The sequence below is a fragment of the Aegilops tauschii genome, chromosome 7 (assembly GCF_002575655.3).
Source record: "Aegilops tauschii subsp. strangulata cultivar AL8/78 chromosome 7, Aet v6.0, whole genome shotgun sequence".
Taxonomy (NCBI): Eukaryota; Viridiplantae; Streptophyta; class Magnoliopsida; order Poales; family Poaceae; genus Aegilops; species Aegilops tauschii.
The window spans coordinates 498,952,077-499,024,165 of record NC_053041.3 but is presented as its reverse complement, the minus strand read 5'-3'; the positions used below and the strand labels follow the sequence as shown (position 1 = coordinate 499,024,165).

At 48.0% G+C, this 72,089-nt stretch overlaps 2 protein-coding genes across 2 annotated transcripts; one reads left to right on the top strand and one right to left on the bottom strand.

Moving 5' to 3' along the window:
* Positions 1–36,182: 36,182 nt before the first annotated feature.
* Positions 36,183–44,233, top strand: LOC109731508 (probable methyltransferase PMT25). The gene is made up of 7 exons (XM_020290685.4): positions 36,183–36,878; positions 37,147–37,222; positions 39,622–42,288; positions 42,360–42,891; positions 42,979–43,426; positions 43,540–43,734; positions 43,811–44,233. Exons 3-7 carry the CDS (start codon positions 40,939–40,941, stop codon positions 44,025–44,027), a joined length of 2,742 nt encoding a protein of 913 aa, XP_020146274.1. The 5' UTR covers positions 36,183–36,878; positions 37,147–37,222; positions 39,622–40,938; the 3' UTR covers positions 44,028–44,233.
* Positions 44,234–44,429: 196 nt separating this feature from the next.
* Positions 44,430–46,906, bottom strand: LOC109731509 (uncharacterized). The gene is made up of 3 exons (XM_020290686.4): positions 46,400–46,906; positions 45,956–46,062; positions 44,430–45,486 (listed from the first exon to the last, which is right to left on the bottom strand). Exons 1-3 carry the CDS (start codon positions 46,883–46,885, stop codon positions 44,739–44,741), a joined length of 1,341 nt encoding a protein of 446 aa, XP_020146275.2. The 5' UTR covers positions 46,886–46,906; the 3' UTR covers positions 44,430–44,738.
* Between the last annotated feature and the right edge of the window lie 25,183 nt (positions 46,907–72,089).

Below are 72,089 nucleotides of genomic sequence, written 5' to 3'. Positions count from 1 at the left end.
AGGGCGAGATTCATCTTAAGGGGGGTAGGTTTGTAACATCCCAAATTTTCAATTTGGAATGTTATACATTAGATCATCATTGCATAGCATATTTCATTGCATTTTGGCAAATCCTCGATAAATCCTAAGCAACTCAAGGACCCTCGGAGAGAGTTGGGGATTTTCCCGATTTTTCATATTTGATTTTCATCAAATAATAAAACGAGGATTTTGGTTTTAATTATTTTCTCTCCGGAAAATATTTCACATTAAAATAAATGAGAGGAGAAAATATGACTTCTCCAACACAATTGAAATATTGGAGGAAAAATATTAAAATCATATATTGGATTTTATTCGGATTTTATTTGCAATTTTAATTGCATTAAAAAAATTGCACGTTTTCAAAACTGCATTTTTGGGTCAAAAAAATGTTCACCTTGTTCTAATTAATTTTATTAGACGGGGAAAATTTGTTTTATCATTTTTGGATTTTTATTTATTTTTCTGTGATTTTTTTTAGATTCGGCGGAATATTTTTTTTTAAACCCCGCGCCCGACCGGGCCGAGGCCCAGCCGAGCCGGCCGGCCCACCTCCCTCGTCTCCCTCATGCGCACGCAGCCGCCGCCGCGCCCGAGTCCGCCTGGAGCACGGCCGCCGCCGCCTTGCCCCCTCCCCCACGCCACCAGCCCCCCCCCCCCCTCTCTCTTATAAGCCGCCGCCGCCCCCCCTCACCCCGTCCCCGCCCCAAGCCGCCCTCGCCGGAGCCCGCAGCGCCGCCGCCCGAGCCCGCCGCCCCGCTCGCCGTACGCCGCCGCGGGAGCCCGCCCCGAGCCGCCGCCCGAGCCCCGCCGCCCCGCCGCCCTCGCCGAGCCCCGCCGTAGCCTCGCCGACCCCGCCGGAGCCCCGTCCCGACGAGGTATCGAGCCGCCGCCGTTTGCCGGTTTTCAAAAAAAAAACCGTTCGTTTTTTTTTCTTCTTTTCTTTCTTCTAAACCCTAGATCGGTTTATTTTTTTCGGTTTTATTATTTAGTGAACGTTCACCGACCCGTTCGTTTTAACGAACGTGTTCGTCGGATTTTCGCTGTTAACGAACGTTCGTTCGTTTAACCGTTCGTCAGTTTTCTTTTTGTCGGATTTTTCCGCGATTTTCCAGATCCCGATTCCTGATCGGATCTTCGTTTTCGTTTAACTTTTCGCTCGTTTATCGGAATCAGGTGATTCAAGCGCCTAGAGTTTCGTCTCGAAATTCTCTTTCCGTTTAACCTACTCAAACAAGTTTTTGCTACTGTAAAATTTGACCTAGATCCAGATTAGTAAACGAAGCTTGTTTCTTTCGCCATTTGATTTTCGTTGCTTCGTTCGATTTGATTCTTTTTGCAAACCGGAGTTCTGAAGTTGAACTTTCTGGTTGTATATTTTATTCAAGTTTTACCTGTGCATTAGATGAGTACTTATTGTTTGCTTGTTTGTTTGTGATAGAGTACCCGGAGTGCGCCGCTTGTTACTTCGAATCTCTAGGTTTCGCGGATCATCAGCAAGGCAAGTAACACTTTGATCGTACTTTTCCATACCCAGTTTTTATTGCACTAGATCAATCCTCAAACATTGCATGGTTAGGATCTAATTAAATTGTGGGTATTGGGAAGTAGTTGAGGTAGTACCTATTACCTGTTTTATTTATCAAACCCTTGGGAGTTACTTCTCCGTTGCTTATATTGCCATGCTATGCTCGTAGACGTGGATTGGGTTTGAGAGATATTCATGACAGATGTGAGATGTTAATAATGGTTTACTTAAGGTGGCAACTAAAACTCACATCTGGGTGGATTGAGGCACCTGGGGAACCCAGTGCTGCCTGGTTATTTTTGGATATCCCGGGGTACCCGTGTGATCATCCTATGGACCGCCACCCAGGCTAAAAGGGATCATGAGATTTTTCATGCTAGAAACTTCCGTGTGCAGCCACAAGCTATTATGGGCTCTAGCATAGTTGATTAAGTTGTGTGAGCTCTTGAAGAGGTAGACTAGCAGATGTAGGGGATGTAGGTGGTACGGTCTACCCGGAGTAGAGAGTTAACGCTTCTGAAAGACTGTGTCTCGGTCATCCGTTTCTCAAACATCATGCAGTGCGAGAATCAAGCGGAGGCGATCGAGTCTTGTGGGGAAAAGTGCGCAAACCTCTGCAGAGTGTGCAAACTAATCATGGTTAGCCGTGTCCCCGGTTATGGACAACTTGAGTATCTAGTACCTGGATTATCATGTGAATCTCATCACCATGTTACTTTAATTAATTTTGTTGGGTTAATGATGAAACTTAATTGGGATTGAGTTGGAGGTACCTTCTCAATGTTTAACAACCACCATGATAGTTAAACATAACTTATTCCTTTGCAGTAGGGAAATATTGGCTTTTCGCAAAACTGTAACCATAGAGCTTTCCACCAGCCATATATGCATGTAGTATAGCATTATTATGTTCATTATTCTCTATGTGTTACATTGCCAGCATATTCCATGTGCTGACCTGTTTTCGGGCTGCAACGTTTCATGTTGCAGACTTTTCAGACGACGAGTAAGGTGCCTTAGGTCGTGGTCTTATACTCAGTGATGCCGTTGGAGTTGATGGACTCACTTATCTTCGAAGCCTTCCGTTGTTATCGTTTTTAGATGGCCTTAAGCCATATTTATCATACTTATTCTCTTTTGAGATATTCGATGTAATAAGTGTGTGATTGCTACTCTGTTATAAATCCTCCATTTGTACTGTGCGTGTCAGCATTACTGATCCAGGGATGACACTGGTGCACAGCAGCACAGAGTGTTTGAGGTCTGGTCGCTACAGGACGTGGGGTCGTGGGATTAACTGTGCCCACGACCCCACGCTCCCGCCTTTACCACGTGAGTTACTGCGCGCAGTAACTCTGCGCGGAACCCCAACCGCCCGCCTCGGCCGCAGCGGATCCGCTCGCGTGCTGAGGCCCGGTGGTGGTGGGCCTAGCCTGCAGTCGCGTCCCATCACGCGCATGGGCTGGCAAGCTGGCTCGGCTGGCTGGCGCCATGTGGCACGCCCACGACGGGCGGCGGGCCTGGAAGCTTAGCTAACACGCCACCTGGTTCCCGCCGTTGCATTCGAAATTCCAGAAAGATCCGACTGGACATATCCGACTCCTGCCATCCGGCTTCCCAGGGGTCGGATGAAGCATCCTTCAGAGCACCCGGAGGAGGAAACTGTTGAGGCTCCTCGGCTCCTCAGCCGCAGCACCTCACCAGCTTCGGGGACTACTATCGGAGTAATGGGACACGGGTAGCCTAACCCGAGCCCCAGAACCTTTCAAGACATCGGGGCCGGCTGTGCCCCTCAAGACGTCAAGATAGAGCTCCGCAGTCTGTCGGCCGGCTGGACGAACGGCCGACTGCCAAAGGCGGCCACGCTCAGGAAAGCGGCTCCAAGACGGGCCGACTCCTTGCAGGCGGCCTCCAGAGAGGCCGGCTCCTAGCAGTCGGCCCATGGCGCCCTCAAAGTCTGCGCCCCCATTAAGAAGACAAGACAGGGTGAGGCCACAGTGTGGCCCATCACCCCCGTATCCGGGGCCGGGCGTGGCCACAGTGTTTCGTACAGGCGGAGCTCTCCGCCCGGCGAAGCACTGTTGCCACTCCCCCCTGACATCATTCCTGTCAGGCGAAGCCCTCTTCCCACGACCGTCTGTCAGTACGGCCCAAAGACGGCGGGCCCTACCAGTCAGCGAGAGCTTCACCAGTCGGACCCGAGGGAGGCCGGCCCCCAGTAGTCGGCCCGCTCCTTCCTCGGGGCCCACGCGCCATTAACCAGATAAGACGCGGAGTGGCTACAGTGACCTCCCGCCAGGCGGCGGGACTGTAGCCACGCTCCCCTGACCAAGCAAGCGTCATTAACATCGCGGCTATAGTAATCCGCAGCCGGCAAGACCCGTGAGCGGCGGAGGCGGCCTGTCAACTCCGTACCAGACCAGCCGGCGGGGCCCACCAGGCGGCGGGCCTAGCAGTCGGCGGAGAAGCCGGCGACCAGAGAGACTGACAGCCGGGTCCTACACCCGGCCAGATTACGGTTGTACCCCTGGGGGGTAGGCCTATATAAACCCCCCAGGGCACCCATGCAAAGGGTGGGAACCTGTTAGAGTTAGACACACACCTAGGGGAGGAGGAGAGCAAGCCTTGCCTTCTTCCACCTCTAGCATACAGCTCGAGGAGCACCATTGTACTCACTAGTGCCTTAGTGATCATGCGGAGACCCCGCAGAGCAGGACTAGGGGTGTTATCTCCTGGGAGAGCCCCGAACCTGGGTAAAGTGCGCCGGTGTTCATGTCTACGCCTCATCCCGCTTCCAGGCACCGGCGACGTTCTACTTGCTACCACCATGATAAGCCATCCATTGGCATATGTCACACCCAACCCCCGACAGCATCGTCATGATCTCCATCATCACCGGCCCGACACCTTGATCTCAATCGTTGTGTTGTGGTCGTCTCGCGAACTATTGCTTCTATAACTATTGCTAACGCATAGCAATAAAGTAAAGCAATTACATGGCGTTTACATTTCATACAATAAAGAGACAACCATAAGGCTCCTGTCGGTTGCCGATAATTACAAAACATGATCATCTCATACAATAACGTATGTCACATCATGTCTTGACCATATCACATCGCAACATGCCCTGCAAAAATAAGTTAGACGTCCTCTACTTTGTTGTTGCAAGTTTTACGTGGCTGCTACGGGTTTCTAACAAGAACCGTTCTTACCTGCGGCAAAAACCACAACAGTGATTTATCAAGTTTGCTGTTTTAACCTTCTTCAAAGACCGGCCGCAGTCAAATCCGATTCAACTAAAGTAGGAGAAACAGACACCTGCTAGCTACCTTTATGCAAAACTAGTTGCATGTCAGTCGGTGGAATCAGTCTCATGTGCGTGGACATGTAAGGTTGGTCCGGGTCGCTTCATCCCACAATGCCACTGAATCAAAATAAGACGTTGGTGGTAAGAAGTATGAACATCACCACCCACAACTTCTTTGTGTTCTACTCATGCATATCATCTATGCATAGACCTGGCTCATGATGCCACTGTTGGGAAACATTGCATGGAAACAAAAAAAGATCTATGCACACGCAAGATCTATCCATGGAGATGCATAGCAACGAGAGGGGGAGAGTGTGTCTACGTACCCTCATAGACTGTAAGCGGAAGCGTTTAGTAACACGGTTGATGTAGTCGAACTTCTTCGTGCTCCAACCAATCAAGTACCGAACGTACAGCACCTCTGAGTTCTGCACACGTTCAGCTCGGTGACTGATACGTCTCTTGTGCGTCATGCTCTTATATTGGTATTTATTGCATTATGGGCTGTTATTACACATTATATCACAATAATTATGCCTTTTCTCTCTTATTTATAAGGTTTACATGAAGAGGGAGAATGCCGGCAGCTAGAATTCTGTACTGGAAAAGGAGCAAATATTATAGACCTATTCTGCAAACCTCAAAAGTCCTGAAACTTCATGGAGAATCATTTTGGAATAAATACAAAATATTGGGCGAAGAAAATACCAGAGGGGGGCCACCAGCCAGCCACGAGGGTGGAGGGTGCGCCCTACCCCCTGGGCACGCCCCCCCCCACGTCCTTGTGGGCCCCCTGTCAGGCCTCCGGTGCCCATCTTCTGCTATATGGTGTCTTTTGACATGGAAAAAATCAAGAAGGAAGCTTTCGGGATGAAGCGCCGCCGTCTCGAGGCAGAACCTGGGCAAAACCAATCTAGGGCTCCGGTGGAGCAGTTCTACTAGGGAAACATCCCTCTGGGAGGGGGAAATCATCGCCATCGTCATCACCACTGATCCTCTCATCGAGAGGGGGTCAATCCCCATCAACATCTTCACCAACACCATCTCCTCTCAAACCCTAGTTCATCTCTTGTATCCGATCTTTGTCTCAAAACCTCATATTGGTACATGTGGGTTGCTAGTAGTGTTGATTACTCCTTGTAGTTGATGCTAGTTGGTTTATTTGGTGGAAGATCATATGTCCAGATCCTTAATGATAATTTATACTCCTCTGATTTTGAACATGAATATGCTTTGTGAGTAGTTGCATTTGTTCCTGAGGACATGGGAGAAGTCTTGTTATAAGTAATCATGTGAATTTGGTATTCGTTCGATATTTTGATAAGATGTATGTTGTCTCCCCTCTAGTGGTGTTATGTGAACGTCGACTACATTACACTTCACCATGATTTGGGCCTAGGGGAAGGCATTGGGAGGTAATAAGTAGATGATGGGTTGCTAGAGTGACAGAAGCTTAAATCCTAGTTTATGCGTTGCTTCGTAAGGGGCTGATTTGGATCCATATGTTTCATACTATGGTTAGGTTTACCTTAATTCTTCTTTCGTAGTTGCGGATGCTTGCGAGAGGGGTTAATCATAAGTGGGAGGCTTTCCCAAGGAAGGGCAGCACCCAAGCACCGGTCCACCCACATATCAAATTAAAAGTAACGAACATGAATCATATGAGCATGATGAAAACTAACTTGAAAATAATTCCCATGTGTCCTCGGGAGCGCTTTGCTTTATATAAGAGTTTGTCCACGCTTGTCCATTGCTACAAAAAGGATTGGGCCACCTTGCTGCACCTTGTTTACTTTTGTTACTTGTTACCCGTTACGATTTATCTTATCACAAAACTATCTGTTACCGATAATTTCAGTGCTTGCAGAGAATACCTTGCTGAAAACCGCTTGTCATTTCCTTCTGCTCCTCGTTGGGTTCGACACTCTTACTTATTGAAAGGACTACGATAGATCCCCTATACTTGTGGGTCATCAGTGATGTCCTCCGCCTTCTTGATCGAGCAAGATGGCGAGGTAGTGGATGAGTTCCAACAGCACGACGGCGTGGTGACGGTGATGGTGAAATGATCTCCGCAGGGCTTCACCTAAGCACTACGAAAATATGACCGAGGGACAAAACTGTGGAGAGGTGCACCGCACACAGCTATAATAATTTCGTAGGTTGTGTGGCGCCCCCTCCCTCAAATATATATATATAGGTGGGGGAGGAGAGGCAGCCCGTAGTGTTGGGAAACGTTGCATGGAAAAAGAAAATCTACGCACACGCAATGATCTATCCATCGAGATGCATAGCAACGAGGGGGAGAGTGTATCTAAGTACCCTCGTAGACCGTAACCGGAAGCGTTTCACAACGCGGTTGATGTAGTCGAACTTTCTTCGCGCTCCACTGATCGAGTACCGAACATACGGCACCTCCGAGTTCTGCACACGTTCAGCTCAGTGACGTCCCTCGCCTTCTTGATCCAGCAAGACGTCGAGCCTGTAGATGAGTTCCGTCAGCACGATGGCATGGTGACGGTGATGGTGAAGTGATCTCCGTAGGGCTTCGCCTAAGCACTATGAAAATATGACCGGGGGAGTAAAGGGTGGAAGGGGGTGCCGCACACGGCTAGGCCATTGTCTGGTCTGTGCTAGGGGCGCACCCCCCCCCCCACACACACACACACATATATATATATATAGGTGGGAGGGGGAGGGGAGAGGCCAGGAGGCGCCCCAAGTAGGACTGAATCCTACTTAGGCTCCTCCCAAGCCCCCCCCCCACCCCCGCCATATATATCGAAGGGGGGAGGGAAGAGGGGGGAGGGAAGGAAGGGGGAATCCTATTCTCTTTCTTTCCTTTCCTCCTTCCCCTTTCCTTCTCCACCTTGTCTGGCCCATATGGGGGCGCACCAGCCCCTTGTGGCTGGTGCGTTTCCCCTCTTGGCCCAGAAGGCCCATATCTTTTGCCGGGGTGCCCAGAACCCCCTCCGGTGACCCAATATGTACTAGGTACCCTCTGGAACACTTCCGGTGTCCGAATACCATCGTCCTATATATCAATCTTTACCTCTCAACCATTTTGAGACTCCTCGTCATGTCCGTGATCTCATCCGGGACTCCAAACAACATTCGGTCACCAAATCACATAACTTATAGAATACTATATCGTCATCGAACGTTAAGCGTGTGGACCCTACGGGTTCGAGAACTATGTAGACATGACCGAGACACCTCTCTAGTCAATAACCAATAGTCGAACCTGGATGCTCATATTGTCTCCTACATATTCTACGAAGATCTTTATCGGTCGAACAGTTATGACAACATATGTAATTCCCTTTGTCCATCGGTATGTTACTTGCCCGAGATTCGATCGTTGGTATCTTCATACCTACTTCAATCTCATTACCGGCAAGTCTCTTTACTCGTTCTGTAATACATCACCTCGTGACTAACTCCTTAGTCATTTGCTTGCCAGCTTATGATGTGTATTACCGAGAGAGCCCAGAGATACCTCTCCGATACTTGGAGTGACAAATCCTAATCTCGATCTATGCCAACTCAACAAACACCTTCGGCGATACCTGTAGAGCATCTTTATGATCACCCAGTTACGTTGTGACATTTGATAGCACACAAGGTATTCCTCAGGTATCCAGGAGTTGCAGAATCTCATAGTCGAAGGAATATGTATTTGACATGAAGAAAGCAATAGCAATAAAACTGAACGATCATTATGCTAAGCTAACGGATGGGTCTTGTCCTACACATCATTCTCCTAATGATGTGATCCCATTATCAAATAAAAAATCATGTTCATGGTTAGGAAACCTTAAACATCTTTGATCAACGAGCTAGTCTAGTAGAGGCTTACTAGGGACACGTTATTTGTTTATGTATTCACACATGTATTTAAGTTTCCGATCAATACAATTCTAGCATGAATAATAAACTGTTATCATGAATAAGGAAATATAAAATAACAACTTTATTATTGCCTCTAGGGCATATTTCCTTCACCTAGGGTGCCCAAGTGGCCGGCGGCTGCCCTAGGGCACCTACCTAGCCCCCCACCCCCCCCCCTTCCTTATTTGAACTTGAGGGGGAAAGGAAAGGGAGATGGCTGCCTTAGGGCGCCTCCCCTTTCCTTCCCTCCCTCCTTTGGTGCATGGGCAGGGGGTAGAGGGGCGCACCAGCCCCTTGTGGGATGGTGTGATCTTCCCCTTTTGGCCCATAAGGCCCAATAACCTATAGGGGCTGTCCGGAACCCCTTCCGGTGACCCGATAAGTACCCGGTACCACCCGAAACACTTCCGGTGTCCAAATACCATCGTCCTATATATCAATCTTTACCTCTCGAACATTTCGAGACTCCTAGTCATGTCCTTGATCTCATCCGGGACTCCGAACAACATTCGGTCACCAAATCATATAACTCATATAACATTATATCCTCAACGAACGTTAAGCGTGCGGACCCTACGGGTTCGAGAACTATGTAGACATGACCGAGACACCTCTCCGGTCAATAACCAATAGCGGAACCTGGATGCCCATATTGGCTCCTACATATTCTACAAAGATCTTTATCGGTCGAACCGTTATGACAACATACGTAATTTCCTTTGTTCATCGGTATGTTACTTGCCCGAGATTCGATCGTCGGTATCTTCATACCTAGTTATCAGATCTCGGGTTCCGGCAAAACCCTTAAGGTTCGAACTCTGGGGTGCGCGCGAAGATCTCCCCCTTGCAAATCACGCCTTCTCACGCTTCGCAATTCCTAGGCTAGCTCGACGAACTTGCAACACAAGGGACACAAGATTTATACTGGTTCGGGCCACCGTTGTGGTGTAATACCCTACTCCAGTGTGTGGTGGTGGATTGCCTCTTGGGCTGAGGATGAACAGTACAAGGGGAAGAATAGCCTCCTGAGGAGAGCTGTTCTTGTGCTTGGTGAACTTGTGTGGGTGAGGATGATCTGAATCAGTTGCCTCCTACTGTGGTGGCTAGTCCTATTTATAGAGGCCCTGGTCCTCTTCCCATATATTGAGCGGGAAGGGATCCCACAACGGCCAATTTGAAAGGGGACAGCTAGTACAGCTTATCCTGACAAAAGCAGTCTTCGCCTGCAAAAGGCTCTGGTGGTGACGTCATCTTGGGCTCCACGGTGACCTCCGTCTTGCCGTCCTGCTGGTCTTGGTCTCGTTGCACCGATAGGGAAACCTTTGCTTGATGCATCGGTACTCCTCGCCTGCGCTTGCCCCCTTAGCACCAAAGAGGTAACAAGGACAATGTGCACGCTGGCGCCCGCCTGGCGCCCGCCTAGTCTCGCTCGTCATGGATCACGTCACTGGAACCTCGTGAGGTTTGCCTTGCCTTGATCTCTCCACCCCTCGCGAGCCAGCCAGGTAAGGCCGCTCCCGAGGAGGTATTGTGTTGTCTGCCTCGCGAGCTTGGCCCCTCGCGAGGGTCTTGAAAGCTTGTTGGTGAAGATGGGCCGTACGGGCCCGCTCGCAGAGCCACGCCGTGGGCCGCAGACAGGCAAGTCTGGGGACCCCCGTTCCCAGAACGCCGACAGTAGCCCCCGAGCCCAAGGCGCGCTCGGGCTTGGCTTCGAGGCGAAGCCAAAGGGCAAGTGCGGAGCGCCGCGGGCCCCAACAGCCTGCGGCCTTGGTCGACGCGTGGCGGTTGATTGGACGTGGGCGTCTTCGCTTCCCCACGATGCCTCGGCAATTGCTCGACTTGACAAGTCCCTGCGACATGCAAGGAAAAACCATCATTACCTGTGATCGTGGGGGGCGCTGGTTGGCCTTCTCCTGCTATAAATGGGGAGGGGGGCAGAGCCCCCGTCACCCATCTCTTCCCATTCCGCTCGCTTCTCTCCCTTTGCTCCATTGCCGCCACCAATGGCGCCCATCCGAAGGTTTTCTGCTACGGAGAAAGGAAAGACCCCCCTCGACGGGTCGGGGCCACTCCCGCCGAAGAAGAGGCCGGTCCACCGCAGCGACGCGGCGGCGATGTAGGTGGTGATGAGGCCTTGGGACGAGCGGCCTCCTCCTGGGTACCCGTTGCCCTTGTACGCCCAAGTCGAGGGCTTAGGTGGGAGAAGCGGCGTCGCCCTCGCCGTCGTCGCGGCAGCCAGGCCGCGGTGACGCGCTCCGTCGCCCCAGGAGTCCATGCCGCGGACTCCTCGCGCGAACTGGTGTTGTGGGCGGTGATGCCTCCACGCTCCTGGATTCGCTTCCCGTGGTTCTTCTCTGACGTGATGCCTCCAAGGGGACCCCTCGAGCTTTGGCTACAGCATGCCGACTGTGACGCGCTGGCGTCTGGAGCGGAGGTTGAAGCCGTCTCCTCGGGCAAGATCTTCATGACCCGAGGTTGGGGTGAGGTCGCCCGAGTGTGTCGTGCGGAAGGCGCCCTCGCGATCCACTTCGAGTATGACGGCGCTTCCATCCTGTTCTTCAAGGTCTTTGACGCAGAAGGCCGCCACCTGGAGTGTTGCTCCGGGAGGGGTCATCAGGTTGACACCATAGCAGGGGCAGGGCCTGCTGTCCGCGTAACCAGCGGCTCCTCTGGAAGCCACAGCGATGCTTGGGAGTCCAGCAATTCTCCCGAGCTCTACGAGACTCCGGAGACGAGCGACAACAGCTACGTGCCCCCAAGCTCTTGCCGAGCCCGGAGCAGGGCTGCAGCGTCCGGCCGCCGCCGCCGCTTCTCTGGATCAAGTCGACGCTGGCCTCTGGTGGCCCACTGTTGATGATGGCATCAGCTGCAGGGGTGCGTGTATGTAGGAATCCTTGAAGCTTTTCCCTTTTGTTTCCTGCGAAGAATCGAGAGGTACCTCGTGGGGGCGTGTAAAGGGTATGTGATGTCTTTTGTCAATATTATCCTTATTATGAACTTGTGCGGGCGCGAGTCCTGCTTCAGCTCGGTCTCCCCTTTCTATCCTCGCGACGACTTGGTGCTCTACGCTGACAGGTCCCGGTCTCCAGGCAGGCTGCATCCGTCGCTGGTATGCCAGGTCGCGTGCCGTGGTCAAGGCCAGGAGGTGAGCGGCCCGAGGTCCAGTAAGAGTTCCTAAGGCGCGATGCTCAGGAGGTCCCCTTTAGCGCTCAAGCAGCCGTCGGGAGGTAAGAAAGGGGGGTGACGTTGCCGCGGCAAGGCTGCGGCTAGTGTGGTTCCTAGGCCTTAGCGGTTTTGGCCAACCCGGGCGCGAGACTTATCTTGACGGTCCGGAGTCGATTCCTTGCGAGGCGCCAGGCTTGTGCGCAGGCGGTCGTAGCTTAGCCAGATCGGGCCCATACGAGTCTAGCTCTCCTCCCACACTCTCCTTCGTGCTCTACGTCCTCAGGTCCCGACCCTCGAGCGAGCTCAGCCGCCGCTGGTATGCCAGGTCGCGATGCCGTGGTCAAGGCCAGGGGTGAGGGCTGGAGAGCCAGTAAGAGCTCCTGAGTCACGATGCTCAGGAGCCCCCATTTTTAACACGCAAGCGAATTACATGGGAGAAGAGGGAGCCCGCGGTGCCGCCTGTCGTGGCCTTCAGGAGGTTCCTACAAGTCAGCACAAGGTAAGGCGTAGATTGCCGTTATGATAGCCGAGCGGCCATCGGTTGCTTCGCCAGAGAACGGAGGCACTAAGGTCCTGGGGAGGTAGCGCATGCGGCCAGAGCTCGGCCACTCAGATTTGTCGATGTTGCAGGGACGGACCCAAGCACAAGCGCCGTGCCTACGTGAGCAGCTCCCGTGGCGGGTGATAATCAAGCAGGTGATAGTCATAGATAGATTAAGCATGGAAAGCAAACTGGCTCAAGTAAACGCAGGGGAAATACATGCCACTGGGTCAGGCCCGAGCGGCTTGGGGATGATGCAGCCCGAGGGGCGCCCCCAACAAGGTAAGCTAAAGACATAGGAAAGGGATACTTGCCGCAGGGACGGGCCCACGCGGCCTGGGAATGATGCGGCACTGAGGGCGCTCCCAGCTAAATAAACTTGGAAAATGTCACCTGGTTCTGTTGATGAAGGGATGTTGGGGCAGCTGAAGGTACGTGGCGAAGGGGTTGCTCCTCACGAGCCACCAGGGCCCTGAGCCTCGGGAGGCTCTAGGGTTCCAGGCGGTTCCTTGAGGACCGTCTCCATCTCCGTCAGGACAGTGTGGTGCCTGGCCTCCTGAGACGCCAAGACACGCCGCAGGTTGCGCTGATAGGCGGATGCCACGCTCGGTAGGCCAAAAGGCATGCGAACGTAGCTGTGCGGTGGGCCCTCCCAGCGTCCCACATGCGAAGGCCAGAAGAGCTCCTGAGACGCGGCCCGGTTGAGCCCTGGGACGTCGACGCAGATGCGCAGCCCGGCATCCTCGCCTGGATGGGGAGTTGCGCCCGGTGAGCGACGGTCGCCGCGCATGGCTCTCGCATCCTGCAGTTCCTGAGTGGTCTTGGTGATGAACTCCTGAGCGGTGGGCGCTCCTTGCCCGGTGTCCTCCTGAGGGAGACGTGTCGCGAAGCACGCCTCCAAGTGGTGCCCGAGCTCCTCCCTCGTGACGTTGGCAAGGTCTGAGGCCCTCCAGAAGAGAGCCCCCGAACCCTGCCCAAGGAGGGCGCCGGGCGCGCCTTCCTATGCGAGGGAGGGAGGCGCCCTAGGTGCGGGCGTTGATCCTGACGAGGTACCTTTCGCGACGCCACCCTCCTGAGGTCCTGCACGGAGTAGCTGCTTCTTCTTCTTGGGGACAACCTCAGGAGGATATCGAGCTGCACTATCGTCGGGGTCTTCGATTGACGCTGCTTGGAAGGCGCGCTCGAGGGAGCACACAGCATCTCTTTCTTCGCAGGGGACTGTGATGATCCCACCGCTCCCTGGCATCTTGAGGATGTCGTAGCTGTGGTGCGTCACCGCCATGAACTTGGCCAGGGCTGGATACCCGAGGATGGCATTGTACGGCAGACGGATGTGTCCGACGTTGAAGTCGATGAGTTCGGTGCGGTAGTTGTTGCGTTCTCCGAAGGTGACAGGGAGGCAGACCTGCCCTATCGGTGTGATGGAACCGTCGGTCACTCCTGAGAAAGGCTTGGTAGGCTGAAGCTGGTCGTAGGGCACTTGAAGGTTGTCGAACGTGTCAACGGACAAGACGTTGAGCCCTGCGCCGCCGTCGATGAGGGTCTTGGTGACTTGTACGTTGCTGGTGACGGGTGAACAAAGCATCGGGAGAACGCCAGCAGTGGCCGCACACTTAAGCTGATTTGCCAAACTGAAAGTGATGACGCACTTGGACCACCTGAGCGGGTGTGTGGCCTCGAGCTTGGGGAGGACTACGTTCACCTCGCGGGCAAACTGCTCGAAGATTCGCTGTGAGGCTGGGGCTTGAGCCCCACCCAAGATGCAGGTGATAGCACGCGGCTCCTGGAAGCCCCCAGCCCCCTCGTCTTGATGGTGGTCGTCATTCCTTCTTGGTGGTGGCGGCAGCGGAGGAAGCCCAGCATTGCCCTGAGGACGGTCCTCGCGAGGCTGATCCCCCCAGGCGCCCTCACGAGGCTGATCCTGCCAGCGGTCCTCACGAGGCCGGTCGCACCACTCCTGGCGTGGGCCACGGTCATCCCAGCGTCCTCCGCCACGTCCTCCTCCTCGGCCGTAGCCCCGGTCGTTGCGCTTGGGGCGTCGACCGAAGTGTCCATCACGAATGGCCCTGAGCTCCTGACAATCCTTGGTGTTGTGGTTGTGCACGTTGTGGAAGGCGCAGAACGGTCGGCTGCCCTTGGATGACTCGGGCTGATCCCTGCCGCGCTTCGAGTCCGACTCTGCCGCGAGCACGGCTTCTCCCTTGCACTTCACGTCCTTGGCCTTGGCTTTCTTCTCCTCCAGGTCGGCAGCTGGGAGCTCGAGCAGGGAAAGGCGCCCTTCCTCAGCCCTTGCGCACTTGGTCGCCAGGTTGAACAGCTCCAGGGATGTGCACAGCTCCTCGTGGATGGCGAGCTCCTCCTTCATTTTGACATCGTGGACGCCATCGGAGAACACCGAGATGATGGCCTCGTCCTTCACTTTGGGGATCTTGAGACGAACATTGTTGAAGCGCTGGATGTACTTCTGGAGGGTCTCTCCTGGTTGTTGCTTGACGCGGCGCAGATCACCGCGGCCGGGGGGCGGTCGCGAGTGCCCTGGAAGTTGGCGACGAAGCGGTCGCGAGTGCCCTGGAAGTTGGCGATGAAGCGGTCGCGCATCTCGTCCCAGGAGGAGATCGAGCCTGGAGGCAGGTTCAGGAGCCACGAATGAGCGCCGTCTTTGAGCGCCATGGGGAACCAGTTCGCCATGACTTTCTCGTCGCAGTTGGCCGCCTCGATGCTCAGCTCGTAGAGTTGCAGGAACTCCACGGGGTCGGGGGTGCCCTCGTAGCGCGGAGGCAGGTCTGGCTTGAACTTGCCCGGCCAGGCGACGCTACGCAGCTCGGGGGTGGAGGCGCGGCAACCGGCCGTGGTCACCGGGGCCCGTCTTGGAGGTGGATCTTGGTCTTGGCGCCCGCGCACTGCCATGGCAAGCGGCGCGGGGCCCTGCCGCAGCAAGCGATCCTGACGCGGTGGTGCGGGGAGCGGTGGAGCGTTCTCTTGCGGGCGAGGGACTTCTTGGCAGCTTCCTTCTTCGCGCACGGGCGCCGGGCGTGGCGGGTCACGCCGCGCGCCTTGGCGCCAGGGCGCCGTCTTAGTGCAGAGGTGGTGGAGGTGCTCCGTGAGCTGCATCGCCCGTAGCTGGCAGTGGATGAGGCAGCGAGAGGGATGGTGCGGGGGAGCCCCCTGCGGCGCTGACAAGCTCGGCGATGCGGTTGAGCCAGTCCTCGTAGAGGTCGTCGATGGGGCGGTAGCGCAGGAGTTCACGTGCCATGCACAGCGCGGCCTGCGCGTCCACCGGAGCGCGACGAGCGTGGGACGACGAACCGGCCGGGGTCAGCGATGGAGTGGCGGTGCGGCCGTCCCGCCGCACCGAGGGGTGCAGCGAGGAGGCTTGCTGCTCGTTCCCCGCCAGGCCGATGGCGGCGTTGGCGGCAGGCGATGGAGAACGACGAAGTGGCCCGCCGACGGGAGCCGTCTGGGCGATGCGGGTGGCGAGGGCAGCCCTGCGCTCAGCGCGGGCTCGGCGGGCGTCCGCCATTGATGCGATGAAGCGATGGGATGCGGATCAACGGAAGGAAAACTCCGGCGCACCCCTACCTGGCGCGCCAAATGTCGGATCTCGGGTTCCGGCAAAACCCTTAAGGTTCGAACTCTGGGGTGCACGCGAAGATCTCCCCCTCGCAAATCATGCCTTCTCACGCTTCGCGATTCCTAGGCTAGCTCGACGAACTTGCAACACAAGGGACACAAGATTTATACTGGTTCGGGCCACCGTTGTGGTGTAATACCCTACTCTAGTGTGTGGTGGTGGATTGCCTCTTGGGCTGAGGATGAACAGTACAAGGGGACGAACAGCCTCCTCAGGAGAGGTGTTCTTGTGCTTGGTGAACTTGTGTGGGTGAGGATGATCTGAATCAGTTGCCTCCTACTGTGGTGGCTAGTCCTATTTATAGTGGCCCTGGTCCTCTTCCCAAATATTGAGCGGGAAGGGATCCCACAACGGCCAATTTGAAAGGGGACAGCTAGTACAGCTTATCCTGACAAAAGCAGTCTTCGCCTGCAAAAGGCTCTGGTGGTGACGCCGTCTTGGGCTCCACAGTGACCTTCGTCCTGCCGTCCTACTGGTCTTGGTCTCGTTGCACCGATAGGGAAACCTTTGCTTGATGCCTCGGTACTCCTCGCCTGCGCTTGCCCCCTTAGCACCAAAGAGGAAACAAACACACTGTGCGCGCTGGCGCCCGCCTGGTCTCGCTCGCCATGGCTCACGTCACTGGAACCTCGTGAGGTTTGCCTTGCCTTGATCTCTCCGCCCCTCGCGAGCCAGCCTGGTGAGGCCGCTCCCGAGGAGCTATTGTGTCGTCTGCCTCGCGAGGCGTGGCCCCTCACGAGGGTCTTGAAAAATTGTTGGTGAAGATGGGTCGTACGGGCCCACTCGCAGAGCCACGCCGTGGGCCACAGGCAGGCAAGTCTGGGGACCCCCGTTCCCAGAACGCCGACACTAGTTCAATCTCGTTACCGGCAAGTCTCTTTACTCGTTCTGTAATACATCATCTCGTAACTAACTCCTTAATTATTTGCTTGCAAGCTTATGATGTATATTACCGAGAGGGCCCAGAGATACCTCGCCGATACTCAGAGTGACAAATCCTAATCTCGATCTATGCCAAGTCAACAAATACCTTCAAAGATACCTGTAGAGCATCTTTATGATCACCCAGTTACGTTGTGACGTTTGATAGCACACAAGGTATTCCTCCGGTATCCGGGAGTTGCATAATCTCATAGTCGAAGGAATATGTATTTGACATGAAGAAAGCAATAGCAATAAACTGAACGACAAATATGCTAAGCTAACGGATGGGTCTTGTCCATCACATCATTCTCCTAATCATGTGATCCCGTTATCAAATGACAACACATGTCTATGTTTAGGAAACCTTAACCATCTTTGATCAATGAGCTAGTCTAGTAGAGGCTCACTAGGGACATGTGTTTATCTATTCACACATGTATTTAAGTTTCCAATCAATACAATTCTAGCATGAATAATAAACCTTTATCATGGATAAGGAAATATAAAATAACAACTTTATTATTGCCCCTAGGGCATATTTCCTTTAGTCTCCCACTTGCACTAGAGTCAGTAATCTAGTTCACATCGCCATGTGATTAACACACATAGTTCACATTGCCATGTGACTAACACCCAAAGAGTTTACTAGAGTCAATAATCAAGTTCACATTGACATGTGATTAACATCCAAAGAGTACTAAGGTGTGATCATGTTTTGCTTGTGAGAGAAGTTTAGTCAATGGGTCTGCCACATTCAGAGCCGTATGTAATGTGGAAATTTCTATGTCTACAATGCTCTGCATGGAGCTACTCTAGCTAATTGCTCCCATGTTCAATACGTATCCAGATTGAGACTCAGAGTCATCCGGAACAGTGTTAAAGCTTGCATCGACGCAACCTTTACGACGAACTCTTTATCACCTCCATAACCAAGAAACATTTCCTTAGTCCTAAGGATAATTTTGACCGATGTCCAGTGATCCACTCCTGGATCACTATTGTACCTCCTTGCCAAACTCATGGCAAGGTACACAACAGGTCTGGTACAAAGCATGGCATACTTTGTACAACCTATGGCTGAGGCATAGGGAATGACTTTCATTCTCTTTCTATCTTTTGTCGTGGCCGGGCTTTCAGTCTTACTCAAATTTCACACCTTGCAACGCAGACAAGAACCCTTTCTTTGACAGACCCATTTTTTAACTTTTTCAAAACTTTGTCAAGCTATGTGCTTTGTGAAAGTTTTATTAAGCTTTTCGATCTATCCTTATAGATCTTGATGCTCAATATATAAGTAGCTTCACCGAGGTCTTTCATTGAAAATACTCTTTTTCAAGTATCCTTTTATGCTATCCAAAAATTCTATATCATTTCCAATCAACAATATGTCATCCACATATAACATCATAAATGCTACAGAGCTCCCACTCACTTTCTTGTAAATGCAAGCTTCACCGTAAGTATGTATAAAACCACATGCTTTGATCACCTCATCAAAGCGTATATTCCAACTCCGAGATGCTTGCACCAGTCCATAGCTGGATCGCTGGAGCTTGCACACTTTGTTAGCACCTGTAGGATCGACAAAACCTTCTGGTTACATCATATACAACTCTTCTTTGAGATATCCATTAAGGAATGCAATTTTGACATCCATTTGCCATATTTCATAATCATAAAATGTGGCAATTGCTAACATTCGGACGTACTTAAGCATCGCTACGGGTGAGAAAGTCTCATCATAGTCAACCCCTTGAACTTGTCGAAAACCTTTTGCGACAAGTCAAGCTTTGTAGATGATAACATTACCATCAACGTCAGTCTTCTTCTTGAAGATCCATTTATTCTCTATGGCTTGCCGATCATCAGGAAAGTCCACCAACGTCCACACTTTGTTCTCATACATGGATCCTATCTCAGATTTCATGGCCTCAAGCCATCTGTCAGAATCTGGGCTCATCATAGCTTCTTCATAGTTCGTAGGTTCTCTTTGGCCTAGTAACATGACTTCCAGGATAGGATTACCATCCCACTCTGGTGCGGGTCATGCTCTGGTCAACCTACGAAGTTCAGTAGTAACTTGATCTGAAGTTTCATGATCATCATCATTAGCTTCCTCTCTGGTTGGTGTTGGCATCACGGGAACAGTTTTCTCTGATGTACTACTTTCTAATTTGAAAGAAAGGACAACTAACTCATCAAGTTCTACTTTCCTCCCACTCACTTCTTTCTAGAGAAACGCCTTCTCCAGAAAGAACCCAAACTTAGCAACAAAGATCTTGCCTTCGGATCTGTGGTAGAAGGTGTACCAATCGTTTCTTTAGGGTATCCTATGAATACGCACTTCTCCGATTTGGGTTCAAGCTTATCAGGTTGAAGCTTTTTGAAATAAGCATCGCATCCCCAAACTTTAAGAAATGACAGCTTAGATTTCTTGCCAAACCACAGTTCATACGGTGTCGTCTCAACGGATTTAGACGGTGCCCTAATTAATGTGAATACAGTTGTCTCTAATGCATAACCCCAAAACAATAGTGGTAAATCAGTAAGAGGCATCATAGATCACACCATATCTAATAAAGTACGGTTATGACATTCGGACACACCATTACGCTGTGGTGTTTCAGGTGGCGTGAGTTGTAAAACTATTACATATTGTTTTAAATGAAGGCCAAACTCGTAACTCAAATATTCAACTCCATCATAAGATCGTAGAAACTTTATTTTCTTATTACGATGATTCTCCACTTCACTCTGAAATTCTTTGAACTTTTCAAATGTTTCAGACATGTGTTTCATCAAGTAGATATACCCATACCTACTCAAATCATCTGTGAATGTCAGAAAATAACGATACCCGCCGCGTGCTTCAACACCCATCAGACCGCATAAATCGTATGTATTATATCAAATAAGTCATCAGCTCACTCCATTGTTCCAAAGAACGGAGTTTTAGTCATCTTGCCCATGAGGCATGGTTCGCAAGTATCAAATGATTCATAATCAAGTGATTCCCAAATTCTGTCTGCATGGAGTTTCTTCATGCGCTTCATACCAATATGACCTAAACAGCAGTGCCACAAGTATGTTGCACTATCATTATCAACTTTGTATCTTTTGGCATCAATATTATGAATATGTGTATCACTACGATCGAGATTCAATAAACCATTTACATGGGGTGTATGACCATAGAAGGTTTTATTCATGTAAACAGAACAACAATTATTCTCTGACTTAAATGAATAACCGTATTGCAATAAACACGATCTAATCTTGTTCATAATCAATGCAAACACCAAATAACATTTATTTAGGCTCAATAATAATCCCAAAGGTAGAGGGAGTGTGCGATGGTGAACGTATCAACCTTGGAATCACTTCCAACACACATCGTCACCTCACCCTTAACTAGTCTATGTTTATTCTACAACTCCTGTTTTGAGTTACTAATCTTAGCAACTGAACCAGTATCAAATACCCAGGGGCTACTACGAATACTAGTAAGGTACACATCAATAATATGTATATCAAATATACCTTTGTTTACTTTGCCATCCTTCTTATCCGCCAAATGTTTGGGGCAGTTCCGCTTCCAGTGACCATTTCCTTTGCAGTAGAAGCACTCAGTTTCAGGCTTGGGTCCAGCTTTGGGCTTGTTCATGGGAGTGGCAACTTGCTTGCCATTCTTCTTGAAGTTCCCTTTCTTTCCTTTGCCCCTTTTCTTGAAACTAGTGGTCTTGTTAACCATCAACACTTGATGCTCTTTCTTGATTTCTACCTTCACCGATTACAGTATCGCGAAGAGCTCAGGAATCGTTTCCGTCATCCCTTTGCATATTATAGTTCATCACGAAGTTCTAGTAGCTTGGTGATAGTGACTAGAGAACTATGTCAATCACTATCTTATCTGGAAGATTAACTCCCACTTGATTCAGGTGATTATAGTACCTAGACATTCTGAGCACATGCTCACTGGCTGAGCTATTCTCCTCCATCTTCTAGGCAAAGTACTTGTCAGAGGTCTCATACCTCTCGACACGGGCATGAGTCTGAAATACCAATTTCAGCTCTCGGAACATCTCATATGCTTCGTGGCGTTCAAAACGTTTTTGAAGTCCCGGTTCTAAGCCGTAAAGCATGGTGCAATAAACTATCAAGTAGTGATCATATCGAGCTTTCTCAAACGTTCATAACGTCTGCATCTGCTCCTGCAATAGGTCTGTCACCTAGCGGTGTATCAAGGATATAATTCTTCTGTGCAGCAATGAGGATAATCCTCATATCACAAACCCACTCCGCATCATTGCTACCATCATCTTTCAACTTAGTTTTCTCTAGGAACATATCAAAAATAGGGGAGCTATATCGCGAGCTATTGACCTACAACATAGATATGCAAAAACTATTAAGACTAAGTTCATGATAGATGAAGTTCTATTAATCAAATTACTAATGAACTCCCACTTAAATCAACATCCCTCAAGTTATCTAAGTGATACATGATCCAAACCAACTAACCCATGTCTGATCATCACGTGAGATGGGGTAGTCATCAATGGTGAACATCTCTATGTTGATCATATCTACTATATATATGACTCATGTTCGACCTTTCGGTCTCCAGTGTTCCGAGACCATGTCTGTACATGCTAGGCTTGTCAAGTTTAACCCAAGTATTCTGCATGAGCAAAACTGTCTTACACCCGTTGTATTTGAACGTAGAGTCTATCACACCCGATCATCACGTGGTGTCTTGAAACGATGAACTTTCGCAACGGTGCATACTCGGGGGGAACACTTATATCTTGAAATTTAGTGAAGGTATCATCTAATAATGCTACCGTCATTGTAAGCAAAATAAGATGCATAAAAGATAAACATCACATGCAATCAAAATATGTGACATGATATGGCCATTATCATCTCGTGCTTCTAATCTCCATCTCCAAAGCATCGTCATGATCTCCATCGTCACCGGCCTAACACCTTGATCTCCATCGTTGTGTCGTGGTCGTCTGACCAACTATTGCTTCTACAACTATTGCTAACGCATAGCGATAAAGTAAAGCAATTACATGGCGGTTATATTCTATACAATAAAGAGACAACCATAAGGCTCCTGTCAGTTGCCGATAATCACCAAACATGATCATCTCATACAATAACGTATATCACATCATGTCTTGACCATATCACATCACAACATACCCTGCAAAAACAAGTTAGACGTCCTCTACTTTGTTGTTGCAAGTTTTACGTGGCTGCTACAGGTTTCTAGCAAGAACCGTTCTTACCTACGGCAAAAGCCACAACGGTGATTTATCAAGTTTGCTGTTTTAACCTTCTTCAAGGACCGGCCGTAGTCAAATTCGATTCAACTAAAGTAGGAGAAACAGACACCCGCCAGGCACCTTTATGCAAACCTAGTTGCATGTCAGTCGGTGGAATCGGTCTCATGTGCGTGGACATGTAAGGTTGTTTCGGGACGCTTCATCCTACAATGCCGCCGAATCAAAATAAGACGTTGGTGGTAAGCAGTATGAACATCACCGCCCACAACTTCTTTGTGTTCTACTCGTGCATATCATCTACGCATAGACCTGGCTCATGATGCCACTGTTGGGACATGTTGCATGGAAAAAATATATACGCACACGCAAGATCTATCCATGGAGATGCATAGCAACCAGAGGGGGAGAGTGTGTCTACGTACCCTCGTAGAGAGTAAGCGGAAGTGTTTAGTAACGCGGTTGATGTAATCAAACTTCTTCGCACTCCAACCGATCAAGTACCGAACATACGGCACCTCCGAGTTCTGCACACGTTCAGCTCGGTGACGTCCTCCGCCATCTTGATCCAGCAAGATGGCGAGGTAGTGGATGAGTTCTGACAGCACGACGGCGTGGTGACGATGATGGTGAAATGATCTCCGCAGGGCTTCGCCTAAGCACTACGAAAATATGACCGAGGGACAAAACTATGGAGAGGTGCGCCGCACACTGCTAGAATAATGTCATGGGTTGTGTGGCGCCCCCTTCCTCATATATATATATATATATATATATATATATATATATATATATATATATATATATATATATATACCCCCTTCCTTATTTGAACATGAGGGGCAAAGGAAAGGGAGATGGCTGCCTTAGGGCGCCTCCCCTTTCCTTCCCTCCCTCCTTTGGTGGTGGGCAGGGGGTAGAGGGGCGCACCAGCCCATTGTGGGCTGGTGTGCTCTTCCCCTTTTGGCCCATAAGGCCCAATAACCTACCTGGGCTGTCCGCAACTCCTTCCGGTGACCCCAATAAGTACCCCGTACCACCCGAAACACTTCCGGTGTCCAAATACCATTGTCCTATATATCAATCTTTACCTCTGGACCATTTCGAGACTCCTCTTCATGTATTTGATCTCATCCGGGACACCAAACAACATTCGGTCACCAAATCATATAACTCATATAACACTATATCGTCAACGAACGTTAAGCGTGCGGACCCTACGGGTTCGAGAACTATGTAGACATGACCGAGACACCTCTCCTGTCAATAACCAATAGCGGAACCTAGATGCCCATATTGGCTCCTACTTATTCTACGAAGATCTTTATCGGTCGAACCGTTATGACAACATACATAATTCCCTTTGTTCATCGGTATGTTACTTGCCCGAGATTAGATCATCGGTATCTTCGTACCTAGTTCAATCTCATTACCGGCAAGTCTCTTTACTCATTCCGTAATACATCATCTCGTAACTAACTCCTTAGTTATTTGCTTGCAAGCTTATGATGTATATTACCGACAGGGCCCAGAGATACCTCGCCGATACTCGGAGTGACAAATCCTAATCTCGATCTATGCCAACTCAACAAACACCTTCAGAGATACCTGTAGAGCATCTTTATGATCACCCAGTTATGTTGTGATGTTTGATAGCACACAAGGTATTCCTCCGGTATCCGGGAGTTGCATAATCTCGTAGTCAAAGGAATATGTATTTGACATGAAGAAAGCAATAGCAATAAACTGAACGATCAATATGCTAAGCTAGCGGATGGGTCTTGTCCATCACATCATTATCCTAATGATGTGATCCCGTTATCAAATGACAACACATGTGTATGGTTAGGAAACCTTAACCATCTTTGATCAACGAGCTAGTCTAGTAGAGGCTCACTAGGGACATGGTATTTGTTTATGTATTCACACATGTATTTAAGTTTCCGACCAATACAATTCTAGCATGAATAATAAACCTTTATCGTGAATAGGGAAATACAAAATAACAACTTTATTATTGCCTCTAGGGCATATTTCCTTCACCCGGGACCGTCATTGATCCAGTGATCGACTACTTCGCCGTCGAGGGTGTGTGTCTATCTGCAGAGCTTCCTGGCAAGCAAACCCCCCTTGATCATTACAATATCGCCCATTCCTTTCTCTCTCATGCTTGCATTAGATTTTGCTACTGTAATTGATTTCTCCTATTCCGATGCATAGCCTGCTTTTGTAATCTGCTTTTGTACCTTACCTGCTTATTCTATATGCTTAGTATAGGTTGGTTACTGATCCATCAGTGACCCCTCATTTTGTCCCTATTGCCCCCGCTAGATTACCAGGTGACTCGATCACGTGATCGCCGTCCAGAGCCCGACACATCACCTCACTCCCCCTTTAGTTGTACGACTCTGCAAAGCTACTATCGAGTGCCGAGGGTGATACCTCATAACACACTCCTGATAATAATTCTGTATTGTAGCTAATCGGTCGTGGTCTATTGAGGGTGATTCCTCCTTCACCACTCCCAATAATGACTCTGTCATGCAACACCTCAAGTATGAACCTCGAGGGTGATTCGTCCTAGTTCACCTAGACAATTATATCAAGTGGATTCCATCGAGGTTGATTCCCCGGATTCCCCCTTGGTGTTTTGGAGGCACGGTTGCTTTGACTTTACCTCCGGAACCATGATGAAGTCGAGTCGGCCCCGAGGGGTACCCGTGAGAGTTACTGAAGTCGGGTTGACTTGGAGGGTACCCACAAGATAATTACGAGGCACGACCGGGCAAGCAGACCGCCCTGGAGTGGGCTGGGCCTGGCCCTTGTCGTAAGTCCTTGAGACGGGGCGAAAGGAGCACTAATCGTCACCGCGAGCTCCAAGACACTAACAAGATTTGGGTATTTGATCTGAGTTGGTCTTTTGACCTATACGCACTAACCACCACGTGGGAACAATTATAGGCACTCGGCGTCGTATGTATCACACGAAGCTCTCCAGACATCAGCGGTTTAGCGGCGCACCCGGGTGGCCCACATAAGCACCTGCCTTGTATAAGGAGGTTGCCAGGACTGACATCGGCCGCCCACGCAACGTGCAGGAGTGCAAAGGGTGATGTGCCTAAGACTCCTGCGCGCTTAGGATGTAGAGCGGCGTGTTGGCCTCTCTGTTGAGCCTAGGTAGGGCTACAGCGTGTTGATCTTCCAAGGCCGGGCATTACCCAGGAAAGTGTGTTTGGCCAGAGTGATTGAGCGTGTTGGGCAATGTGGTGCACCCCTGTAGGGAAGTTAATCTGTTCGAATAGCCGTGTCCACGGTAACAGGACGACTTGGAGTTGTATCCCGATCTATATAACTAGAACTGGATACTGCATATGTGAAATGAATATGTTGGCTCCGGGATTGCTTTCTGCAAGGAGTCGAGGAAGGATCACTGGGGGTTAATACTACAACATGCTTGTTACTTATAATATGCTAATCTGCACTCTTCTAATGTTGCAAGATATTTCAAGATGCTAGTCTTCGATAGGCTAGGCTTTCCCCTCTATTCTGGCATTCTGCAGTTCAGTCCAAAGATATAGCCCCATTTCTTTGATACTGATGCATACTTAGTATAGATCTTATGTAGGTCTTGCAAGTACTTTGGATGAGTGCTCACGGTTGCTTTGCTCCCTCTTTTCCCCTCTACCCGATTGCTGCGATGAGATGACGGATCCCAGGATCCAGACGACACCACCGACGACTACTACTACCCCGACGGAGCCTACTACTACATGGAGACTGCCGACAACCAGGAGAGATAGGAGGCTCCCAGGCAGGAGGCCTTGCCTTTTCGATCTATGTTGCTTTTGTGCTAGCCTTCCTAAGGTAAACTTGTTTAACTTATGTCTGTACTCAGATATTGTTGCTTCCGCTGACTCGTTTGTATTCGAGCCCTCGAGGCCCCTGGCTTGTAATATAAAGCTTGTATGACTTTATTTTGTGTCTAGAGTTGTGTTGTGATATCTTCCCGTGAGTCCATGATCTTGATCGTACACATTTACGTGTATGATTAGTATACGATTGAATCGGGGGCATCACAGAGGTACTCTTCACTCTTCTTTATTGTGGACAACTAAAAGAAGTTGTCCATGGTATAGTGGACATGTAAACTAGCAGATTATCATCCCTGCTGCACCGTAGCTCCCCTAGTCGAACCCTCCTATCACTAGGACCACATCGACGTGGAGAGTCCATGCTGATGAACATGAGCTCGAATAGTGCATTGTCTAGGATGGATTTTGTCATTCAATCTACACCGATGATGACTTATATTTTTGCGCTCATGACACCATTGTCTAAATCGTATAATCCCAGAATTTTTTAGAAAATCACATCAATATTGCCACTAATCACTAATTAATGTGAGAGATTGTGAAATCCTTTGTTTAATGTGTTTTCGCGGGAAAATGGCCTAAACATGACAGGATATCATGACAGATAAGAAAATACGAAGTTTGGTGGAAGTGGAAATCAAATAGAGGCACACCAAGCTCAATAAAGTGCAAGACATCGGAAGCCGTGCATGGCTAGGTGAAGGTATTCTGGAGAATGATGCGCCAGCAGAAAATCATGCACCCACGCATTGCCCAACAGCGCCCTGATGCAATGTACGTCAATTCTATGTACGAGTAGGGACCGTGGCAGAATGAAGCGGAGTTATGTCTGAAGGAAATATGCCCTAGAGGCAATAATAAAGTTATTATTTATTTCCTTATATCATGATAAATGTTTATTATTCATTCTAGAATTGTATTAACCGGAAACATGATACATGTGTGAATACATAGACAAACAGAGTGTCACTAGTATGCCTCTACTTGACTAGCTCGTTAATCGAAGATGGTTATGTTTCCTAACCATAGACATGAGTTGTCATTTGATTAACGGGATCACATCATTAGGAGAATGATGTGATTGACTTGACCCATTCCGTTAGCTTAGCACTCGATCGTTTAGTATGCTGCTATTGCTTTCTTCATGACTTATACATGTTCCTATGACTATGAGATTATGCAACTCCCGTTTACCGGAGGAACACTTTGTGTGCTACCAAACGTCACAACATAACTGGTTGATTATAAAGGTGCTCTACAGGTGTCTCCAAAGGTACTTGTTGGGTTGGCGTATTTCGAGATTAGGATTTGTCACTCCGATTGTCGGAGAGGTATCTCTGGGCCCACTCGGTAATGCACATCACTATAAGCCTTGCAAGCATTGCAACTAAATGAGTTAGTTGCGGGATGATGTATTACGGAACGAGTAAAGAGACTTGCCGATACGAGATTGAACTAGGTATTAAGATACCGACGATCGAATCTCGGGCAAGTAACATACCGATGACAAAGGGAACAACGTATGTTGTTATGCGGTTTGACCGATAAAGATCTTCGTAGAATATGTGGGAGCCAATATGAGCATCCAGGTTCCGCTATTGGTTATTGACCGGAGACGTGTCTCGGTCATGTCTACATTGTTTTCGAACCCGTAGGGTCCGCACGCTTAAAGTTCGATGACGGATATATTATGAGTTTATGTGTTTTGATCTACCGAAGGTAGTTCGGAGTCCCAGATGAGATCGGGGACATGACGAGGAGTCTCGAAATGGTCGAGACGTAAAGATCGATATATTGGATGAATATATATTGGTCGAGACGTAAAGATCGATATATTGCGCCCCCTCCTTCCTTCTCTTCTCTCTCGCCTTTCCTTGACTCCTACTCCTACTACTTGGAAGGGGGGAATCCTACTCCCGGTGGGAGTAGGACTCCTCCTAGGGCGCGCCATAGAGAGGGCCGGCCCTCCCCCTCCTCCAATCCTTTATATACGGGGAGGGGGGCACCCCTTGGAGACACAATAATTGATCCTTTGGATCTCTTAGCCGTGTGTGGTGCCCCCCTCCACCATAATCCACCTTGGTCATATCGTAGCGGTGCTTAGGCAAAGCCCTGCGTCGGTAGAACATCATCATCGTCACCACGCCGTCGTGCTGACGGAACTCTCCCTCAAAGCTCGGCTGGATCAGAGTTCGAGGGACGTCATCGAGTTGAACGTGTGCAGAACTCGGAGGTGCCATGCGTTCGGTACTTGATCGGTCGGATCGTGAAGACGTACGACTACATCAACCGTGTTGTGCTAACGCTTCCGCTTTCGGTCTACAAGGGTACGTGGACACACTCTCCCCTCTCGTTGCTATGCATCACCATGATCTTGCGTGTGCGTAGCAAATTTTTTGAAATTACTACGTTCCCCAACAGTGGCATCCGAGCCAGGTTTTATGCGTAGATGTTATATGCACGAGTAGAACACAAGTGAGTTGTGGGCGATACAAGTCATACTGCTTACCAGCATGTCATACTTTGGTTCGGCGGTATTGTTGGATGAAGCGGCCCGGACCGACATTACGCGTACGCTTACGCGAGACTGGTTTTACCGCCGTGCTATGCACACAGGTGACTAGCGGGTGTCAGTTTCTCCAACTTTAGTTGAACCGAGTGTGGCTACGCCCGGTCCTTGCGAAGGTTAAAACAGCACCAACTTGACAAACTATCGTTGTGGTTTTGATGCGTAGGTAAGAATGGTTCTTGCTCAGCCCGTAGCAGCCACGTAAAACTTGCAACAACAAAGTAGAGGACGTCTAACTTGTTTTTGCAGGGCATGTTGTGATGTGATATGGTCAAAACGTGATGAGATATAAGTTGTTGTATGAGATGATCATGTTTTGTTGAAGCTATCGGCAACTGGCAGAAGCCTTATGGTTGTCTCTTTATTGCATAAGATGCAAGCGCCAAATAATTGCTTTACTTTATCGCTATGCGATAGCAATAGTTGCAAGAGCAATAGTTGGTGAGACGACCATGTAACGACACATTGATATAGATCAAGATGATGGAGATCATGGTGTCATGCCGGTGACGATGGAGATCATGACGATGCTTTGGAGATGGAGATCAAAGGCACAAGATGATGATGGCCATATCATGTCACATATTATGACTGCATGTGATGTTTAACTTTTATACATCTTATCTTGCTTTGATTGACGGTGGCATTATAAGATGATCTCTCACTAAATTATCAAGGTACAAGTGTTCTCCCTGAGTATGCACCGTTGCAAAAGTTCTCCGTGCTGAGACACCACGTGATGATCGGGTGTGATAGGCTCTACGTTCAAATACAACGGGTGCAAAAAAGTTGCACACGCGAAATACTCAGGTTAAACTTGACGAGCCTAGCATATAACAGATATGGCCTCGGAACACTGAGACCGAAAGGTCAAGTGTGAATCATATAGTAGATATGATCAACATAGTGATGTTCACCATTGAAATTACTCCATCTCACGTGATGATCGGACATGGTTTAGTTGATATGGATCACGTGATCACTTAGAAGATTAGAGGGATGTCTATCTAAGTGGGAGTTCTTAAGTAATATGATTAATTAAACTTTAATTTATCATGAACTTAGTCCTGGTAGTATTAGCATATCTATGTTGTAGATCAATAGCTCGCGTTGTTGCTTCCCTATGTTTTATATATGTTCCTAGAGAAAACTAAGTTGAAAGATGATAGTAGCAATGATGCGGACTGGGTTCGTGATCTGAGGTTTATCCTCATTTCTGCACAGAAGAATTATGTCCTTGATGCACCGCTAGGTGACAGACCTATTGCAGGAGCAGATGCAGACGTTATGAACGTTTGGCTAGCTCAATATGATGACTACTTGATAGTTTAGTGCACCATGCTTAACGGCTTAGAATCGGGACTTCAAAGACGTTTTGAACGTCATGGACCATATGAGATGTTCCAGGAGTTGAAGTTAATATTTCAAGCAAATACCCGAGTTTAGAGATATGAAATCTCCAACAAGTTCTATAGCTAAAAGATGGAGGAGAATAGCTCAAGCAGTGAGCATGTGCTCAGATTGTCTCTGGGTACTACAATCGCTTGAATCAAGTGGGAGTTAATCTTTCAGATAAAATAGTGATTGACAGAATTCTCTAGTCACCATCACCAAGTTAGTAGAACATCGTGATGAACTATAGTATGCAAGGGATGACGAATACAATTCCCAAGCTCTTCGCGATGCTGAAATCGACGAAGGTAGAAATCAAGAAAAACGTCAAGTGTTGATGGTTGACAAAGACCACTAGTTTCAAGAAAAGGGCAAAGGGAAGAAGGGGAACTTCAAGAAGAACGGCAAGCAAGTTGTTGTTCAAGTGAAGAAGCCCAAGTCTGATCCTAAGCCTGAGACTAAGTGCTTCTACTGCAACGGGACTGGTCACTGGAAGCGGAACTGCCCCAAGTATTTGGTGGATAAGAAGGATGGCAAAGTGAACAAAGCTATATTTGATATACATATTATTGATGTGTACTTTACTAGTGTTTATAGCAACCCCTCGGTATTTGATACTGGTTCAGTTGCTAAGATTAGTAACTCGAAACGAGAGTTGCAGAATGAACAGAAACTAGTTAAGGGCGAGGTGACGATGTGTGTTGGAAGTAGTTCCAAGATTGATATGATCATCATCGCACACTCCCTATACTTTCGTGATTAGTGTTGAACCTAAATAAGTGTTATTTGGTGTTTGCGTTGAGCATGAATATGATTTGATCATGTTTATTGCAATACGGTTATTCATTTAAGTTAGAGAATAATTGTTGTTCTGTTTACATGAATAAAACCTTCTATGGTCATACACCCAATGAAAATAGTTTGTTGGATCTCGATCGTGGTGATACACATATTCATAATATTGAAGCCAAAAGATGCAAAGTTAATAATGATAGTGCAACTTATTTGTGGCACTGCCGTTTAGGTCATATTGGTGTAAAGCGCATGAAGAAACTCCATGCTGATGGGATTTTGGAATCACTTGATTATGAATCACTTGATGCTTGCGAACCATGCCTTATGGGCAAGATGACTAAGACTCCGTTCTCCGGAACAATGGAGCGAGCAACTGACTTATTGGAAATAATACATACTGATGTATGCGATCTGATGATTGTTGAGGCTCGCGGCGGGTATCGTTATTTTCTGACCTTCACAGGTGATTTGAGCAGATATGGGTATATCTAATTGATGAAACATAAGTCTGAAACATTTGAAAAGTTCATATAATTTTAGAGTGAAGTGGAAAATCATCGTAACAAGAATATAAAGTTTCTACGATCTAATCGTGGAGGAGAATATTTGAGTTATGAGCTTGGTCTTCATTTGAAACAGTGCGGAATAGTTTCGCAACTCGCGCCACCTGGAACACCACAGCGTAATGGTGTGTCCGAACATCGTAACCGTACTTTATTAGATATGGTGCAATCTATGATGTCCCTTACCGATTTGCCACTATCGTTTTGGGTTTATGCATTAGAGACAGTTGCATTCACGTTAAAAGGGCACCATCTAAATCCGTTAAGATGACACCTTATGAACTGTGGTTTGTCAAGAAACCAAAGTTGTCGTTTCTTAAAGTTTGGGGTTGTGATGCTTATAAGAAAAAAATTCATCCTGATAAGCTCAAACCCAAATCGGAGAAATGTGTCTTCATAGGATACCCAAAGGAGACAGTTGGCTACACCTTCTATCATAGATCCAAAGGCAAGATATTCGTTGCTTATAATGGATCCTTTCTAGAGAAGGAGTTTCTCGCGAAAGAAGTGAGTGGAAGGAAAGTAGAACTTGATGAGGTAACTGTACCTGCTCCCTTATTAGAAAGTAGTTCATCACAGAAATCTGTTCCTGTGACTACTACACCAATTAGTGAGGAAGCTGATGATGATGATCATGTAACTTCAGATCAAGTTACTACCAAACCTCGTAGGTAAACCAGAGTGAGATCCGCACCAGAGTGGTACGGTAATCCTGTTCTGGAGGTCATGTTACTTGACCATGACGAACCTACGAACTATGAGGAAGCGATGATGAGCCCAGATTCCGCGAAATGGCTTGAGGCCATGAAATCTGAGATGAGATCCATGTATGAGAACAAAGTATGGACTTTGATTGACTTGCCCAATGATCGGAGAGCCATTGAGATTAAATGGATCTTCAAGAGGAAGACGGACGCTGATAGTAGTGTTACTATCTACAAAAGCTAGAATTGTCGCAAAAGGTTTTCGACAAGTTCAAGGTGTTGACTACGATGAGAGTTTCTCACTCGTATCTATGCTTAAGTCTGTCCGAATCATGTTAGCAATTGCCGCATTTTATGAAATCTGGCAAATGGATAAAGAAAACTGCATTCCTTAATGGATTTATTAAAGAAGAGTTGTATATGATGCAACCAGAAGGTTTTGTCAATCCTAAAGGTGCTAACAAAATATGCAAGCTCCAGCGATCCGTCTATGGACTGGTGCAAGCATCTCGGACTTGGAATATACGCTTTGATAAGTTGATCAAAGCATATAGTTTTATACAGACTTGCGGTGAAGCCTGTATTTACAAGAAAGTGAGTGGGAGCACTACAACATTTCTGATAAGTATATGTGAATGACATATTGTTGATCGGAAATAATGTAGAATTATTCTGCAAAGCATAAAGGAGTGTTTGAAAGGAGTTTTTTCAAAGAAAGACCTCGGTGAAGCTGCTTACATATTGAGCATAAAGATCTATAGAGATAGATCAAGATGCTTGATAAGTTTTTTCAATGAGTACATACCTTGACAAGATTTTGAAGTAGTTCAAAATGGAACAGTCAAAGAAAGAGTTCTTGCCTGTGTTACAAGGTGTAAAATTGAGTAAGACTCAAAGCCCGACCACGGTAGAAGATAGAAAGAGAATGAAAGTCATTCCCTATGCCTCAGCCATAGGTTCTATAAAGTATGCCATGCTGTGTACCAGATCTATTGTATACCCTACACTAAGTTTGGCAAGGGAGTACAATAGTGATCTAGGAGTAGATCACTGAGCAGCGGTCAAAATTATTCTTAGTGGAATAAGGATATGTTTCTCGATTATGGATGTGACAAAAGGTTCGTCGTAAAGGGTTACATCGATGCAAGTTTTGACACTGATCCAGATGACTCTAAGTCTCAATCTGGATACATATTGAAAGTGGGAACAATTAGCTAGAATAGCTCCGTGCAGAGCATTATTGACATAGAAATTTGCAAAATACATACGGATCTGAATGTGACAGACCCGTTGACTAAAATTATCTCACAATCAAAACATGATCACACCTTAGTACTCTTTGGGTGTTAATCACATAGCGATGTGAACTAGATTATTGACTCTAGTAAACCCTTTGGGTTCTAGTAAACCCTTTGTGTTGGTCACATAGAGATGTGAACTATGGGTGTTAATCACATGGTGATGTGAATTATTACTGTTAAATCACATGGCGATGTGAACTAGATTATTGACTCTAGTGCAAGTGGGAGACTGAAGGAAATATGCCCTAGAGGCAATAATAAAGTATTATTTATTTCCTTATATCATGATAAATGTTTATTATTCATTCTAGAATTGTATTAACCGGAAACATAATACATGTGTGAATACATAGACAAACAGAGTGTCACTAGTATGCCTCTACTTGACTAGCTCGTTAATCAAAGATGGTTATGTTTCCTAGCCATAGACATGAGTTGTCATTTGATTAACGAGATCACCTCATTAGGAGAATGACGTGATTGACTTGACCCATTCCGTTAGCTTAGCACTCGATCGTTTAGTATGTTCCTATTGCTTTCTTCATGACTTATACATGTTCCTATGACTATGAGATTATGCAACTCCCGTTTATCGGAGGAACACTTTGTGTGCTACCAAACGTCATAACGTAACTGGGTGATTATAAAGGTGGTGTCTCCAAAGGTACTTGTTGGGTTGGCGTATTTCGAGATTAGGATTTGTTACTCCGATTGTCGGAGAGGTATCTCTGGGCCCACTCGGTAATGCACATCACTATAAGCCTTGCAAGCATTGCAACTAAATGAGTTAGTTGCAGGACGATGTATTACGGAACGAGTAAAGAGACTTGCCGGTACGAGATTGAACTAGGTATTAAGATACCAACGATCGAATCTCGGGCAAGTAACATACCGATGACAAAGGGAACAACGTATGTTGTTATGCGGTTTGACCGATAAAGATCTTCATAGAATATGTGGGAGCCAATATGAGCATCCAGGTTCCGCTATTGGTTATTGACCGGAGACGTGTCTCGGTCATGTCTACATTGTTCTCGAACTCATAGGGTCCGCACGCTTAAAGTTCGATGACGGATATATTATGAGTTTATGTGTTTTGATGTACCGAAGGTAGTTCGGAGTCCCAGATGAGATCGGGCACATGACGAGGAGTCTCGAAATGGTCGAGACGTAAAGATCGATATATTGGACGACTATATTCGGACATCGGAAAGGTTCCGAGTGATTCGGGTATTTTTCGGAGTACCGGAGAGTTACGGGAATTCGCCGGGGAGTATATGGGCCTTATTGGGCTTTAGGGGAAAGAGAGAGGAGAGGCTGCGCCCCCCCCCCCCCAAGGCCTAGTCCGAATTGGACTAGGGGGAGGGGCTGCGCCCCCTCCTTTCTTCTCTTCTCTCTCCCCTTTCCTTGACTCCTACTCCTACTACTTGGAAGGGGGGAATCCTACTCCCGGTGGGAGTAGGACTCCTCCTAGGGCGCGCCATAGAGAGGGCCGGCCCTCCCCCTCCTCCAATCCTTTATATACGGGGAGGGGGGCACCCCTTGGAGACACAACAATTGATCCTTTGGATCTCTTAGCCGTGTGCGGTGCCCCCCTCCACCATAATCCACCTCGGTCATATCGTAGCGGTGCTTAGGCGAAGCCCTGCGTCGGTAGAACATCATCATCGTCACCACGCCGTCGTGCTGACGGAACTCTCCCTCAAAGCTCGGCTGGATCGGAGTTCGAGGGACGTCATCGAGTTGAACGTGTGCAGAACTCGGAGGTGCCGTGCGTTCGGTACTTGATCGGTCGGATCGTGAAGACGTACGACTACATCAACCACGTTGTGCTAACGCTTCCGCTTTCGGTCTACGAGGGTTTGTGAACACACTCTCCCCTCTCGTTGCTATGCATCACCATGATCTTGCGTGTGCGTAGGAATTTTTTTAAAATTACTACGTTCCCTAACAATGTCCTGCATCGAGAAACCGTGGATCCAACGGTCCCTCCAGAACAAAACCTTATGTCCATCCCCAACAATGATGTGCACCAAGCTATCAAACACAGCACAAGCGTCCGGATCAGTCATCATCGGGGTGTCCTACCATGGTCTTTGCGGCATTGTGAGTGCTAACTACTGATCTAGAGACTAGCACAATAAATCAAAGAGATTCAGGCTCGGGACCGGATCGTCACAACGACCTACAATGAAGAAGTTTTTTAGAGTAAAATACATTGGTGGTACTAAAACTATTCCAAGTGTGTCAAGTAGGTCCTAAAAGTTTGAAATCGTTTACCTTGGGTCCTAAATATGTGTAAGTCGTTCACTGTGGGTCCTAAAAGTATTCTAAGTGTGTCAAGTAGGTCCTAAAAGTCACGCGTAAAATACACATATACGACGTGCGGCGAACGATTTTAAACTTTTTTTAGGACCTTCAGCGTATTTTAGGACATATACTTGAAATATTTTTTAGGACCTTCGGCGTATTTTACTTTTTTTTAATCAAAAAGTTACATCATTTCCATATAGCAAAAGAGCCCAACACGTAGACACCACCCCTACCATGACGTGGGAAAAAGAAACGGGATCTATAACTGCCGAATATTCAGATTTTCTGGACCTGAAGCCAAACGTGCTCGTAGCCGCTGCACGAATCTAGATGATCTTTCGTTGCCACGTCATCCCAGGCACTCGTTCGGGTTGAAGGCGATTTCACGCGAACGATTTTTTCTTGCATCGAGTACCTTATCCTTTCCCCTCGAGCACTGCCTCACCCACTCCCCTAAGTCTAGCCCCCCGGCGATTACAGCGGCGAGTCCTTCCGGCGATTGGAGCAGCAGCGAGTGGCGCGGGAGTGCGGCGGAGAGGATGCGGGAGGGCTGCGTCCGTGCGATAGGGCGACACATGCCGGGCACCACGCCGCGCCTGCGGGAGGAGGTGGCGGCGAGGATGCGGCCGGCGGGAGGGAGCTCCTCCTGCACGTCCAGGGCGCCGTCCGGCACCACGAGTGCGCGTAGGCCGCATCCGGGAGTGCGAGAAGCGTGGCGCTGCCGGTCGCGCCCGCCACTGACATCCTGCCGCCGCGGCGTGGTCGGCGGGGACCCGTTCGCGGCGTCGCTTTGTCGGGTCGCGCGAGTACGGCGGCGAGGATGTGGATGGCTGCATCGGGCGGCTACGTAGCCGGTAGATATGGAGGCGGCCGCGGCACTCGAGAAGAGGGAGCGGCTAGTGATTGGGCCAAGGTCTGGGTCCTCCCGTCGTCGCACACGGTCGCTGAGGAGAGTCGACGGCTATGGAGGACGTCGAGTGGCGGTGGCAGCCGCTCCCGCTTCTGCTCCGAGTGTATCAATGGCGTCGTCCGCCGTCGACCCCTCCATTTGGGGCTTGCTCGAGGTACAAGATGCATCCATCCATCTCATCGCTGCGATTTTTGTTGAAGCCACAAGTCTGATTGATCAATCCATTCCACCAATGTTGTTTCAGTATTTGCCATGCTTTTGTATCAATTGTGTTTTTGCACTGCCATTCAGTACAAGTAGCAGGACAGAGTGCCAAGCATATCAGACATTTATAAATGCTGCTAATCCACATGGTCTGATGTTGCTTTCATGTTGATTCAATCAAATCTAATCGATCGTTTGAGACAATCTCTGTTTTGCAGGGGCGGAGCCAGGATTTGAGTATGAGGGAGCGAAGAGGCCAATACCAAGCAATCGTATATAAAACATATATAAAAGGTGATTATAGACGTCTTTTAGATATATCACCGGCATCAAATTGCAATGACATATAATTCATAATTCAAAAGAAAATGACACTTTTATTAGTATAAATATAACTCTAGATATAACTTTAAAAATTGTAGTAAGCAATGTAACAACAACATTACCTAGTAATTTGCATAGTCTAGTTGTATGTTGGATATACCTTCAGATTTGGTCTTGCTATGACAATATGAGCTGTGAGACTGAATAGTATAGGATTTGATACTGACCGAGAAGCAACAACTGCTTCATTGGGATGAGCCGGTGATGACGGTTGAAGGAGACGCAAGAACAAAAGGGTAGAGCTTCCTTATGTGGCTGATGGCAACGCCGCAACGCCCTAGCGCGCACAGGCGATCGATCCCGAAATCAAAACAGAAATACTAACAATCAGACTAAGGTTTAGATTCAGAAAAAAGAAATTACTGCTAATAGCTAGTATTATTGATATATACTACTAGTCTACTACCTGCTTGTATCCATAGGCTGGCCTCCCGGTGCCTAGCTGTATAGCGTCGTGGTGAGCGGCGGCGGCGGCCGCCGTCTACAGTCAGGCGCACGTAGAACGTAAAGAGGATCAATTGATTGATCTGATCGATAGCATTAGGGCTATGACCTGGCCTCAACTAGCATAACAATTACACGCATGAGGCAGGCCACGACCGTACATGGGCTACTGGGCTTATTTGATGCGTACTAATTACAGGATAAATCAGCTGGGCCATCATTAATCAAATCATTACTGGCCATTAGCACACGTAATACGCTGCGTATACCAGAAATTTTCAAGGGGGGGTGAGCAGGAGCGATTGGGGGGTGTCTAGCCCCTGCTCGCCCACCCCCCCCCCCCCCCCCCCCCCCCCCCCCGCCTCCGCCCCTGCTGTTGTGGTTCAGTAATGTCATGTTCATTTTACTGTTAGAGTTATCCATCGAGTTCTTGTATGCATGTTTGGTTGATTGGTTCAGTACATATGGCCATGCAATTGAAGAAGAAACAAAGTCTACAATCATTGATCGAGCATAATATGGGTAAACATTTTTTATTGCCATGGCAATTTAAACCTTTTATTTGACATGGCGAATTACTTTTATTGCCAAGACGAAGGCAATTTTTTGGCAAATAACCATGGCAAATTTAGTTCAGGAACCATGGCAAGTTTCTTAATTTAACCATGGCAACTATATTTTTCATTTGATCATGGTAGGCAATTTTTTCACAAATAACCATGGCAAATTTAGTTCAGGAACCATGGCAAATTTCTTAATTTAACCATGGGAACTCTATTTTTCATTTTGATCATGGTAAATTTAGTAATTGACCATGTCATTTTTTTGGTTTATAGATGATGGCAAGTTTCAATTTCTCATTGATTAACCATGGCAACTTTTTATTATTTGATCTTGGTAAGTTTAGAAATTGATCATGGCAATTTTAGTTTGCAGATCATGCCATTTTTTAGTTTCATGTATTGTGCTTCGCAACATTTTTTTTAGCACGGACGATGTTAATTTTTAGTAAAAGATCATGGCAAATTAAGTTTACGATGCATGGCAAATTTTATTAATTAAACATGGCAATTTTTTTTGTAAATGAAGATGGAAAATTTCCTGAATGTTAAGAACATCCACAACTTCTGTCATGCCCTTGTTTAGCAAATTTTCCTCCATATTTTTGCCATCGCAAAAATACTTTTATTCACACGGCAAATTTTAGTATAAGTTGCCATGGCAATTTTTTAGTTTAAGTTGCCGTGGGAAATTTATTGTAAAAAAATGGTAATTTTGTTTTAAATATTATGGCAAATTTACATTTCCAGAACATGGCAAATTTAACTATGTAGCACGGTAAATATACTTGTATAGCCATGGCATTTTTTAATTTATTTCCATGGTAAAAAGTACTCCATTTTTTCCATGGCAAAAATTAATCCATTTTTTGCCATGGCAATTTTTTACTCCATTTTTGCAATGGCAATTTTAACTCCATTTTTTTGCCATGGCAAAAATACTTTTATTTCACATGGCAAATTTTAGTCTAAGTTGCCATTGCAAATTTTATTTTAAGTTGCCATTGCAAATTTATTGTAAAGAGCATGACAATTTAATTTAAATATTATGGCAAATTTTACTATGTAGCATCTTAAATATACATGTATACCCATGGCATTTTTAAATATATTTCCGTGGCAACTTCTTCCTTTTTGTGCCATTTTTAAAACATAAACTTGAACATGGCAATTTTTTCATAGAATGGCAAAAGTCCATGGCAATTTTGTTGTGCAAAAGACCCGTGTTTATTATTCACAGAAAAACTGGGCTTTTTACTTGTCATAACTTAATATGGGCTTTATGTTTCATTTTTCTTTTCACAGGAATTGAGTTGGTTGTTCGGGCTGGTGCGTGGGTTGTTCGGGCTGGGGCGTTCTCCTCCCGAATTGAGTTGTTCGATCGATGCCCCTCTTGTCCCGAACGTTCGGACTGGGAGCACCCCGGACCGAACGGTCGGGAGTTATCGACGTCCAAAAGAAAACCATTTTATATCTGCAACCAACAAAACATGTTTGATGCACTACGAGCGCGATACAAATGGGAGGTAACCTGCACAACAACCCATACAACATTAGAAAACTTACACTATGAGATGTTTGATCTACTTGTCATGATGACAAAAGATATATTTCCTACTCCGTTGTCAATTCCGCTTTGCAAGGCTATCTGTAGCAAATGAAAAACAATTACGAGAAAGGTTTAGGTTGCTTGGTACCCGCTGGTTTTTATGGATGTTTAAGAGGTTAGTATCACAACACAAACTCATAATTCTCATGTAATTACCATGTGACACATGTGGTAAGTAATTCAAACAATTCTAAAAAAAAGTTTGAACAATGGACATTGAAGAATGATCAATGAGCGAATTAAACGCAACTCGGATGGTTAGATTTCTTGTGATGGAACCAACCCATCAAAGTTCATGTCTTAGACTTGGCACTGATAGTTGTGTTTTCTGGATTTATTTCCGGCCTTCCGGCGATGTGCGTTCAGTGGGAGGAGAGGTTCCTGTCGACTACGAATGCGTTCGTGGTGACTTCGTCAATCTTAAAATGTTGTGTTGACTGAGTATCTCGGAGATGCTCATAGGGATAGACTGTGGGTGCGCACGTTAATAGAATTGCGGGTATGTACGCGTATGTAAGTATCTGCATTTGTACAGTGTTAAAAAATGATCAACAATGGACATCAACACGTACGGTTGTAAAAAAAGTGCAAAAAAAGTGCAGTTTAGCGAAATGCTGGTTCATGCAAAGATTGCCTCCAATTTCCATGGGATCAACCGACCAAAAGTAGTACTAGTCTACAAGACGAAGAAAAGAAGTTAAGAAAAGACTGCTCCTCATGATCCTGTTGACGGGAGCAACAAACAAACTAACCGGCACGGGAGAGATCCGCGGCTCCGTGTCCCGATTCTCCTGCGAGTCCTGTCCCGCGCCAAGCCGCTCAACCAGCGAACCGCCTGCTGACCCCACATCCCGCTCGCCCCCGACGTGCGGGGATCACCCCGCGTTCCCCAAACTCGTGTGCATGGCGCGCCACGTACGCCCATCGCGCAAACACAGCGCCTAAAACCCGCGCCCAAACTAATGGTGGCACTACCAGCTTAGATCGATCCACCCATCCATCGGCCGATCGGCATGGCGGGGGTGGGAGGCCGGAGCTCGCGCGCCGCCGGCAAGCGCGGGGGCGGGGCGGCGTCGTCGTCCGCGGCCGCGTCGGCGTGCGTCTACTACGCCACCACGGGGGTGCTCGTGGCGCTCTGCGTCGCCGGGGCCTACTTGCTCACGTCGACCTCGTCCGCGTCCATCGCCGGGCCGGACGACGGGGACAAGGCGGCCGCCGTCACGGCGTACCGCCACACCACGCGCTCGTCGTTCGCGTACGAGGTGACCAGGGAGAAGGCGCCGCCGTCGCCGCCGCGCGAGCCCGAGGCCGAGGACGGGACGCTGGGCAAGGAGGACGCTGGCTCCGAGGAGGATGGCGGCGCCGATCAGGAGCGCGGCAGCGCCGTCGCCGCGGCGGCCGTGGACGACCCGCATGCCAAGCCCGATCTGGACGAGCGTGTCTCCGGCGGCGAGGACTCCAAGAGCGACGCGGCGGCGGTGGACGAGGACCAGAGCAACGAGCGCGTCCGCGTCGCCGCCAGCGAGGCCACCGCCGAGGAGGAGGAGGACGCCACGGCGGCGACGGGCGCGGACAAGGAGCAAGAAACGCTGGACAACGATCAGGAAGAAGAGCAGCAGTCGCATCTGCAGATGCCGCGCGCCACGGTGGAGGAGAGGAACCTGGACGGCGGCATCGAGGAGGAGAGCATCGCGCGGCAGCGGCAGAGCGACGAGGAGGAGCGTATGAGCGCCGGCGACGAGCAGCCCGGCACGGGCATCCTCCGCCGCGAGGCGCAGGAGGACGAGGCGGCGGAGCGGCAGTCGGATGAGGATAGACCCGATCAGGAGCAGACAGAGGAGGACCGTAGCAGCGATCAAACGCTGGTCGAGGAGGACGGGCGCACGTTGGTGGAGGTAGAGTCCGACCCCGGGCAAGAAGACGGCGGCGGGGACGACAAGGCAGCTGCCGAGTCCGAGCACAAGGAGGACACGGACGGCAGCGGCGCCGGCTCGGTGAACCACAACGTCGTCGATACGCTGCAAGGCGAGGGCTCGGCCGTCGGCGCCGAAGGAGACCAGAGCGCGTGGGCAACACAGCGCGATCAGTCGCACCGGGAGAAGGACCGGCGGCAGGAAGACGCGGGCGACGGCAACAGCACGGACGGCGAGGAGCAGCACGAGTGGCGGACGTGCAACGTCAAGGCCGGCGCCGACTACATCCCGTGCCTGGACAACGAGAAGGCCGTCAAGAAGCTGCGGCCGGAGAACTTCCGGCGCTACGAGCACCGCGAGCGCCACTGCCCCGACGAGGGCCCGACGTGCCTCGTCGCGCTCCCAAGTGGCTACCGCCGCCCCGTCGAGTGGCCAAAGAGCCGCGACAGGGTACAAACAAGAAAACATTCTTCTTTCCATGGATTGGTTGCTCACTGACACAACGATGGTGACTTGTGCAGATTTGGCTGAGCAATGTGCCGCACACGAAGCTGGTCCAGGTGAAGGGGCACCAGAACTGGGTGAAGGTGAGCGGGCAGTACCTGCTCTTCCCCGGCGGCGGCACGCAGTTCATCCACGGCGCGCTGCACTACATCGACTTCCTGCAGCAGTCGGTACGCGGCGTCGCGTGGGGGAAGCGCACGCGGGTGGTGCTGGACGTGGGGTGCGGCGTGGCCAGCTTCGGGGGCTACCTGTTCGAGCGGGACGTGGTGACCATGTCGTTCGCGCCCAAGGACGAGCACGAGGCGCAGGTGCAGATGGCGCTGGAGCGCGGCATCCCGGCCATCTCCGCCGTCATGGGCTCCAAGCGCCTGCCCTTCCCCAGCAAGGCCTTCGACCTCGTCCACTGCGCGCGCTGCCGTGTCCCCTGGCACGCCGACGGCGGCGCCCTCCTCCTCGAGCTCAACCGCGTCCTCCGCCCCGGCGGCCTCTTCGTCTGGTCCGCCACGCCCGTCTACCAGAAGCTCACCGACGACGTCGAGATCTGGAAAGGTATGTGCAGACATAATTATTCGCACTAATTTTTGCTTGTGAATTCCCACCGTCACCATGGTCCATGAGTGAATGAATCATTCCCAGCAATGACGGCTCTGACGAAATCCATGTGCTGGGAGCTGGTGACGATCAAGAAAGACCGGCTCAACGGCGTCGGCGCCGCCTTTTACCGGAAGCCGACGTCCAACGAGTGCTACGAGAGCAGGGGGCGGCAGCAGCCTCCCATGTGCAGCGACGACGACGACGCCAACGCCGCGTGGTACGTCCGCCTGAACGCCTGCATCCACCGGGTGCCGACCGGCGCGGCGGAGCGCGGGGCCAGGTGGCCGGCGGACTGGCCGCGGCGGGTGCGCGCGCCGCCCAACTGGCTCAACACCTCGCAGGTCGGGGTGTACGGGAAGGCGGCGCCGGAGGACTTCGTGGCGGACTACCAGCACTGGAGGCGCGTCATGGACAAGTCGTACCTCAACGGGCTGGGCGTCGACTGGTCCAGGGTGAGGAACGTCATGGACATGAGAGCCGCCTACGGAGGGTAACATCATCGACAAGAACCCTTCCCGCCATTGCACCTAGCAATCACCATTAATTTGCTGCCGAGAAATCCTGCACGACATTGATCGATGCACTGCACATGATCTCTGCCAGGTTCGCCGCGGCGCTGAGGGACCAGAAGGTCTGGGTGATGAACGTCGTCAACGTCGACGCGCCGGACACGCTGCCCATCATCTTCGACCGCGGGCTGTTCGGCATGTACCATGACTGGTGCGAGTCCTTCAGCACCTACCCGAGGACCTACGACCTTCTGCACGCCGATCACCTCTTCTCAAAGATAAAGGACAGGTCAGTCACTGCTCTGCTCACTTCTACTTCAGCCATGGCCGGTTCAGGGTTATGACGGCAAACGTGTGTTCCTCAGGTGCGCCGTGTTGCCGGTCGTCGTCGAGGTGGACAGGATCGTGAGGCCGGGAGGGAGCATCATCGTGCGCGACGACTCCGGCCTCATCGGCGAGGTGGAGAAGCTCTTGAGGTCGCTTCACTGGGACGTGAGGCTCACCTTCTCCAAGAACGACAACGGGGTGCTGTTCGCCGAGAAATCGGATTGGCGGCCGGAGCTGGTCGCCGAGCCAACCTAAATCAAGCCATCTCCATTCTCATGATTACAAGCAATTTTCACCCTCCAAAAGATAGATAGGGTTTTTTTTTGTTCTTTTTTTTCATTCTTTCTTTGGTTAGCATTGATGTAGTATGCGGAACTTACTAACTACCCTTCAAATAAGACATGGTTTTGTAATGCAGTATGTATCTAAGACTCATGCATAGAACTGAGACGAGTGGAGCATTAGTTTGTCAGTTCAAATACTTACTCCCTCTGATCCATAAAAAGTGTTGCGGTTTTGAACAAAGGTTGAACTAAGGTGGGCAACCTTAGTTCAAAACTGTGACACTTATTATGAATCAGAGGGAGTACTTTTTCCTAGAAGGCAAGTTGGCAGATCAGTTAAATTTTGTAGAGTTAGCAATGTTGAGTCCAGCTGTTAGAAGATACAACTTCAATAGCAGATCGTAATAATGTCTGCAGATCTGCACATCAATTGTTACAACAATAAGGTATCCACTGCAGATGCTCAGAACAAATCAATTGGGCAACCACTGGCATATCTTTACACAAAATCATTTTTGGCCCTCGTATTTCTCTTTTACAGAACCACGACTCATGGTGCCCCCCACAAACAAAAATGCTGATACAATCTATACTGATATTAGATGGCAAAGTGCCTTCTGGTTCATCTTTAGTTTCCCTCCATAAATCGGTAGGCTGTAGATGGCAAAATTGATGGGCATCATCACGCATTGCTTGCAGCTAGCCCGTTTGAAACGATTTGTGACTGTAAAGAGGTCTGGTCTCTGTAAAGTGGTATTCCACCGCCGAGTTCTTTCAGCCTCTTTACCATATCATGCAACCCCTCAAAAGTGAGCTTGGTCTGTGCATTGAATTCCTCCCTCACTTGTGGATGCACTCTAAAACAGCTTCCCAGCAACTTGTGGAGATGGGATCGAATCATTCTCCATGGCACTGGGTATTGCTCGCACAGTTTCAAATACTCAATGGCCAGATCAGCCGGGTCTAAACCACCATCTCCGTCTTCATTGCCATCTTCTTTCCACTCCTTTGTACGGAAACCAGCAAATAATGCTGGATTTTCCAAAAGAGGTTCAGCTGAAAGCACGCCATCAGCTCCAGTGTGTTGCAGACAGCTCTTCACATCCTCCATATGGCGAATGTTTCCATTTGCAAGTACAGGTATCCTCAGGGCATCTTTCACAGCTTTGATGGCATCCCAGTCAGCTCGAAATTTCTTCCCATCTTTTTCATCTCTTGTACGCCCATGCACTGCCACAAGAGAAGCACCAGCTTCTTCAAGCATCTTTGCATACGCAAGTGTGTCCTCCAGTCGCGGAAATATGCGGATCTTGCACGAGACTGGAACACAAAGGTTCTCTGACAGACTTTGCACAAGCGATTTAACGAGTGGAAGGTTGTCCATGAGAAATGCCCCATAGTATCCCCGTTTAGCAATGCGCTGTGGACATCTGCAGAGTTTTCAGAGAGGCATTACTGCCATTTAGAAAAGAATCCAGTTTGAATCATATATTTGAAATAATGATCATATATGGGGAACATGCACGATGTACTGAATATTAAAAATGATGAAGATATAAATTTGCAGACATAATGGCAGCGCAGACACATTTGCAAAATGTGCAGTACCCAAGGAAATCTCAGATAGGCAGCTTTAGTGCTTTGAAACATTTGCTTAACAATAAAACAAAATAATTCGATTGCTTAAAGTTTAAATTCTGTCACTGCAAGGTCCAGTGCTAGCATCATGCTGAAGGCACAGAGATATTTCAGCGACAGTGATCAGAGGCAGATTATCTTTCGTAATGTATTTTTTTGTTTATATGCAACAAATATATATGAGCCACTACAGAAGTCTGCAGTAAGTGACTAAAGAGAACAGCACTTTTCAGTATAACATAATAAAGAATTGGCACATACCCAAAATTCAAATCAACATAGTCGCAGTGTGCTTCCACCAGCTTTGCAGCTTGTAACAAAATGTCAGGATCGTTCGCACAAAACTGAACAAAAAGTGGGCGGTCCTCCTGCATAAGATTTGATCAATGTCACATTCTGCGCAAGATTTTCTTTTATTGTATAGTAGACTACAAACAGTAACAGCACAATACAGCTAATTACTGGAAATAACTGCCTACCCATTTTATAGTCCTATACTACTAGGACAAAGTAATATACCGAATCTTTCTGGATGTTATAACAAAAATTCTCCACTTGCTAGTCTTAAATCCCATTCTAACAGTGAAGAATTACCAGAAATCTATGCAACGGTGGTCTACAGGTGAATCACAATGCTCAAATTCGGCTATCCTAGAGTTTAATCGTAACGATACGATGACCTAGAGGCTCCTAAGTGTGAGTTACCTTGCAGGTAGTGAACTCCATGTCCCTGTGCTTCTCGTTCTCGGAGAAGATGCGGGAGTGGAGCATGGGCGTGTAGGCGGCGTCGGCGCCGTAGCGGCGGCAGAGCATGCGGAAGGGCAGCTCCGAGTTGTCCACCATGGGCGCCACCACCAGCCTCGGGGACCCCAGCCGCCTCCAGTGCGCCCACGCGCGCTCCACCCTCTCCTCCGCGGACGCCGGCGGAGGAGGCAGGGGCGTGGGCACGGGCGGTGCGATCTCCTCGGGGGCAGCGGGGGCACCGGAGGCAGCGGAGGCAGCGGGGCTGGGGCATATGTCCTCGTCGGGGTCGGGGGCCGTGGTCAGGTGGGCGGCGGCGGCGTCGGCCGGAGACATGGCGAGGCTAGGGTTTAGGGAGCGGAAGAGGAGGCGCGAGTTCGGGAGGAGGGGGGCGAGTCGGCGTGGTAGCATGCGGCTCGGCTCGGTGCGGTTCGCGGATCGGGGTCCCATGTTGTGCGCTCTGATCCAGTCGGTCTGAGGAACGAGGCCCACCTGTCAGTTGATGAAGAAGCTTAGAAGAAATTGCTCTGGCTCGGCCCACCCGGCCTATACTAAGAGTAGCCCATCCACATTTGTCGCTTTTTCGATGAGCCGATCCACATATGGCCCGCATGAACAACCTAGCTGAGATTTGTTGAGAGGCCGACTATGAGGACAAGTGCCTCAATTTTTCTTTCTGAGAGATGCCTACAAAAAATGTTGAGAAACAAGGTATTCTCAAGAAAGAATTTGTTGAGAGGCAAGAAGGCGAAAGAGAACGATGTGGACAAGTGCGGCTATTGACTTTGACACATGCAAGCGAAGCTGAATGTAGGGTACGGTGAGCCATTAGCCATGAGAGGATGATGATCGTATAGTGATCATGAGCAAAACCCGTTAGAGGAAGAACAACCTAGCTTAGTCGCATACATGGATGACAACATGAACACCGTTGAAGTTTCCCAAAAATAAGGCCAATTCTTTTCACCTTAAACTCATCAAGAAATCGGTTTGAGATTCTTTACGTTAGGGATATTGTTTGAGTTGTTTGATGACAAGTCTATGATGCTCATGAACTATAAATGTGCCATGATAAACTGATATTGTTCCAACTATTTTGCAGTTGTTGAACTCTATGTTGTGCTAAACTTATTCCTATAATTTCCTACCCAAAAAACCACAAAAATAGAGAAAGGCGATTAGCCAATGAAAAATAATTAGTCAAAACCTTGTTGAAAAAGGTAGATCCACTATGATGATACAAGGAAACTCAATTCAACTAACGCATGACTTTCATGAAGCTTGGACACTTCCAGTAACATTGTTTGCGCCGTACTAAATTTTATGGTGCTCAGTCTTTTTTTTTTTGCGCATACGGTACTCGGTCTTTTTGACAAAATAGCGGCAAGGAGCTATAAAGATGGTTTGGGGAAACCTAACCATGAGAGCACATATTTAGGACACCAACAACAAACAAGATGGGCCTGGATATAGGAAGAAAAGAAAGACGCCCATCCACGGATATTCAGTTCAGTGTCTGGGCTCATCTGCACCCCGTGAATAGTAAATTCGAAAAAAATACTAAAAAATCTAAACAAAATTTAGGTGGAGATGTTCCAATGTGATGTCTGTGCCAAAAAAGACAAAATCGGTCAAAACAGTACGTGAACAATAAACTTTCTTACAGCCCCAAAATATGTCTTTTTTGTTGAGCTACCGAAATGTCCAAACTCTACGAAATTTGGCACGAATTTCATGCACATGAGCATCTAGCATCACACAAAAATTGGATTTTTTTGAATTACTATTTTAAATGAATTTACTGTTCACCTCGGGTGCAGATGCACCTGAGAGCGGAAACGCAGGTGTCCATGGAAAATTATTACTCAATTTGATCTCTCGGACTCCAATACTAGACATCCTAGACCCTCTCAGATTAAACAGATTTGTTTCTTGGCTTCCGTCAGCGGTATTGATGAAGTGGTGACAGTCTCGTACATGTGACAACCATAGTCAAGATTAAAAAAATGAAAATTAAGGGAAATGAAACAAATTTGAAGAAGCTATTAAGAATAATTTTAAAAATCTGAAAATATGAGTAAATTCTGTGAGATAATAAACCATAATCATTCTATAATAATTATTAAAAATGTGAGAATTACCAAATTGAAAACTCAGACTTTCTTTTGTAAAGATTAATGATATTATGGAAAACAAGAACTTTCAAGGCAACTCACTAATTATTAAACTCTCATAAAGTTTCATCACATTTTCCTTTTTTATTGGTACAAATAGTTACAAGATTTTTTGGAATTTTGAAATATTTTTTAAAAATAATTGTCTTTTCAGGTGACCCTTTTTGTGGATGGGCAGGTTATGGCTATGGAGCTCATTTCATTCTTTAAAAATTATGCATTGTTCTTTTCAGATTCAGATGGAACAACAGTAGCCAAGATATGTTAGAAAAGTACACCACTATGCAATCGGTAGGGTCTTATTCCTCCTTATCTCAAGATGGGTTAGATGGGACGCATAATCTGATTGTTTAGGGCGCACCACCAAGCTGCATTAGACAGAGCCCCCATGATCCTATCTGTGAACCAGATTGACATGTCACTCCTGTCGGATCCCACATGAGCTGAAAGTTCAAGTGACACATATATATAATAAATATTCGTGTATTCCCAGAGTTTTGAAATGAACCAAATGGTCCATGCATGCATGATACTACATCACGATTTCGAGTAGAATAAGCAGAGGAGCTGTCCAAGTTGCCATTTTGATCTTGTTCTGGGTTTAGAAAATCTTGAACAAACCGACAGCTACCGCTCATATATAATTATTCCCTGGTCACTATGAATCTTTCGGTTCGGTTTATATAGAATTTTCTAAAACGAAAATGTCGAATGGAGTTCGGCCTCCATGGAGACTGAATTTAAAATTATCCAAATTCATATTTGCATGTTACAATAAATATGAGAAAATACACATATACTGGGAGACATAATGTATAAGTGTGTAAAATTTTAGGACAGTATACGCTCTAAATGAGTGCTACTATAAAACAAAACATATCTGCGGCTTCTTAGTACATGCACTATTTATCCTTAAAGTCTATGATTTCTTTTTCTTTTTTGCACAACTCGCGATTTTAAGGTATTTCATCTTGAATTTTTCACATATATATCACATCCTTGTATACTTATATGATTTTCCAGATTTTTCTAAAAGTGGGAAGTTTGAATTGTGAATTTTTTTAAATTTTCGGCCTCCGTGGAGGCCGAGCTCCAAAACGCGCTGGTCCTTCTTAAAAATGTATTCTGCCTTGGTTCAGGGTTAATTGTGTGCATTGAGGATTCTATATAAATAAATGACTGCACTAACTGTGAATTGTTTCGTTTTGAGGTAAATGCACTCGTGATAGATGAAGTTGCATAACATGTGCAGCTTGGTGCCACAAGTTGATAAATACGGAAAACTGGTGCCGGAACTTGTCTCAACGTGCATATACGGTTCACTTAGCCGTATACGCCGTTTGCATGGCATGACAGGGTGGCGCTAGGCCCATTGTCAGTGAGTGGGCTGAGCTCGAGGGACACATGTTTGCAGAAACACCACTGAATTTAATAACAAATCTTGTTAAAACCCCATGAAATGCCAATACATGTCTCTATGCTAGAGACAAGGGCCCATTTAGGAAATAGTACGAAGGGAAAATTAATATGAAAAATAGCGCAGACTGAGTTTGAAACTGGCTCCTTGTCTTACAAGGCCGGCTGTTCTAGCCACAAGACAAGTTTGAGTTTTGTTCTCCACATATGATAACGAAGCTTAATTAATGACCTATAGTTTGATGAAAATATGTTATTTTTTCCTTTTATAATTTGGTGAAAATATGTAAATTATAATCAGAGTAAAAAATTAAAAACAGAATTTTTTTGTGTTATAATAAATACGAAGAAAAAATAACTTATTTAAAAGAATGTTCATGTAACTATACAAAATATTACGTATTACCTGAAAAACAAAATATACATTAAATAATATTTATGAAATAAAATAATCTGTATAATTTTAAATAGTAAACACATATTTAATAAAATATGAGTAAAATATTATATTTGAATAAATGTTCATATAATTTTGGAAAGTGTTAAATTTTTAATTCATATAGAATATAAGAAATTTTGATGTTGTTTTTTTTAAATCACATGTTTTATTATTTTTTTGTGTTTGTGAAAATATTTATACATTCTTAGACATTATAAAATAATTATATACTAATGGGAAGATAAATACGAGTCTTGTAAATCCCCAGGCCGCTTCAAATGAAAAGACTTAATATTTTTTAGTTATATGATACTTCTAAAATAATACGTGTATATTTTTTTGTTAAATATATTAAAAATATGGTGTTGATAGTTTTTATTAAATATATGAAGACTTGTTTATGAAACTGTCAAAAATATATGAACATGAACATTTTAACTCTATCTATTACTGTGATTAAGATTTATACTCTTGCAAAAAGAAAAATAACTAACATACGGTGAATGGGCTGCAGTAACTGCAACCCATTTAAGCCGGGTGCATGTTGGTGTATAGAACAATAAACCTACTTATCTTAGATGGACAAGAAAATTGAACTAGGACCATGCTTGTAGTGAGAGGTCTCTGGTTTGAACCTGTGTCGGCACTATTTTTCATATGAACTTTCCCTTTGTATTGTTTTTTGACGGGCCAGGGCATTTTACAAAAAATGTTATTAATTTAGGGGTGTTCTGCAAAAAACCATCGCTCCAGCTCCACCTCGTCACTGACGGCGAGCCTGGCGCCATCATGTCACGCCACGGAAGCGGCATACACAGCTACATACGAGAATGAAACGTATATGCACCTTGAGACAAGTTCTGACACCAGTTTTCCGTATTTTTCAACTTGTGACACCAAATTGCACATGTTGTGCAACTTCATGTACCACCGGTGCATTTACCTCTTTTGTTTTCCAGTGTAACTAATGCACGCTTTCATCCTTTCTTTTAACCGTTGATACATGCATGCATGCATTAGAATAACCCCCTTTTTTCTCACATGCACTTTTTCTAATCTATAATACCTAAATAGTTCATCCCCACTATGTTATTTCTCTGAACATGCAGCCTATCCACATCAGCAAACTGCCACATCATCAATTAGTTTTCCATTTAACTAATTTATATTGGCATGTAGACATGCATGTCGTCGTTGCTCAGTTTGCACACTTAAATTAACAACACAGAAGCCATGTGGTCTCAATTCGCACACAGGAAAAAAAGTACCAACCCCTTCTTCGTTCCCGTCCCATCCCCTTCCCCTACCGGCTCCTTCCGTCATTCAGTTACCACAACCGAACAGGCATTGCTTCACTTCTCCTCCTCGATCTATAAATATTTGCCTCGTGGCAGCACCACTTGGAAAGAAAAAGCTCCATCATAGCGCTACTCCTATTCCGGCTGCCCCTCCTCCTTCCTAAACTCAAAGTGTACGATCTCCTTTTGTTGTCTCTGATGTTGTTTGTGCGGATGGTGACACCCTCCTTCATCTGTTGGTTTGACTGCAAGTCATGTACAAGGTGTGGATGGTGTGTAGTAAATCCATGATTGGCGGCGAATGGGGATCAAGCCAGGCTAGTCATATTTTTTGGTGGGGTGGATCAAGCAATGAAGGGTAAGGATTTGATGTAATGAAGGATTGAGATGAGGTAGGAGCGTAGCTATGGGGGGTGGGGGGTTGGTGTCGAGGATGATGACGATGACATGTACCTAGGGTAGGGTCATAGGCCTGACCTAGACGCCCTACCCAAGGACACTGCCCTAGAGTCATAGAAATTCAAAGTACAACAGTATATACCGACTAAAATCACCTTGGAGTGCAATCCACTCGACCATATATCCCGCTCGGATACCCCAATTCTATTCGACCAAGATAGAGTCACTCAACTACACGAAGAATCACTCGGAGAACAGAAGGTCTAAAGCCACTCAGGATGGCAACGGTCACGCGTTCACTCCGTAGTCTTAAAGATCATTTATAGCTCTTTTATAGTGGTGTTACCAGTAACGCACTGTCTTAATGTACATTGAACCCTGTGTAACTGAGGGCTGGAGGGGTCCGGCGCACTCTATATAAGTCACCCCCCTCCTCTGGTACAAGGGTTCGCACCCCCTGTAACTCTCATGCATAATCCAATCGACCAAGCCTCCGGGCACCGAGACATAGGGCTATTGCTTCCTCCAAGAAGGGCCTGAACTCGTAAATCGTGCGTGTACAATCTCACCGTAGCTAGGATCTTGCCTCCTCCTACGTACCCCCTATTCTTACTGTCAGACTTACTCCCACGACAGTTGGCGCCCACAGTGGGGCAGGTGTCTTAGCGACTTCCGGTGAGGTTGTTGTTTTTTCGATCTCCATCAACATGGTTTCCGGCGGTGGCTTGGCTTTGGGCCGCGAGATCCGTCTCGGCGCGCTCATTTTCATCGCCGACGACTCTGCCTAGCTCCAAGAGGCCCCCCTCGACGTCGAGGCCCTTCCCGTCCGCGGGGCGGCACACTTCTGTGCGAGTGCCTGCGGCGTCCTCCTGTGGCAGCCGTTGACCCAGTATCGGTCGGCTCCCGCAGCGTCCACTCTTCCAGCTGTACGCCGTCGCAAGAGATCTGGTCGATGGCGGCTTCAACGTTGGGTGAAGCATGCGGTGGCGTGCCAGTCGACCACCCCTCAAGTCGCGGCAATTGAGCCCGACGAATCTCTCTACAGACTATTCGACCTGTCGACTAGTTCCGCTGAGACCCTATCCGAGTGCGGAAGCAGCGACCCTGCGGCGGAAGTCCTGATGGTCGACACGCCGTGCAGCCCACCTGGTTTCTATCGCAGTGGCGGCGGTCCGTCGCATGGTCATGACGAGTATCATCCCGAAGCCCTCACTTCGAAGCAGAGGGAAGAGTTGCATCGTCGCAACGTGGAGGCCCTCCACACCCCCATCATCGGAGAAACCTCTGAGGCTCGGGCCTTGGAGGCTGCGCGCCTGGCCACCTTGGCTGAACGCGCACGACTGGAGAATCTCCAACATTCACTCGACGAACGCGCTCGTCGGGAGATCCCTGAATCCAGTTGACGTCATCGACAATTATTTCCGCCTGAACCTCAGGTATATCGCACACCAGTCCAGAATCTTGTAGCTGCAACCCGTGTATAGCAGAGTCGATTCAGCCATCCCGTTCGAAGGCTGGTAGGGGTTTGATGCAGATCCGAGTGTTGCTCCGGGCGGCAGGAGAACAAAACTCAGCCGTTTCCTAGTCGCGCAACAGGATCCACAGCAGGTCTGTGGTCGCGGACACAGTCCAGTCTGCTCACAGCCCGAGATCGCCTCCGCGGCATGAGGGTCGTGGGCACCGCCAGGAGCAGTACCTGGATCAGAACCACGAGCAATATGATCATCGATTCGGTCGTGATGACCGCCATCGAGTGCCTACGCCCCCTCCGAGGGGCAGATCGTATGCGCCCCGACGGTATGATGACAGGCGCCCGTATGGTGATGAGCGGAGGGCCCCCGTCGACCCAAGAGAGCCCGGGTTTGATGCAAGATCAGTTCTCATGCAGGGTCTGGTCGACAGGGGCCGGGCACCCAGAGAGGGACAAGACAGAGATCGTCCGATTGGTAGCAGAGTGCATGTTTCTGGGCCTGAATGTTTCAGCGGAGCCATCAGAGCTGCTGAGATCCCTCCCAACTTCAGGTTGGCGACGGGTGTGAGTAAGTTCACCGTGAGTCGAAGCCCGACACCTGGCTGGAAGATTACTGAGTGGCTATGCAGATTGGTGGCGGTAACGATGATGTGGCCATGAAGCACCTCCCTTTGATGCTTGAGGGTTCGGCCAGAGCTTGGTCGAATCAGTTGGCCCCTGGTAGTATTTTCAGTTGGGAAGAGTTGGCCCGAGTGTTCGTTAAAACATTCGAAGGCACCTGCAAACGACCAGCTGGGCTGACTGAATTGCACCATTGTGTCCAGAAACCGAATGAGACCCTGAGAGACTACATTCAGAGATGGACTACCCTTCATCATACAGTGGAAAATGTGTCACAGCACCAGGCAGTTTGGGCCTTCAAAGAGGGCGTTCGGTATAGAGAGCTCAACCTGAAATTTGGTCGGACAGGAGACATGACCCTGGCCCGAATGATGGAAATAGCCACTCGGTACGCTAACAGCGAAGAGGAAGACCGACTCCGCAGTGGCAAGAATAAACCAATCGCCCAAGACACCGGAGGAGGAAATTCCAGTCGATAGCAAAAGCACAAGGCTGAGACTACATGTCCTGCTGAAGCCGCAGTTGTGAATCAAGGGAAGTTCAAGGGAAAGCCTAAAGGGCCATGGATCCCCAAGAAAGTGAAAGATCAAGCGGGAAACGATGTTCTCGATTTGCCGTGTCACATACACACCAAAAAGATGAAGAGGGTAACTTGATCTACCCCAAGCATACCACTCGACAATGTCGACTCCTGATTCAGAGCTTCCGAGAGGGTCAGCCCAGCGAAAAAGAGAAGGAATCCGATAAGGAAGAGGGCAAAGAGGAAGATGATGGTTACCCCAATGTCAATGCCACTTTAGTGAGTTTTGCTGACGCCGAGAGCAAAAGTGGACTGAAAGTTATCAATCGAGAAGTAAACATGGTTGCTCTGGCAACTACGACGTATTTGAAGTGGTCAAAAACTCCCATTACATTAGACCAGTCCGATCACCCAGTGCACGTTGCTACCCCCGGGCGGCAAGCATTGGTGGTCGACCCAGTCATTGGGGGCACCCAACTGACCAAGGTTTTCATGGATGGTGGCAGTGGTCTGAACATTTTGTATGCTGAGACCCTCCGAGGGATGGGCATTCCGATGTCCAAGCTCAGCGAGAGCAACATGCGATTCCACGGAGTCATCCCAGGAAAGAGCCGATTCACTCGGTCAGATCACTCTTGATGTGGTTTTTGGCGATTCAAAGAATTACCGCAAGGAAAAGTTGACATTTGAGGTCGTGGATTTTCACAGTGCCTATCATGCTATTCTGGGGAGGCCTGCATACGCTCGTTTCATGGCTCGACCATGTTATGTGTACCTCAAGTTGAAGATGCCTGGCCCCAGAGGTGTGATCACAGTCACAGGGAATCGGCAAAGGGCAGAAGAGTGCCTCCAGAAGGGCTCAAAGATTGCCGATGAACAAATGGCAGCAGTTGAAATGGAAGAATACAATACGAATGCAAATCCGAGTGATTTGTTGCGAGCCAAGAAGTCTGCTTCAGAGTCCGCATTTCAGTCATCCGGTGAAACAAAACTTGTTCATGTTCACCCGACTGATCCTAATGCTGCTCCGACCCACATCTCAACAACACTCGACAGCAAATAGGAAGAAGCGCTCATCCAGTTCCTCTGTGAGAACTGGGACATCTTCGTATGGAAACCATCTGACATGCCGGGTGTACCCAGGGGACTTGCTGAGCACCATTTGCGAGTCGACCCAAAAGCAAAACCTGTCAAAGAACATCTCCGTCGGTCCACCGTAGAGAAGAGGTGGCTCGGCTTCTGGCAGCTGAGTTCATCTGTGAGATATACCACTCTGAGTGGCTCGCCAATGTTGTCATGGTCCCCAAGAAAGATGATTCACTCCGTATGTGTATCGATTTCAAGCACATCAATCGGGCCAGCCCGAAAGATCACTTCCCTCTCCCCCGCATCGACTAGATTGTTGACTCAACTGCGGGATGTGAGCGTTTGTCCTTTATGGATGCATATTTCGGGTACCATCAGATCCGACTGTATGGACCCGATGAAATAAAAACAGCCTTCATCACCCCATTCGGGTGTTTTTGCTATGTTACCATGCTCTTTGGCCTCAATAATGCCGGTGCCACGTTCATGCGTATGATTCAGAAGTGCCTGCTCACTCAAATCAGTCGGAACGTGGAAGCATACATGGATGACATCGTGGTCAAGTCAAGCAAAGGTTTCGACCTACTAACTGACCTCGCTAAAACCTTTGCCAACTTAAGAAGATATGATATCAAGCTCAATCCGTCAAAGTGCACATTCGGAGTCCCGAGTGGAAAGTTACTCGGTTTCCTCATTTCCGAACGAGGGATCGACGCAAACCCAGAAAAGGTTGGCGCAAACCTTTGAATGAAACGCCCCGTGCGTGTGCACGATGTTCAGAAGCTTACTGGTTGTTTGGCTGCATTGAGTCGATTCATCTCACGTTTCGGTGAAAAGGCATTACCTCTTTACCGGCTGATGAAGAAGTCTGACAAGTTCGAGTGGACTCCTGAAGCTGAAGCAGCGTTTGTAGAACTCAAAGCCCTACTTTCCACCCAGCCGGTGCTTGCCGCTCCAATCAGCAAAGAGCCTCTACTGTTGTATATTGCAGCCACTGGACAGGTTGTCAGCACAGTGCTCATGGTCGAGCGGGAAGAAGAAGGCAAGGCCTACAAAGTTCAATGCCCAATGTACTATATTTCTGAAGTCTTGACTCCGTCCAAGCAAAGGTATCCGCATTATCAGAAGCTTGTCTATGGGATTTACTTGACCACGAAGAAAGTTGCACACTACTTCGCAGTCCACTCGGTTTTAGTCGTCAACGACGCTCCATTATCAGAAATTCTTGACAATCGGGACGCAACTGGTCGAGTGGCCAAGTGGGCAATTGAACTCCTTCCTTTGGATATCAAGTTCGAGGGAAAGAAAGCAATCAAGTCTCAAGCAATAGCAGATTTCCTCGCTGAGTGGATTGAGCAGCAGCAACCGACTCAGATTCACTCGGAACATTGGACCATGTTCTTTGATGGATCCAAGATGTTGAATGGCTCCGGTGTTGGAGTGGTCCTGGTATCCCCAAGAGGTGACAAGCTCAGCTATGTCCTCCAGATTCACTTTGATTCTTCGAACAATGAAGCTGAGTATGAGGCACTTTTGTATGGGTTGTGTATGGCCATCTCACTCGGCGTCTGTCACCTGATGGTCTACGACGACTCAGACTTGGTGGTCAATCAGGTGATGAAGGAGTGGGATATCAGGAGCCTCGCTATGACTTGTTATTGCAATGCAGTAAGAAAGCTAGAGAAGAAGTTTGAGGGGTTAGAGCTCCACCACATACCTCGAATCAAGAATCAAGCAGCAGATGACCTGGCGAAGATAGGTCCCACTCGGAAACCCATCCCTAGTAATGTGTTCTTGGAGCATCTCCACACCCCGTCATTTCAAGAAGATCCCTTCACAGAGGAGCCCCCACAGCCGATAAGTTCATCCAATCCGACTGAGATTGAAGTCCCAGCTGTAGTCGACTTGATCATGGAGGTTCTAGTGATCACCGCCGATTGGATGGTGCCATATATCGCATACCTGCTCAGGCAGGAGCTCCCAGAGGATGAAGATGAGGCCCGCCAGATCGTTCGTCGATCCAAAGCCTTCACAGTGACAAGCGGACAACTTTACAGGGAAAGTGTTACCGGAGTTGCTCAGCGTTGCATTTCTCCAGAAGAAGGTCGAATGATCCTAAATGAGATCCACTCGGGGACCTGTGGTCACCATGCATCCTCTCGAAACATCGTAGCCAAAGCATACCGAGCGGGATTCTACTGGCCACGTGCAAATGAGATGGCTAAAGATATAGTCGACAAGTGTGAAGGCTGCCAGTTTTACTCAAACCTGTCTCACAAACCTGCATCTGCCTTGAAGACTATTCCACTCGTCTGGCCTTTTGCAGTATGGGGATTGGACATGGTTGGACCTTTCAAGACCGGCAGAAGTGGTTTCACTCATTTGCTCGTAGCAGTCGACAAATTCACCAAATGGATCGAAGCCAAGCCTATCAAGAATCTTGATTCAAGCACTGCCATTAGTTTCATCAGAGAGCTGATATTCAGATATGGAGTCCCTCATAGCATTATCACAAATAATGGCTCCAACTTTGATTTTGATGAGTTCAGAGCATTTTGCGCATCCCAAGGCACTCGGATCGACTACACATCCGTTGCGCACCCACAGTCGAATGGGCAGGTGGAAAGGGCAAATGGCTTGATCCTTCAAGGGTTGAAACCCCGGCTGATGCGTGATCTCAAGCATGCTGCTGGAGCTTGGGTGACTGAGTTACCATCTGTCCTATGGGGATTGAGAACAACTCCAAACTGGTCGACTGATCGAACTCCCTTCTTCATGGTGTACGGTGCTGAAGCTGTGCTACCGAGTGATTTGCTGCACAATGCCCCCCGAGTGGAACTCTTTTCGGAAGCTGAAGCAGAACAGGCACGCCAAGACGCGGTTGATCTCCTAGAGGAAGAAAGAGAGATGGCTCTGATCCGGTCGACCATCTATCAACAAGACTTGCGTCGATTCGATGCCCGAAACGTCAGGGGTCGAGCATTTCATGGAAGGAGACCTTGTGCTCCGAGTGCACCAGAAACGGCCTCACAAACTTGCTCCAGCCTGGGAAGGCCCCTTCATCATCACCAAGGTGCTCCACAACGGGGCCTACCACCTCTACAACGTAGCCAAGAAAGAAGACGAGCCACGCTCATGGAATGCGGAACTGCTCCGTCGTTTTTATACCTAAAGCACTCGGATTGACTAATTGTAATAAGAATCCTTCAGTTTGCTTGTCAAAGACATGGTTTTTTGCAATATCTTAATGATTGTTATCGCATAAGCATGTGTGTTCAAATCCCCCAATGGGTGGCTTAGTCGAGAACCTGATTCGCCTAAGTTTCAAAAACACTGCGAGTGAAGAGCAACCCTCTCACTCGGGGGCTTAGCTGCGAACCCGATTCGCCTAAGTTTCAAAAACGCTCCGAGTGAAGAGCAACCCTCTCACTCAGGGGCTTAGCTGCGACCCCGTACTCGCCTAAGTTTCAAAAACGCTCCGAGTGAAGAGCAACCCTCTCACTCGGGGGCTTAGCTGCGACCCCATACTCGCCTAAGTTACAAAAACGCTCCGAGTGAAGAGCAACCCTCTCACTCGGGGGCTTAGCTGCGACCCCGTACTCGCCTAAGTTACAAAAATGCTCCGAGTGAAGAGCAACCCTCTCACTCGGGGGCTTAGCTGCGACCCCGTACTCGCCTAAGTTACAAAAACACTCCGAGTGAAGAGCGACCCTCTCACTCGGGGACTTAGCTGCGATCCCGTACTCGCCTAAGTTACAAAATAAATTCCGAGTGAAGAGCAACCCTCTCACTCGGAAACTTGGCCACGCACTCTGAGCTGCGCCACAAGTACAATGTCTGGTAGCACTCTGAGCTGCGCCACAAGTACAACGTATGGTTGCTCTCTGAGCTGCGTCACAAGAAAAATGTATTGTTTCACTCCGAGCTGCGCCACAAGTACAATGACTATTCCGAGTGGAGAGCAAACCTCTCACTCGAAAAATCAATCATGATCCTAGATTCGCCTAAATCAAGAAATCAGAAGGCAGTACAAATAAAGCAACCAAGTTCGCATAAATCCACGAAGATTCAAAGGCCATCGGCAGAAATACTCGGGCTTCAGGCCCGAAAGAGTTTTAACGATTACAAAATCACTCGGCATTCCGAGGCAAATAAAGTCAAGTTATCAAGTTTTTCACTCAGCAGGAGGAGGGCTAGCTGGCTCGACGAACTCATCCAGATCGATTCCATCTGGGATACGGGTGGCAGCGTCGATGAAGGTCTCCATGAAGGACTGGAATTGAAGCTTCTTGGTATTGGCGACCTTGAGAGCTGCCAACTTCTCTTCTCTAACTTCCTTGCAATGAACACGGACCTGAGACAGAGCCACATCAGCGCCGCACCGAGCAGATGACTTCTTCCATGCCCGCACTCGACCAGGGATTTCATTGAGTCGAGTCATCAGAGACTCGAGGTCATTCTGGAACGTCACACCTGGCCAGAGTTTAGTGTCGATCCGCGACACCGCCACCTTCAGACGAGCAAGATAATCCATAACACTGGCGAGGCGGGATTCTAGTCGCAGCACGTTCATCGCGGCCTCGTCCTTGACGGGGGAGTTTATGGGGTCCAGATTCATCTCAATCCGCCCAGTCTCTTCCTCAAAATTTTGACATAATTCTGCACGCACAGAAAAATGATGAGTCTGCAGTTGCATGATGGAAAAATTTGTGCAAGTCAGTCGGACAAGGGAACGTACCTTCAAGCATGAGGAACATCTTCTTGGCAAGGCCTCCAAGATAAGTCTCCAGCTCGTCTCTCTTCCGAGTGAGAACTTTGACTTTGTCAGTCAGGGCCACCTTGTCTTCTTCAGCTGCACGACTTCTTTATTTGCTTCATCAGCAGCAGTCTTCAACTTGGCATTCTCTTCTTCTAACTGGCCGACTGAAGCCAGCTTCATATCAGCAAGTTCAGTTCTTTCTCGCGCCGTCTTCTGCGCTGCTGCAAGGTCGAGGTCCTTTTGCTCCAGTGCCTGCTTCATTTTGTCTAAAGAAATAACATTCTTCAGACGAGCTTGGAGTTGTCGGTTTTCACTACGCACATATGTTCGAGTGGAGTCACTCGGTTCAAAAAGTGAAAAGAAGAGATGACTGAAGGAAATATGCCCTAGAGGCAATAATAAAGTTATTATTTATTTCCTTATATCATGATAAATGTTTTTTATTCATGCTAGAATTGTATTAACCGGAAACTTGATAAATGTGTGAATACATAGACAAACAGAGTGTCACTAGTATGCCTCTACTTGACTAGCTCGTTGATCAAAGATGGCTATGTTTCCTAGCCATAGACATGAGTTGTCATTTGATTAACGGGATCACATCATTATGAGAATGATGTGATTGACTTGACCCATTCCGTTAGCTTAGCACTCGAACGTTTATTATGTTGCTATTGCTTTCTTCATGACTTATACATGTTCCTATGACTATGAGATTATGCAACTCCCGTTTACCGGAGGAACACTCTGTGTGCTACCAAACGTCACAATGTAACTGGGTGATTATAAAGGTGCTCTACAAGTGTCTCCGAAGTTACTTGTTGGGTTGGCGTATTTCGAGATTGGGATTTGTCACTCCGATTGTCGGAGAGGTATCTCTGGGCCCTCTCGGTAATGCACATCACTTAAGCCTTGCAAGCATTGCAACTAATGAGTTTGTTGCGAGATGATGTATTACGGAACGAGTAAAGAGACTTGCCGGTAACGAGATTGAACTAGGTATTAAGATACCGACGATCGAATCTCGGGCAAGTAACATACCGATGACGAAGGGAACAACGTATGTTGTTATGCGGTTTGACCGATAAAGATCTTCGTAGAATATGTGGGAGCCAATATGGGCATCCAGGTCCCGCTGTTGGTTATTGACCGGAGACGTGTCTCGGTCATGTCTACACAGTTCTCGAACCCGTAGGGTCCGCACGCTTAACGTTACGATGACAGTTTTATTATGAGTTTATGAGTTTTGATGTACCGAAGGAGTTCGGAGTCCCGTATGAGATCAGGGACATGACGAGGAGTCTTGAAATGGTCGAGACGTAAAGATCGATATATTGGACGACTATATTCGGACATCGGAAAGGTTTTGAGTGATTCGGGTATTTTTTGGAGTACCGGAGAGTTACGGGAATTCGTATTGGGCCTTAATGGGCCATACGGGAAAGGAGAGAAAGGCCCCAAAGGGTGGCCGCACCCCTCCCCATGGACTAGTCCGAATTGGACTAGGGAGGGGGGGCGCCCCCTTCCTTCCTTCTCCTTCTCCCTTCCCTTCTCCTACTCCAACAAGGAAAGGAGGAGTCCTACTCCCGGTGGGAGTAGGACTCCCCCTTGGCGCGCCCTCCTCCTTGGCCGGCCGCCTTCCCCCTTGCTCCTTTATATACGGGGGCAGGGGGCACCCCATAGACACAACAATTGATCTATTGATCTCTTAGCTGTGTGCGGTGCCCCCCTCCACCATATTACACCTCGATAATATCTAGCGGTGCTTAGGCGAAGCCCTGCGTCGGTAGAACATCATCATCGTCACCATGCCGCCGTGCTGACAAAACTCTCCCTCAACACTCGGCTGGATCGGAGTTCGAGGGACGTCATCGAGCTGAACGTGTGCTGAACTCGGAGGTGCCGTGCGTTCGGTATTTGATCGGTCGGATCGTGAAGACGTACGACTACATCAACCGCGTTGTGTTAACGCTTCCGCTTTCGGTCTACGAGGGTACGTGGACAACGCTCTCCCCTCTCGTTGCTAAGCATCACCATGATCTTGCGTGTGCGTAGGAAATTTTTGAAATTAGTACGTTCCCCAACAGTGGCATCCGAGCCTGGTTTTATGCGTTGATGTTATGCACGAGTAGAACACAAGTGAGTTGTGGGCGATATAAGTCATACTGCTTACCAGCATGTCATACTTTGGTTCAGCGGTATTGTGAGATGAAGCGGCCCGGACCAACATTATGCGTACGCTTATGCGAGACCGGTTTCACCGTTGCGAGCACTCGTTGCTTAAAGGTGACTGGCGGGTGTCTGTCTCTCTCACTTTAGTTGAATCGAGTGTGGCTACGCCCGGTCCTTGCGAAGGTTAAAACAGCACCAACTTGACAAACAATCGTTGTGGTTTTGATGCGTAGGTAAGAACGGTTCTTGCTAAGCCCGTAGCAGCCACGTAAAACTTGGAACAACAAAGTAGAGGACGTCTAACTTGTTTTTGCAGGGCATGTTGTGATGTGATATGGTCAAGACGTGATGAGATATAAGTTGTTGTATAAGATGATCATGTTTTGTTGAAGTTATTGGCAACTGGCAGAAGCCTTATGGTTTTCTCTTTATTGCATAAGATGCTGTTGGAAATATGCCCTAGAGGCAATAATAAATGGTTATTATTATATTTCTTTGTTCATGATAATTGTCTATTGTTCATGCTATAATTGTATTATCCGAAAATCGTAATACATGTGTGAATACATAGACCACAACGTCTCTCTAGTAAGCCTCTAGTTGACTAGCTCGTTGATCAACAGATAGTCATGATTTCCTGACTATGGACATTGGATGTCATTGATAACGGGATCACATCATTAGGAGAATGATGTGATGGACAAGACCCAATCCTAAGCGTAGCACAAAAGATCGTGTAGTTCGTTTGCTAGAGCTTTTCCAATGTCAAGTATCTTTTCCTTAGACCATGAGATCGTGTAACTCCCGGATACCGTAGGAGTGCTTTGGGTGTACCAAACGTCACAATGTAACTGGGTGACTATAAAGGTACACTACGGGTATCTCTGAAAGTGTCTGTTGGGTTGACACGGATCGAGACTGGGATTTGTCACTCCGTATGACGGAGAGGTATCTCTGGGCCCACTCGGTAATGCATCATCATAATGAGCTCAATGTGACTAAGGAGTTAGCCACGGGATCATGCATTACGGTACGAGTAAAGTGACTTGCCGGTAACGAGATTGAACAAGGTATTGGGATACCGACGATCGAATCTCGGGCAAGTAACAATCGATTGGCAAAGGGAATTGTATACGGGATTGATTGAATCCTCGACATCGTGGTTCATCCGATGAGATCATCGTGGAACATGTGGGAGCCAACATGGGTATCCAGATCCCGCTGTTGGTTATTGGCCGGAGAGGCGTCTCGGTCATGTCTGCATGTCTCCTGAACCCGTAGGGTCTACACACTTAAGGTTCGGTGACGCTAGGGTTGTAGAGATATTAGTATGCGCAAACCCAAAAGTTGTTCGGAGTCCCGGATGAGATCCCGGACGTCACGAGGAGTTCCGGAATGGTCCGGAGGTGAAGAATTATATATAGGAAGTCAAGTTTCGGCCACCGGGAAAGTTTCGGGGGTTATCGGTATTGTACGGGGACCACCGGAAGGGTCCCGGGGGTCCACCGGGTGGGGCCACCTATCCCGGAGGGCCCCATGGGATGAAGTGGGAAGATAACCAGCCCTTAGTGGGCTGGGGCGCCCCCCCTTGGGCCTCCCCCTGCGCCTAGGGTTGGAAACCCTAGGGGTGGGGGGCGCCCCACTTGGCTTGGGGGGTAAGCCACCCCCCTTCCCCCTTGGCCGCCGCCCCCCCTTGGAGATCTGATCTCCCAGGGCCGGCGCCCCCCAGGGGTCCCTATATATAGTGGGGGGAGGGAGGGCAGCAGCACCACAGCCCCTGGTGCCTCCCTCTCCCCCTGCAACACCTCTCCGTCCCGCTTGTGCTTGGCGAAGCCCTGCCGGGATCCCGCTACTTCCACCACCACGCCGTCGTGCTGCTGGATCTGCATCAACCTCTCCTTCCCCCTTGCTGGATCAAGAAGGAGGATACGTCGCTGCTCCGTACGTGTGTTGAACGCGGAGGTGCCGTCCGTTCGGCACTCGGTCATCGGTGATTTGGATCACGGCGAGTACGACTCCATCAACCCCGTTCATTAGAACGCATCCGCTCGCGATCTACAAGGGTATGTAGATGCACTCCTTTCCCCTCGTTGCTAGTATACTCCATAGATGGATCTTGGTGATGCGTAGGAAACTTTAAAAATTCTGCTACGATCTACAATAGTGGCATCATGAGCCAGGCCTATGCGTAGTTACTATGCACGAGTAGAACACAAAGCAGTTGTGGGTGTAGATGTTGCCAATTCTTCTTGCCGCTACTAGTCTTATCTTGTTTCGGCGGTATTGTGGGATGAAGCGGCCCGGACCGACCTTACACGTACGCTTACGTGAGACAGGTTCCACCGACTGACATGCACTAGTTGCGTAAGGTGGCTAGCGGGTGTCTGTCTCTCCCACTTTAGTCGGAACGGATTCGATGAAAAGGGTCCTTATGAAGGGTAAATAGAAATTGGCATATGACGTTGTGGTTTTGCGTAGGTAAGAAACGTTCTTGCTAGAAACCTATACAAGCCACGTAAAAACTTGCAACAACAATTAGAGGACGTCTAACTTGTTTTTGCAACATGTGCCTTGTGATGTGATATGGCCAGAAGATGTGATGAATGATATATGTGATGTATGAGATTGATCATATTCTTGTAATAGGAATCACGACTTGCATGTCGATGAGTATGACAACCCGCAGGAGCCATAGGAGTTGTCTTTATTTTTTTGTATGACCTGCGTGTCATTGAATAACGCCATGTAAATTACTTTACTTTATTGCTAAACGCGTTAGCCATAGAAGTAGAAGTAATCGTTGGTGTGACAACTTCATGAAGAACCGATGATGGAGATCATGATGATGGAGATCATGGTGTCATGCCGGTGACGAAGATGATCATGGCGCCCCGAAGATGGAGATCAAAGGAGCAAAATGTTAATGGCCATATCATGTCACTATTTGATTGCATGTGATGTTTATCATGTTTTACATCTTATTTGCTTAGAACGACGGTAGTAAGTAAGATGATCCCTTATAATAATTTCAAGAAAGTGTTCCCCCTAACTGTGCACCGTTGCGAAGGTTCGTTGTTTCGAAGCACCACGTGAAGATCGGGTGTGATAGATTCTAACGTTCGCATACAATGGGTGTTGACGAGCCTAGCATGTACAGACATGGCCTCGGAACACACACAATACACTTAGGTTGACTTGACGAGCCTAGCATGTACAGACATGGCCTCGGAACACGGAGGACCGAAAGGTCGAGCATGAGTCATATAGAAGATACGATCAACATGGAGATGTTCACCGATCTTGACTAGTCCGTCTCACGTGATGATCGGACACGGCCTAGTTAACTCGGATCATGTTTCACTTAGATGACTAGAGGGATGTCTATCTGAGTGGGAGTTCATTGAATAATTTGATTAGATGAACTTAATTATCATGAACTTAGTCTAAAATCTTTACAATATGTCTTGTAGATCTAATGGCTCACGTTGTCCTCAACTTCAACGCGTTCCTAGAGAAAACCAAGCTGAAAGATGATGGCAGCAACTATACGGACTGGGTCCGGAACCTGAGGATCATCCTCATAGCTGCCAAGAAAGATTATGTCCTAGAAGCACCGCTAGGTGAAGCACCAATCCTAGAGAACCAAGACGTTATGAACGCTTGGCAATCACGTGCTGATGATTACTCCCTCGTTCAGTGCGGCATGCTTTACAGCTTAGAACCGGGGCTCCAAAAGCGTTTTGAGAAACATGGAGCATATGAGATGTTCGAAGAGCTGAAAATGGTTTTCCAAGCTCATGCCCGAGTCGAGAGATATGAAGTCTCCGACAAGTTCTTCAGCTGTAAAATGGAGGAAAATAGTTCTGTTAGTGAGCACATACTCAGAATGTCTGGGTTACACAACCGCTTGTCTCTGCTGGGGGTTAATCTCCCGGATGACGCGGTCATTGACAGAATCCTTCAGTCGCTTCCACCGAGCTACAAGAGCTTTGTGATGAACTTCAATATGCAAGGGATGGAAAAGACCATTCCTGAGGTATATTCAATGCTGAAATCAGCGGAGGTGGAGATCAAAAAGGAACATTAAGTGTTGATGGTGAATAAAACCACTAAGTTCAAGAAAGGCAAGGGTAAGAAGAACTTCAAGAAGGACGGCAAGGGAGTTGCCGTGCCCGGTAAGCCAGTTGCCGGGAAGAAGTCAAAGAATGGACCCAAACCTGAGACTGAGTGCTTTTATTGCAAGGGAAGTGGTCACTGGAAGCGGAACTGCCCCAAATATTTAGCGGACAAGAAGGCCGGCAACACCAAAGGTATATGTGATATACATGTAATTGATGTGTACCTTACCAGTACTCGTAGTAGCTCCTGGGTATTTGATACCGGTGCGGTTGCTCATATTTGTAACTCAAAACAGGAACTGCGGAATAAACGGAGACTGGCAAAGGACGAGGTGACGATGCGCGTCGGGAATGGTTCCAAGGTCGATGTGATCGCCGTCGGCACGCTACCTCTGCATTTACCTACGGGATTAGTTTTAAACCTCAATAATTGTTATTTAGTGCCAGCTTTGAGCATGAACATTGTATCTGGATCTCGTTTAATTTGAGATGGCTACTCATTTAAATCCAAGAATAATGGTTGTTCTATTTATATGAGAGATATGTTTTATGGTCATGCCCCGCTGGTCAATGGTTTATTCTTGATGAATCTCGAACGTGATGTTACACATATTCATAGTGTGAATACCAAAAGATGTAAAGTTGATAACGATAGTCCCACATACTTGTGGCACTGCCGCCTTGGTCACATTGGTGTCAAGCGCATGAAGAAGCTCCATGCAGATGGACTTTTGGAGTCTCTTGATTACGAATCATTTGACACGTGCGAACCATGCCTCATGGGTAAGATGACCAAGACTCCGTTCTCCGGAACAATGGAGCGAGCAACCAACTTATTGGAAATCATACATACCGATGTGTGCGGTCCAATGAGTGTTGAGGCTCGCGGAGGATATCGTTATGTTCTCACTCTCACTGATGACTTAAGTAGATATGGGTATGTCTACCTAATGAAACACAAGTCTGAAACCTTTGAAAAGTTCAAGGAATTTCAGAGTGAGGTTGAGAATCAATGTGACAGGAAAATAAAGTTCTTACGATCAGATCGTGGTGGAGAATATTTAAGTCATGAATTTGGTACGCACTTAAGGAAATGTGGAATCGTTTCACAACTCACGCCGCCTGGAACACCTCAGCGAAACGGTGTGTCCGAACGTCGTAATCGCACTCTATTGGATATGGTGCGATCTATGATGTCTCTTACCGATCTACCGCTCTCATTTTGGGGCTATGCTTTAGAGACTGCCGCATTCACTTTAAATAGGGCTCCGTCGAAATCCGTTGAGACGACACCGTATGAATTATGGTTTGGGAAGAAACCTAAGCTGTCGTTTCTAAAAGTTTGGGGATGTGATGCTTATGTCAAGAAACTTCAACCTGAAAAGCTCGAACCCAAGTCGGAAAAATGCGTCTTCATAGGATACCCTAAGGAAACCATTGGGTATACCTTCTACCTCAGATCCGAAGGCAAGATCTTTCTTGCCAAGAACGGGTCCTTTCTGGAGAAAGAGTTTCTCTCGAAAGAATTGAGTGGGAGGAAAGTGGAACTTGATGAGGTGATAGTCACCCCTTCCGAACCAGAAAGTAGCGCAGCGCGGGAAGATGTTCCTGTGGTGCCTACACCAACTGGGGAGGAAGTTAATGATGATGATCATGAAGCTTCGGATCAAGTTACTGCTGAACTTCGTAGGTCCATAAGGACACGTTCCGCACCAGAGTGGTACGACAACCCTGTCCTGGAAATCATGTTGTTAGACAACGGTGAACCTTCGAACTATGAAGAAGCGATGGCGGGCCCGGATTCCGACAAATGGCTAGAAGCCATGAAATCCGAGATAGGATCCATGTATGAAAACGAAGTATGGACTTTGAATGACTTGCTCGATGATCGGCGAGCCATAGAAAATAAATGGATCTTTAAGAAGAAGACAAACGCGGATGGTAATGTGACCATCTACAAGGCTCGACTTGTCGCTAAGGGTTATCGACAAGTTCAAGGGGTTGACTACGATGAGACTTTCTCACCCGTAGCGAAGCTGAAGTCCGTCCGAATCATGTTAGCAATTGCCGCATACTATGATTATGAGATATGGCAGATGGACGTCAAAACGGCATTCCTTAACGGCTTTCTTAAGGAAGAATTGTATATGATGCAGCCGGAAGGTTTTGTCGATCCTAAGAATGCTAAAAAGGTATGCAAGCTCCAGCGCTCCATTTATGGGCTGGTGCAAGCATCTCGGAGTTGGAACATTCGTTTTGATGAGATGATCAAAGCGTTTGGGTTTACACAGACTTATGGAGAAGCCTGTGTTTACAAGAAAGTGAGTGGGAGCTCTGTAGCATTTCTCTTATTATATGTGGATGACATACTATTGATGGGAAATGATATAGAATTCTTGGAAAGTATAAAGGCCTATTTGAATAAGTGTTTTTCAATGAAGGACCTTGGAGAAGCTGCTTATATTTTAGGCATCAAGATCTATAGAGATAGATCAAGACGCCTCATTGGTCTTTCACAGAGTACGTACCTTGACAAGATATTGAAGAAGTTCAATATGGATCAGTCCAAGAAGGGGTTCTTGCCTGTATTGCAAGGTGTGCAATTGAGCACGGCTCAATGCCCGACCACGGCAGAAGATAGAGAAAAGATGAGTGTCATCCCCTATGCCTCGGCCATAGGGTCTATTATGTATGCCATGCTGTGTACCAGACCTGATGTAAACCTTGTCGTAAGTTTGGTAGGAAGGTACCAAAGTAATCCCGGCATGGAACACTGGACAGCGGTCAAGAATATCCTGAAGTACCTGAAGAGGACTAAGGATATGTTTCTCGTTTATGGAGGTGACGAAGAGCTCGTCGTAAAGGGTTACGTCGACGCTAGCTTCGACACAGATCTGGATGACTCGAAGTCACAAACCGGATACGTGTATATTTTGAATGGAGGAGCAGTAAGCTGGTGCAGTTGCAAGCAAAGCGTCGTGGCGGGATCTACATGTGAAGCAGAGTACATGGCGGCCTCAGAGGCAGCACAGGAAGCAGTCTGGATGAAGGAGTTCATTACCGACCTAGGGGTGATTCCCAATGCGTCGGGCCCGATGACTCTCTTCTGTGACAACACTGGAGCTATTGCCCTTGCGAAGGAGCCCAGATTTCACAGGAAGACCAGGCATATTAAGCGTCGCTTCAACTCCATTCGTGAAAGTGTTCAAAATGGAGACATAGATATTTGTAAAGTACATACGGACCTGAATGTAGCAGATCTGTTGACTAAACCTCTCCCTAGAGCAAAACATGATCAACACTAGGACGCTATGGGTGTTCGATTCATCACAATGTAACTAGATTATTGACTCTAGTGCAAGTGGGAGACTGTTGGAAATATGCCCTAGAGGCAATAATAAATGGTTATTATTATATTTCTTTGTTCATGATAATTGTCTATTGTTCATGCTATAATTGTATTATCCGGAAATCGTAATACATGTGTGAATACATAGGCCACAACGTGTCCCTAGTAAGCCTCTAGTTGACTAGCTCGTTGATCAACAGATAGTCATGGTTTCCTGACTATGGACATTGGATGTCATTGATAACGGGATCACATCATTAGGAGAATGATGTGATGGACAAGACCCAATCCTAAGCGTAGCACAAAAGATCATGTAGTTCGTTTGCTAGAGCTTTTCCAATGTCAAGTATCTTTTCCTTAGACCATGAGATCGTGTAACTCTCGGATACCGTAGGAGTGCTTTGGGTGTACCAAATGTCACAACGTAACTGGGTGACTATAAAGGTACACTACGGGTATCTCTGAAAGTGTCTGTTGGGTTGACACGGATCGAGACTGGGATTTGTCACTCCGTATGACAGAGAGGTATCTCTGGGCCCACTCAGTAATGCATCATCATAATGAGCTCAATGTGACTAAGGAGTTAGCCACGGGATCATGCATTACGGTACGAGTAAAGTGACTTGCCGGTAACGAGATTGAACAAGGTATTGGGATACCGACGATCGAATCTCGGGCAAGTAACATACCGATTGACAAAGGGAATTGTATACGGGATTGATTGAATCCTCGACATCGTGGTTCATCCGATGAGATCATCGTGGAACATGTGGGAGCCAACATGGGTATCCAGATCCTGCTGTTGGTTATTGGTCGGAGAGGCGTCTCTGTCATGTCTGCATGTCTCCCGAACCCGTAGGGTCTACACACTTAAGGTTCGGTGACGCTAGGGTTGTAGAGATATTAGTATGCGGAAACCCGAAAGTTGTTCGGAGTCCCGGATGAGATCCCAGACGTCACGAGGAGTTCCTTAATGGTCCGGGGGTGAAGAATTATATATAGGAAGTCCAGTTTCGGCCACCGGGAAAGTTTCGGGGGTTATCGGTATTGTACCGGGACCACCGGAAGGGTCCCGGGGGTCCACCGGGTGGGGCCACCTATCCCGGAGGGCTACATGGGCTGAAGTGGGAAGGGAACCAGCCCTTAGTGGGATGGGGCGCCCCCCTTGGGCCTCCCCCTGCGCCTAGGGTTGGAAACCCTAGGGGTGGGGGGCGCCCCACCTGGCTTGGGGGGGGGGGAAGCCACCCCCCTCCCCCCTTGGCCGCCGCCCCCCCTTGGAGATCTGATCTCCCAGGGCCGGCGCCCCCCAGGGGTCCCTATATATAGTGGGGGGGAGGGAGGGCAGCAGCACCACAGCCCCTGGTGCCTCCGTCTCCCCCTGCAACACCTCTCCGTCCCGCTTGTGTTTGGCGAAGCCTTGCCGGGATCCCGCTACTTCCACCACCACGCCGTCGTGCTGCTGGATCTCCATCAACCTCTCCTTCCCCCTTGCTGGATCAAGAAGGAGGAGACGTCGCTGCTCCGTACGTGTGTTGAACGCGGAGGTGCCGTCCGTTCGGCACTCGGTCATCGGTGATTTGGATCACGGCGAGTACGACTCCATCAACCCCGTTCATTAGAACGCTTCCGCTCGCGATCTACAAGGGTATGTAGATGCACTCCTTTCCCCACGTTGCTAGTATACTCCATAGATGGATCTTGGTGATGCGTAGGAAATTTTAAAAATTCTGTTACGATCTCCAACAGATGCAAGCGCCAAATAATTGCTTTACTTTATCGCTATGCGATAGCAATAGTTGCAAGAGCAATAGTTGGCGAAACGACCATGTGAT

What these genes read in the sequence shown, in the direction of transcription:
- LOC109731508 (XM_020290685.4), top strand. Translation starts at nt 40,939, where the DNA reads ATGGCGGGGGTGGGAGGCCGGAGCTCGCGCGCCGCCGGCAAGCGCGGG. An exon ending in ATGAGAGCCGCCTACGGAGG is followed by an intron (nt 43,427 to 43,539) that starts GTAACATCATCG and finishes GATCTCTGCCAG; the next exon opens with GTTCGCCGCGGCGCTGAGGG. An exon ending in TTCTCAAAGATAAAGGACAG is followed by an intron (nt 43,735 to 43,810) that starts GTCAGTCACTGC and finishes TGTGTTCCTCAG; the next exon opens with GTGCGCCGTGTTGCCGGTCG.
- LOC109731509 (XM_020290686.4), bottom strand. Translation starts at nt 46,885, where the DNA reads ATGGGACCCCGATCCGCGAACCGCACCGAGCCGAGCCGCATGCTACCA. An exon ending in TGGAGTTCACTACCTGCAAG is followed by an intron (nt 46,063 to 46,399) that starts GTAACTCACACT and finishes AATCTTATGCAG; the next exon opens with GAGGACCGCCCACTTTTTGT. An exon ending in TATGTTGATTTGAATTTTGG is followed by an intron (nt 45,487 to 45,955) that starts GTATGTGCCAAT and finishes AAAACTCTGCAG; the next exon opens with ATGTCCACAGCGCATTGCTA.